Source organism: Salvelinus namaycush, chromosome 3 (assembly GCF_016432855.1).
Source record: "Salvelinus namaycush isolate Seneca chromosome 3, SaNama_1.0, whole genome shotgun sequence".
Taxonomy (NCBI): Eukaryota; Metazoa; Chordata; class Actinopteri; order Salmoniformes; family Salmonidae; genus Salvelinus; species Salvelinus namaycush.
The window spans coordinates 86037061-86107990 of NC_052309.1; the positions used below are offsets into that span (position 1 = coordinate 86037061).

The window sequence follows — 70930 nt, forward strand, 5'->3', positions numbered from 1 at the left end:
CACACATAATGCCAATGAAGAGCTACTGTCTCGCTCTCTCCACAGACCACACATAATGCCAATGAAGAGCTACTGTCTCGCTCTCTCCACAGACCACACATAATGCCAATGCTGTCAAGTGGTCAAGTGGTCAAGCCTCCACCCTTATTCATTGGTTCTGTAATAAACAGAGATACTATTGAACTTTGTTCCCACAACAGTTAAAAATACATCATAGTTGCTCTGTGATGCTGAGCTAACCAACCCTGCTGGAGCACTGAACAGCATCTATGACTGACGTCATATTGACAGATGTTTGCTTGACCAGCAGCAATCAGTAATGTAATGACTAAATAGGATAAATCCCCTTAGACCACGGCAATCTGACTGGCACACTCAATATGGCCGCCGGGCCACCCATCATGGGTCGTTGACTTAAATGTAAATGTCTGTTCCAGTATTTCTATGGTTCTAATCCTTTAGAGTATCCAGGCATCCAGTACTGTGCTAATTATGCGCTCCTAGAACCTAAAGGTCTCATATAGGGTTAGAGAGTAGTTTGGTCAAAGAGGAACTCATACTTTTTAACCCAATTCCTCTTTCAGCCTCCATAAGGAGTATTTACAACGGAATATGATTGAAGGAATGACCCCATCTAGTGGAGGAATAATAGACATGGAAAAAGCATAATCCTCATCCCTGTATGTTCAAACGCCTTTTATTCAAGTGCATGCAAACATTCTATGTTAATAGTTTTTTGCATAATTTTAATCTAAGAACAGTGATACATTTGGATATGCTTTCAGCATATGTAACCAAATCAATCAAATATTGTATTTCCAAAACTACAGTACTGTCTTTTCAAACTCTTATTAACAATTGATTGGCAGCAGGGCATAATTATTAGATTTGTGGATGTGTGTTAGGAGCATTGTTGCATCTGTGCCAGGCAGTGCTATCAGATGTATTCTGGTCTCACCACGAAGCGAAATTCATACTGGCCTTCAGAACAGGGGTAGGACAGGGCCAGACTGATGTTAGAAGGGATCTGGGCCATGTCGTTCTTGAAGTCCTGGACGTGAAAGACATACCTGCCCTCGCATGTTAGGAGCAGTCGGTTGCTGAAGCGAACACTGTTGGTCTGGTTTTGTCTGAGGCTGCTTTGGAGAGAGAGCCTGGCAGTGGGGAAGGAAATACAGTTGGAACATTCTCGTTGGTTCTTAAAGACTCTTGCTGACCAACTGATGGGGTTGGTTTCCTTGGTCTGGTAAATCACACTATTGTGGTTTGGTGTTGTGAATGAGTTGACATAGTCTGGGGCTGGAGTGGAACTTGAGCTTGAGGAGTACACCACATGATTGGCTGATGCCTGGTCATAGGAAAGTCTACTCCAAAAATATATCATTGTCCTACTAACAATGTAATTGACAAATTAACATTACTTAAGTGTGATGAATAGAGAAATGGAAATATCAGATTTCATTGTGTCGTTGGCCAACTGAACTTATCCTGGTCCCAGATCTGTTTGTGTTGTATGGCCATGGCATGTGGCATGACAAGGAACACAAGAGTTGACTAGACAGTACAAACCAGGCTACAGGGAACTCACTGAATAGATTCCATGTTGCAGAGTCCAGGGACATGGAGAAGCAACAGCAGCCACAGAGGAGTGATTCAAGGCATCAGCATTTTCACCAGCCAGCTTGGGAAACTGACAAACAGATATGCAATAGAGGGGTCTTACAGTCTAGCCGACGTGTTTTTACCTAATGATATTAACCATATTAACTTTTGCCTCTGGGGGTGCTCTTGAGCCAAAAGGGGTCTTCTATATAGGCCCATCTCCCCACATCCAAGAGTAAAACCATTGGCCTAAAGTTTTAATGTCTATATGTTATACCATCTTCCCCAACAATAACAACCACCATGAATAGGTTTAGCTGATGCAATAAATGAATTACAACTAAAATGTGTTGTATTTGTAAAAAAGTAGCAACATTGTATTCTACACAAAAATGACCATGCTGGATCACTGTATCTAGTGAACATGCTTTTCCCACTCCAGACATTGTGTTGATAAGAAACCACAGCACACTTTGTTGATGTTGAACAAAATCCATTTTCTGTACATAAAGTACATTTGTGTACAACAGACAATCAAGTACATCCAATATAATAGCAAACATATTATATTCAGCACTAAGGACAATAGTTCAGCTAGGATTTTCAGAGACATTTGACATTCAGATTCTTAAATATCTTACCTCTTGGTGTGTTGCTGCGCGCGTCGTGGTTCTTTTAAAACCCTTGTAAAGTGACACTGCTTATGTATTTTTTACATTTTTATTGAACCTTTATTTAACTCGGCTATAGCCACAGGGGTGAAAGTATTTACAAACCTAATCAAAACTGCACGTCTGCAACTGGATTCTCTAAATGTAATGTGACCTCACAGGGGGCTGGTTGCACAGCTTGTTGTCATTGTTTTAGTTTGATCCCCAATAGATAAGACTGACTAAACCAAGAGAGATCAAGGATTAGCCTAACCTCAACCTCAACCTCAAGCCTAACCTCATCAACCTTTGACAAGAAAAAACAATGGCTAACCCTAAATCCTAACATAAACGTAAAATTATTTAATACATTTGTATTATGTTCAATCTTCAGAATAAACAGCATTGAACAAATGACAAATGCTTTGTACGCGCACATCCATATGACATGATAATAACACACATGTGCTAATCAATAACAAGGTATATTCATGGTACCCAACCTAAAAGTTGATGTGATAGTTACGTAATGCAGACAAATAGTCATCTTCTTTGAGGTTAATGTCTCTTGATTTTGTATGTTTTCCAACCCCACCCAATAAAAGACTCAGGGTGTATCAAGATAGATTTTACGCAACAAACACCAGTAAAACAAACCAGGAAGATGTGAGATTCTGCTTTTGTTCTATATTCCTTTAAAAAACATATTTTCATAAAGGTCAATGGAGTCACGTAGGGCAGGTTTTTATTTTTTGCATTTTCATTGTTGGACATAAGACTAAAAACACCAGCAAATCAGCTCCAAGTGATTTTAATTTGGGAAATCTGTTCCCAAGTATTCCCACACATAATAGAGAGACACGTGATCGTATACAAACGTAAGCAAGGTTTGAAATAATGACGTTTTAGTCAAATATATCTGTTTGGGCTTGTGGTCAATTTCCAGTCTACAAATGATTTGTAATTATGTTGCGGCCCGCCGACCATCCGCTCAAAAACAAAAAAAAACATTCCACCGCTGAAACTAGTTGATGATCCCTGACGTAGGGTATAGTGTCCTGAAGTATATGATTTCATGTAGTAAAAAGACGAAACTGTGTTATACAGGAAAAAACAACAAATCCATTATTTCCTGGATGTACAGTATCTGCATTTTATGAGTGAAATCACAGTTTAAGATGAATTGATTATTTGTACATTCATTCTTACAAAGTCTCCATTACTTTAGAAGACAGCCGTTGGCCTAGGTAGAGGATGGCCATCAAGAGGACATCCTCAACTTGAGGACTTTGTTCAGGTAGCCTACGCTACTCTCAGCTCCCATTAACTGAACAGAATGTCTTGGCCCTGAAACCTTGAGTTGAGTTCATTAGGGCATTCAACAAAATTATTATTTTAAATGTTTTGCAACATAAAAGGAAAAAATGACAGGTTTCAGTCTGTTTCAGTCTGTTTTCTTCCGTTTGATGCCTAATGAACACGTCCCTGCTCAACCTCAGGTCACACCAAAATGGCTTCTGATCCGTGATTGATCGATTGGTCTGCGTGTTGTCTTCACAGTCAATTAACAAGCAGCAAGTTCACTTTTGAGTGCGTGGAATGTCAACAACTATGTTCCACATAGCTACTATATGTCCTTGTTTTCCTAAATGAACTCCAGACCCTCATACTTCACGTCTCCTATCTTGGTTTCAGGTAACAGGATCTGGCCGTCCAGTGTGAATGCCATTATGTACGAGGCGATTTTCCCAGCGTCCTCCTCCGACTTGAGAGCCACGATGATCTGATCGTCCGTGTTGGGGACAAACTTGAAGGAGGAGAAGCCGTGAGTGGGGTTATGCGGGCCCACCCGGTTCACAGTGACGTCCTGGAAGTCCGGCGAGCAGCTGAGGACGAGGTTGGCAGCGCGGCGCTCGTCGGCCGTCTCGTCGTAGCGCTCTTTGCTAGCGCGGCGTGGGAGGAAGAACCAGCGCTGCAGGCTGTTGCTCCACGCGGCCGACTCGTGAATCAGGTAACCTGGGGATAGAATGTCATGAGAATCTGAATATCATAAAGAATGCTAATAGTTTACAGGGATAACTCTAACTGTATATGGTAGGCCAACACAGTCAGCATAGCCTTTGCAGTTAGCGTTAGCATGGTTAGCATTTGTAACCCTGCAGCTCTCACCTGGAGGTTCGATCCCAGCTGCGGACCTCAGGAGGTTGTACTTGGGGACCCAGTTCTGGTGCTGCACGTCCCCCCGATGGCCCACCACCTTCACCCACTCAGGGTTGTTGTTGACCACCTCCCCCGTGGTGGTTGTCCACTCTTTCCCCAGGCCACCCACGTACAAGTGCTCGTCCTTTACCGCTAGCCACTCAGCCTTGAACCCTGACAGAGGGAAAGAGGGTCATTGGGACACACATCAAGATTTTATGATTCACTAAACTACTGTACAGACCTTTTGAATGCACTATAGAGTTAAACAGTATTTAAGAGAAATATACTCTCTCACTTGGCTTATTAAGGACACATACACTGAGTGAACAAAACATTAGGAACACCTGCTTGTTCCATGAGATAGCTTTCACCTGGTCAGTCTATGATCCCTTACTGATGTCACTTGTTAAATCTACTTCAATCAGTGTAGCTGAAGGGGAGGAGACAGGGTAAAGAAGGATGTTTAAGCCTTGAGACATGGACTGTGTATGTGTGCCATGAATGGGCAAGACAAAATATTTAAGTGCCTTTGAACAGGGTATGGTTGTAGTTGCCACAGGTTTGAGTCAAGAACTGCAACGCTGCTGGGTTTTTCCACCATGCTCAACAGTTTCCAGTGTGGATCAATAATGGTCCACCACCCAAAGGACATCCAGCCAACTTGACAACTGTGGGAAGCATTGGAGTCAACATGGGCCAACATCCCTGTGGAACGCTTTCAACAACTTGTAGAGTCTATGCCCCGATGAATTAAGGCTGTTCTGAGGGCAAAAGAAGGTGCAATTCAATATTAGGAAGGTGTTCTTAATGTTTTGTTCACTCAAGTGTTTACAAATGAGAATGAGATCCAACAAATTCCATTGCCATGGTTGTGGTCTACCCCAGATGAGGTTCTTCAACAGACCCCTTAGAGTAAATAAACAGATGAAGTTCCAAATCTGCCTGCCTGGTCTACAGTGAGACACTCACACAATCCCAAATCGATCCCTAACCCCTACTCCATATTCACTTATGGAGATCTGAGAGGATTAAATAGGTGTCAGCAATATGGTGAAAATTCAATCTACCCTATTAGAAGGCAAGATGAAGCAATTACCATATAACTTATACCTATTCAATCCTTTCAGATCTACAGGAGTGCCTAGGAAGAATGGGGGGGGGGGTCGATTCTGCACTTGAATTTGGCTCATCAGCCTCACTGACCTTTGGAGACGGAGCCGTCCCCGTCGGGTAGGATGACCCAGGGCACAGCCTTGCTGCCGTCGATGTGGTAGACCACGCCCGTTCGGTCGTCCACGCTGTACAGCTTCCCGTTGAACACCACCAGCTCTGACAGCTCCATGCCCCGGCCCTTCTCCGCCAGGTGGCTCTCCAGCAGGACCCTCTCCGCATCCCATTCCACGGCCACCTTGGTGCCACTCTCCGACACCAGCAGGTGGCCCCGGCGCATGTAGCTGAACCACGTCAGCTTCTTGTCGCTGCGCGAGTCCGTGTCCAGGTCGGCGATGACCCCGATGCGGTAGCGCGTGCCCTGCGGCGTCCGCTCGGGGGTGCTGAGCGGGTAAGTGTCATTGTAGCGGTCGGCCGCCACGTCCACCTCCATCCCCGTGTGGCCAGACTGCCTGTTACGGGAGCTGGGGACCTCGGAGAAGGAGCCCGGGTTCAGGTGCATGTAGAGGAGGACCAGGGCCAGGGCCAGGGCCAGGGCTACGATGGCCCTCAAATTGAGGCGGAATCGGGGGTCTGGGGTGTTGGTCATGGAGGCCAACATGGGAAGTCCTCCGACTGAGATGTGCAGGGGGTTCATAGACGGATCATTCTGCTCCAGTTGGGTGTAGCCTGGAGAAACAGGCATGGGGGAGGGACCTGAAAAGGTTAGGGAGAGGAGAACGGAGGGGTCAGAGATCTGATTTCTGAGGGACAGGCTGCCCTCCTCAGCTACAGTACACAGGTAGAATCTCAATTGTATTTCCTTGATTCCTCTCCTCGCCTCCTTCTCACCCACTCACTCAACACACTCACATCAGTAGTTAGATAACCATGTATTGTTGTTATTACTTTGGCCTCAATCCTATAGAATATTTCACAAGTCTCATGACTCTCAATCATCATGTGTATCTCAGTGCAATTTTGAGAGAAATACAGCAGCTCTGGAATCTGACGGCACTATAACAACCCCACAACCGCTGAAGAACTCCTTGAAGATGTCACATGGATTAGGTGTTTTGATTTAACATGTGTTAAATCTTTCACGAGAGACTAATATCAATGTCATCAGTGAAACACCAAATCAGTACATAAACATTCAGATAAATAATGTGTGAGATTTCACACCAGACAACAGTATACAATACACACCAGCTTCATTCAGATCCAGCTTGCCTGTAAAGAACTGAAAATAATGATATAATCTCTGCTCACAAGGATGTTCTTCTTTAAGGCTCACCTCTGTCCATATAGCAGACCACTGAAAGAACACTAGCTTGCAGATCCTGAAGAGAATGTCTATGTACAGGCAATGAGCATCCCACAGCTCAGTTCTGCTGTGAAGGAGGAAGAAGTGGTAGCTGCAGGTGAGACCAATAGAAGCTGGCCACAGGTGTGCAGTGTGTCGACGTGGAGCCTGGGAGTGGCACATTCAGTGACATAAAATGGGACAATATTTTGTGTCGAACAGGTAAAGCAGGAAAGATAGCACGTAGGCAGCCGGAAACCACCCCCACAACCTTTGTCACTCAAAACTACACTCTCAGTCAGATGAAGGTTTTCAAAAACTAGCCTACTTTTAGGATTTGGCTAAGCTAACAAGTGGTGAACAGGTAGAGTAGTCTTTATTAAGACAAGCATTTCGCTACACCCGCAATAACATCTGCTAAACACGTGTATGTGACCAATACAATTTGATTTGGATTGATTTGATTTGGATCTCAGTAGCAAATCTCATGTGTGCTGCTTACCAGATGGCTATCTCTCTCACGAGTGATGTTGATTGGCTAACAGCTGACAGAATAAGGCAATGCAATCCTGCCTACGTTTTAGTACATCTAAATAAGAAACTGTTTGCCACAGCATTATCGTGGCTTTTTTTGATAGTATCTGTCGCCATACATCTGAAAAAATGTATTCTACACTCAATGTGGCCTAAATGTTGGCTGATGATTCAAACGGAATTCTTCCGCTTCTCTATGTTTGATACATACTTCAGTCTGAGACCGCCATCGTTGAAGTAATTTGTGGTGAGGTCAAAATGATTGGATCATCTCTAACCAATCAGAGTAGCAAAGCCAATGCCGAATTTTCAAATATTCTGACTCTGGCTCAACTCATTGGTTTCTGGGACCAACCAGAACTGTTAGAATTTTTTTCCATTCTAGAAACCATCATGGAGGTACTCAGATCCAGATTCATTGTGGAGAAGAAACAAATGTTTTGTGGGCGTAGAATTTGCCCGGAGCAAGGAGTTTGAGTAACCAGGCAAACCTAAATGTTAACTAAAAAATTGCAAATGTGAATCGGGGTGAAAGGCAGCATCGGCATCGAATGAAATAATTATTTTAAACGCGCTCTCAGAAATACACCAACATGTGCACCCTCAAGAAAATCTTTGTGACCTCGCTTTGAGTTGGTTCCAGGAGCGACACATCCTGTGACCAGGATATAATGTCTCTAAAGCAGGAGCAGCAGCTCCTCTTCTGCTGAAAGACTCTTTTATACCAGGACTGTGGCCAGGGCCCCCAGCCAAACAGAAGTCCATTGACACCCTGAGGCCCTCTGCTCTGTGCCAGACTTCCCTCTCTGGCATGCTAGTCTAACACACAGGCACACAGCAGCTGGTTGAAAGTAAATCACCAGAAAACAGATTGTTGTTTGTGCACCCACACTAGGAAATGCCTGAGGTGTGAGCATGTAGGTCCTCAAACACACGGCATCAATTACAGGGTAAACTATCTGTGATGGATGGAATCCCAACTAGACACTACAGACATCACACACTATAGTACACATCTCCAACATGTCTCTCCTCTAGCCAGGTCCCAGATCTGTTCGGGCTCTATAGCAAATCCTATGGTTGTTGTCATGCCATACATAGGAGTAGGTGAGGTATAGGCAAGCACGCACAAACTGATCTGGGACCAAGTTACCTCTTCTCCATATAGTACCTCACAACAAACTCCTCAAATCACAGAGTCCATGCAGGATCTGCTGTCACTGATAGTTTAGTAGTATGGAGTTACCCTTTCTTCTCCTCCTCCTTCCTGAATGCTGGCCGACTGTCATCTCAATTCCACAACCGCACCAATGGACCAGCTACACTCTTCCGTTGCCCTAGAGTTAATTGAATGCTGAGCAGTGAACTCCTTACTTATCAGCTGAAAGGGATTGGCTGTACAACCATGACTAAGGGTAACAACAACGGTAGTGAACTTTAACTAGACTTGGGGGATTAGTATTGATTAACCACCGCAAGTCCAAAGGGGAAAACCTAGCAAGGTAATTGACACAACTACTCTTCACCACTCTTGTCTTGCTTGACATTTGTGCATGTGTGGACTGCAAGCCTAGGTAAAGTCAACATATTGTTCCTCTAGTCTGGCCTCGTTCCATACTGTATGATCTGTAGCCTGGCCTCGTTCCATACTGTATGTTCTGTGGCATGTAGCCTGGCCTCATTCCATACTGTATGTTCTGTAGCCTGGCCTCGTTCCATACTGTATGTTCTGTAGCCTGGCCTCGTTCCATACTGTATGTTCTGTAGCCTGGCCTCGTTCCATACTGTATGTTCTGTAGCCTGGCATCGTTCCATACTGTATGTTCTGTAGCCTGGCCTCGTTCCATACTGTATGTTCTGTAGCCTGGCCTCGCTCCATACTGTATGTTCTGTGGCATGTAGTCTGGCCTCGTTCCATACTGTATGATCTGTAGCCTAGCCTCGTGCCATACTATACGTTCTGTGGCATGTAGTCTGGCCTCGTTCCATACTGTATGTTCTGTAGCCTGGCCTCGTTCCATACTGTATGTTCTGTGGCATGTAGTCTGGCCTCGTTCCATACTGTATGTTCTGTAGCCTGGCCTCGTTCAATACTGTATGTTCTGTGGCATGTAGTCTGGCCTCGCTCCATACTGTATGTTCTGTAGCCTGGCCTCGATCAATACTGTATGTTCTATAGTCTGGCCTCGTTCCATACTGTATGTTCAAGGCCAGGCTACAGAACAGACAGTATGGGACGAGGCCAGACTAGAAGCACACTCTGTTGACTTTACCTATGCTTGCAGAGCACACATGCACAAAGGTCAAGGTTCAAAAGTCACTGATTTAGTATCAGCCATTACTATAAAGACAATCTCCTATCACTATGACAACTTTAGACCCGAAAACACACCAAGGTGTGTCTGCGATGCAATTACAGCATGTCATGATGGCGGTGTATTCAAGTAGCCTGGCCCTAGATCTGTTCGTGCTACCAAGACAATGACAATAGCAGTTAGCAAGACAGTAAAAACAGATCTGGGAGCAGGCTATATTATTCAAATAGGTTACCTGCGGAGTGTTGACTGGAAAAACCACGGTGGAAGTCTGAAATGCATGGACTATAACATGTTTTGTTTTCATCATTATAATAGGTCTACTTGTTATCCACCCACTCTGATCATACATTTGAGTGGTCTTTGTGTCATTTTAAAGACGTTGTGATATGTTTCCCTGCACTACAATGCACTTTAAAGTAATTGCTCATTGTGTCTAGATGTCTATTAAATTTGACCTATAATTAATTACAATATGAGTAAAATAGTTTTTTCCTTTTTTTTTATTTTTAAGAAGTATGTTAAAAAGCATATTTTCTGTTTTTGAATGGTGTGGCCGTATGCTGGTCATTAAAAATATTCACACGAGTAGACTGCTTATTGGCCAGCTACATTATCCTCTATGAGGATATAGCCAGCATATCTGAAACAATCTGTTTGAGGTGGGTATATGATGAGTCAACAACATTATTTGGGTATGAGGTAACAGAATATGAACTTTTAAAAGTGATTTTCAGTGGACAGTTACTTGAAATAAATATGAATTTGAGAATTTCACACATGTCAGGATAAAGCAAAAGGAGAAAGTTAGTTACATTCAGATATCGATTCTAATTGTAAACCACTGTCTCTTAGCAAATTTTCAAAGAAAGATTACATCTGCAGAAACGGTCTTCAACAGCCATATAATGGACTTTGGCGCTACAAAGGTTATATGTCATTAAAGGACACGTGTGTCAAGACAATAAATGGTTCACTGTGACAGCTGTTGGGCAGGGGTTGCAGAATGAGCATAGACTAACTGTTTTCTGCCTTTCAACTGAGCATACCATGTGATGGTACCTGCTGGTAGCAAATTCAGGGGTAGCCCTGACCGGGACTCGAACTCGGGTCCAGCTACTCAATAATTTAGCTGTTAGGCCAAGAGATCCGAACCTCTTGACAATGTTGCTAGGTGATTAACCTCGAGTAGCAACATTGTGGGAGGCACCCCATCTGTCTAGAGACTACTAGGTGACAGGTTAAGGTCACTTAATAGGTATCTAGGCCTAGTTGTTTCAAGTTATTTTTGATTGCCATAGTTTATGCATTTAAATTGTTTTGAATATGTTCTGCTGTAGATAAATGGTGTTGAATGACAATATTCACATACAAGAATTCACTATTCAAAGTAGGTCTATCTTCCTACTGATGTATGACCTTGTCTTTTACATTCCTGCAGTTATAAATGACAAGACTAGATACTGGTTCTACCTACAGTACTGTGTGATCATGTGGTTGGTTTATAATGGGTTTTAGAGCAGTGTTAGACTGGCAGACTTCCACTGGCATTGCGCCTGTATGTCACCCCTTTGCTGTTATAACAGCCTCCATTCTTCTGGGAAGGCTTTCCACTAGATGTTGGAACATTGCTGCGGGGACTTGCTTCCATTCACCCACAAGAGCATTAGTGAGGTCGGGCACTTAGGCCTGGCTCGCAGTCAGAGTACCAATTCATCCCAAAGGTGTTCAATTAGGGTTGGGTTAGTGTTCTCCTGACTCAGATTTGTCCTTCTGACTGCCAGATGGCGAAGCGTCTAATGGCGGTGAGCTTAACACCACTCCAGCTGACACTTGGCATTGCACATGGTGATCTTAGGCTTGTGTGCGGCTGCTCGGCCATGGAATCCCATTCCATGAAGCTCCCGACTAACAGTTATTGTGCTGACATTGCTTCCATAGGCAGTTTGGAACTTGGTGTGGAGTTTTGCAACCAGGACAGACTATTTTTACACGGTACGTGCTTTCGGCTGAGCCGTGCTCCTAGATGTTTCCACTTCACAGTAACAGCACTTACAGTTGACAGGGGCCGCTCTAACAGGGCAGAAATTTGACAACTGACTTGTTGGAAAGGTTGCATCCTATGACGGTGCACGTTGAAAGTCCCTGAGCTCTTCAGTAAGACCAATCAACTGCCAATGTTATACACCTGTCAGCAGCGGGTGTGGCTGAAATAGCCGAATCCACTAATTTGAAGGTGTCCACATACTTTTATGTATATATAGTGCATTTTAAAACATGCCAACTCGAGCCCCCATCACCACACTAGTGACAGATTAGTGAGTAGGCCTAATTCGAACATGAAAAGGGGATGTACATGTGACAACATATGAGTGCTCCCGTTTAACTAGGATATGCTCTGGAATTGTCGGATAATATTAAATAAAGGCGACACGAAGCTTCATGGATGCGCAGCGGTTACAAATAATGTTAGAACGATACTCACTACAAGTGATATGGCGCCAAATAACAGTCCGATAATGGTTTGATTGGCGACAACACAGCTTCGTTTAAATCTAGGCTACAGTGTTTAGTCTCCATCGTTTGCATCATTAGGGAAACCATGGGCTACTTCCTTGTTCAGTGACAGTATAAAATAAGTCCCGCCCAGGCAACGAAACGTACCTAGCCTACGAATTGAAAAGCATTCTGGATTACTATGCGCTGCTAGCGTAAATGTTGGATGAAAGTGTTTCAGTTGTCTGCAACGTTGAAACGTAACTAATATGCGACAGTGTGACTTTCATTGCAATGCAGGTGCAACAGAACATCTAAAATAATTGTCCTTGTTCGAGAGGATCAAAAACCGTAATGTATCAGGGTAAAGTGTGACTGACTGATCAGTAGTTATTTATGATGCAAGGGTTCTTGTAGATCAGTCAGTCGGTAATTTAGTCGCCTGCAATGTCGAACAAGCTCATGTCCATGATAGCAGTGACGGTGCTAGACTTCAAATACCACACACTGTTAGTAGTGAAAGGTTCCTGGCATTGGCATAGATTGAAAAATTGACAAGAGTCATGTGATGTTTATGTTGCACAATGTCTGAGTTTTCAGTAAGCTCCGCGTCCAATGTGAAACATAATAACTAGAGGTGACACACAGGGCCCTCCCAGAGAGAGAGCACAAATAGCCTTACTAGTTCTAGTTGTAAAATGTATTTATCTACTTTTAACCAGCTCCTTTATTCTCCCTCCTTAGCGGCGGCTCAAATATTTGCCTTTGGAATACACCCTTCTATAAAAAAAAAAAAGGACAGTCTCCAAACAGGAAAAGCCTTTATTTGACAAAGGTTCGGCGGTGGTGTAGTAGACTTTTATAAGGCACTTTGTGCAACAGACTGTAAAGTCTCTCAGTGCAATCTTGAAACCCAAGACAGAGAGCATAATAAGTGGTGAGATCAGTTCATCAGAGAGAACGTAAATAAATGAGCTTGTACCAAAGATAAACCAAGAACAAAGGCAGGACCATATGTTGTTTTTGGTGAAGGTTCTTAGTCTGGTACTGTATGGAAGGCATTGTCATGCCCAGGAGGATTAAAAGGCATAGGTCATTTACAAAACAATTTTCAATTTAATATCACAACGCTGCCTGAGGAAGACTAGTAGTTGAAACTCGTTGCAGTTGTGCGTCCTAATGTGGTATGCTGACTGCTCCCATATGTATTGTGTAAATATCTTCTGTTAATAGTTCACTAATGTTTATTGCATCGTACTGGCCGCCTACTCATTTTCTTTCAATGGAATACCATTACAATTCAATATACTGTATATATTACCTACTAGATGGTATTTTGTTAAACTCATCTATGAGAATTCTGATATGAGTTTTGTCTGAAAAGGTGTGTGTCGGGGACAAGAACACTCCAGAACTGAATAAAACCTTTCCAAGGCACGTTCGGAATAGATGAAGGTAGGAGACAAACAAGTTGAGGAGAAGGCCTTCCTGATACTAAACAACACACACCCTCGTTTACCAAATATATGACAGACTCGTCTGAAACTACAATAAAAAATTGAACGAAAGGGTTAACATGACCTGGGAGCATGTACTAGACATGACATTCACATGACAAAAAGATAACGTGTTATCCAATTTAGCCCCAAAAAATGTACGGCTGGTTTCCCAGACCAAGATTAATAATCCTATTCCAGGACGAAAATCTACTTGCAATGGAGACTTTCCATTAAGCGTGAGTTTCAGTCCAGGAGTAGGTTTAAACTGGGCATGGGAAATAGGCTCTTAGTGAGTTCAGTGGTGGTTTTTGAAAGCACTGATATACAGTAGTCGTTAAGGGTAGCATTTTTCAGACAGTGCACCCATTATTGGGACAAATAAAAGTATGGGTTTGCAGAGAAAAACAAAAACAGTCTTCGTTTGTCAATAATTTAGCAATACATTTGATTTCTAGATATATGGCAATAAGTTCTGATATCCTGGGCTTGCTATTACATTGAAATACATTGAAATTATCAAAAGGTATTTGTATATGCACTATACCATATAACTGGATTAGGCAGCATAGAAAAATACAGTTTGTGTCCATAGCATAGCATAGCCTCATTAGTTGCAATACAAAGCAATGTTCCCAGCGACATATGTTTTAGTGGTTTGATCTGAACTTCAGTGTCCACATAACTGCATTACATATGTTACAAGACAAACAGTACAGAGAACAACAGAAACATAACATATGGCAGTTACCTCAAGTGGTGATGGCACTCAATCTCATATTTTTCCATGGCATTCTAGGTTTTACCCTAGTAACAGTTTTCCATAGATTCTACCTGAAGCTCAGCTCAGGCCCTCTAGTTGTATGTATAAAAATGCAGCAAAATATCCATTCAAAATCTAAACTACAATATGAATACCAACTTAAATCATGTCAACACACCCTTCATTATGTAAGCGCAACACCAGCTAGGACTTAAACAGTTAGGTAAAAGGAGAGGACCAGTGGAGTGCTGAGATCAGTCCACATAGAGGCACCATAGCCTGGTCTCAGATCTTTTTGTGTTTGGCATGACAATGACTGTAGGAGTTGGCAAGACAGCACAAAGATCTGGGACCAGGCTACAGGCACCAATGGCAACTTAAAAACCAAAAAACATCCTCCCCCCCAAATCCGGTCAATGGTTCAGTCCCTCAGTAAGACGGGGGCTGATATGGTGCTGGTTGCTCTTGGTTTTGGGGGGTGAAAGGGGACTGCTGGTAGCCCTCTGGCCCACTGGTGGGGTATGGCGGATAGGCGGAGGTAGATGGGTAAGGGGTGCTGTAGTCATTGGCTGGGTCTGTGTAGCCCTGGTCAATGTCACTCACTCCTTGGCGGTATCTTGTATAAGCAAATGTAGTCAATAGAGCCTGTGAGGAAATATTGGTCAATACGTTTTTAAAAATCCCATAACACGTGTCACAAAGTGCTTATACAGAAACCCAGCCTAAAACAGCAAGCAATGCAGATGTAGAGCATTATGTGCATGTTACAATTACTGCCAGAGAGTGTTGTGTGTAAGATAAGTAGAAGATTCTAGAATGCCTGGTGCCCTGGCACACTTGATTTATAAGATCTCTAGCTGGACAAGAGACAGAGCCATGAATCCTGACTGGCAGCCTCATCAGTGATTAGCCTCTCCCCGTCCGTAGTTCTATGGGAATACGTGTCTGAAATGCTATGCTACAGTATTTAAGCTATGTACAGTTCCAATTATATAGCTGCATTATCACTGTTAATATGTACATGTATTCTCCTTTCCTTATAGAACCACAAAGATAACTTCTATGTTGTGTGTGTGTGTGTAGCTGTGTGGTGGTGACCAAGAGATGATAAAGCTCTGGATAAGGACTCATCTGCCTTGTTCTTGCCTGACAGCCTGTAGCGAGTCAGAACCCTAACAATCAGCATTAATTACTAGCGGGTGAGAATTCACTGTCGACCACTAAGACCAGCTGCAGCTAGCAGTTTCACATAGTAACATGTCAGTTGAGAGAAAGAGACAGAGACAAAAAGAGAGAGAGAGAGAGAGAGAGACTGACTCACCCAAGTGACAATGGAGAAGAAGGAGAAGGCCACTACGGCTCGGGCGGCATCGGCAGAGATGGCCGCTGTGTCGGTGGTGTGAGACCACTGATTGGCCAGGACACAGAAGCAGATGAACCAGAACAACGTCCACACTCCTGACAGACAGAGGGAAAGTCAAGTTTATGGTAACATTTCCTCCAAATTCCCTCTTCATAATGCATTATAAGTGCACTCATAATGACATATGAGCAACTACACTATGAGTGTAGTTATAGATGTTTATAAGCAGTGCACCATTAGTACCTATGTCGTTAAGTATAGTGAATTGTGCATGGCATTAGGCATTATAAACCTGCTTGTAATGCATTGTAAGGAAACTAGGCTATTCATAGGAAGTGTTGCCAAGATTATCGTTGAAAAATCTGACCATAAGTGTCAGTTCTGGGTGCCAAACTACAGCCTTACAGATTTATAATCGGAAGTATCACAAAAAAATGTTTTCCCTTACCAGAGAAGACCAAGTCGCCAGTGACAATGTTCTTCCTCTCTTTGGCGTTGCTGATCTGAGGGAAGTAGGCGTCCAGTACGATGAAGATGACGCAGGCGAGAAAGGCCAAAATTCCGATACCCACTCCGAAGCCGCATGCGCTGTCATTCCCGTTGAACATGCATTTGGTGTCTTTTTCCTGTGGAGGGTTGACATAGCCTTCTCCAGTGATGGTGGCAAACACCACTATGGAAAAGAGCTGAAGAGACAACAACTTGTCTGTTAGAACACCCTGGGGTCCGTCACATAGGCCTGTTATCATATAAGACTTATAATATAAGACTGTTATCATAAGACTTATCATATTATCACATAGGCCTGTTATCATACAAGACACGTTGTACTAGGTGTAGCACAGTGTTAGACAACCTGGGGAAAAAACATGAAATGTAATATGTCTGGCGGGAAGCGTAACGGTAGAGGATAACTTCAAGGGGAGTGTGTTCAAGTTTTATTGTCACATGCACAAGTACAGTGAAATGCTTCACTTTCAAGCCATTGTGTGTGTTTGGTATGATTTCAGGGGTTGACCCGTAGTGGATGTGGACAGCCTTATGAAGCCGACCTGTAGTGGATGTGGACAGCCTTATGAAGCCGACCTGTAGTGGATGTGGACAGCCGACCTGTAGTGGATGTGGACAGCCCACACCCACCCACTACTCTATCAACCACAAAATGTGCATTCTATTGGAATTCCGATTGGAACCCTTTGGACAGCTATAGCAGTGCGTGGGTAAAATGCGTGGGCTCACTCAGTTTAGCTCAACGCTGATTGGCTATTATTTTATTTTTATCAAGGGAAGCCAAATGCTTGCTGGCTTCCCTTGCATTCAATGCTACAGGCGGCAACAATGCCATGCTCCTTTTGACCAGACAGCATCAGATAGATAGGCTACACATACAGGAGACAGAGCACTGTTTCACTCGATCGGATGCTTTCTCCGGTGAGACACATCAGCCACTTGCAAATTGAAGGAAAATTGTTAAACACAGAGAGATGAAAAATAAATGTATCTTTTATCTGGGTCAATTTTTTGGGTTGCCTGGGGCAAGTGAACTGAGCAGTTGCAAGTTGCGTTGAGCTTGCTCCGCGGTCACACCATTGGGGTTTTAAGTGAAAACAACGAAACTGGGGCCCCATGACCTGTATCCCATGATGATTTCCGATTGGTATCCAATGGGACTTTTCCATAAGAGCTTCAGCTTTTGGTTAGCTAGCTCAGTGCATCCAAGATCCATCTCTTCTTGACATTGAAGTGTAATGCAACATCAATGAACATGTTTTTCCCATTAAACTAAACATATTGTCTATCTTATAATAATATAGATAGTTGCATGCAAACAAATTGTCATCACAGCTATCCTTGCAGAACTTTTACAGGGGTACGGAAGTTGATGAGATGACCGTGGTGTGGTGGATCTGTCAGACTGACAGTTAATCAGATAGTAGCTAAACAAACCTCTTCCACGTCATGCCAGCGAGCTAACGTTACAGCAGCAAGCTACTAACATCTGTATCTCAAAAGCTGGCCGTTGGCAGGCTTACAACTACCATCATCAACAGTTGGCAAAACGCTTAGTTTGGTTGACACAGCTAAACTGGTCACGGGGAAAAGTTCCCTACTAGAACACAGCTGGATAGCCTATTAGCTAGCATTAGCCAAGTGTCATTCGCAACTTTTCCACAACTGCAACAACATCACAAACTAGAAAACAGGTCAACAACTCTTTCATGTTGTCTTCTTGCCTTGATGCGCAAAGCTTTTCCATAAAAAGACAATACAACTGTGATGTGTACTGTAGTTAAACAGACACCTAGCTAGCTAACGTTAGCTACTTCAAAAGTTTCCTAAAATAACACGCTGTCTGTCAACCTAGAGTAAATCACTCACCCAGCTCAAAATGCGGACTATGGTTTGAGGTTGTTTAATAAAGCTCATAAAATCGAAGGCACCTCCGGCCAGCGAGGCCCCATAGGCACCAGATTCCATTTTATATATATATTTATTTTTTTGCCGATTAATATGTCCAAACTTCAGCTAGAAAATGACTATGCGCATGTCTCATTTGCGAAGTTGCAGGTCTTTGGTTTTGTTTCACTCTCATTTCCCGAAAAGTTAAAGAACCGCCCCCGACCGTGACCACGTCATCTCTAGGATTTTCTCTAGGATTTCATAGGACTAATAATTGCTTCAAATAAATGGGCATACTGCCACTCTCACAGTGACCTATTAGTGTTCAGTATTGTCACATTATCACACATTTTCAAAGGGTTTGTACAAAATAAATAAGCATCTATCCTCTCTCTATGTGTCTGTGTCCCTTTACACACACCCCATTGTGTACACAATGGCTTGTATCTTTATTAACTTGTTATCAACTATTCATTTTCACACGCTTTGAGAATAATAGATAGGCTTATGTAGCCTACTGGCTGACAGTGTGGTGTGGAAGAGAGCAAGATAAAAAGTAATTCTGGCTATAGTGTATAATATATAATTCATCTTTATTGTCAAGGCTATAGCTCATCATTAAGGCAGTATTTGCAATGATACCCCTAGGAACAACCACCTTCCATAGGCTAGCCTCCACTGGGCTCCCTATCAGCAAGGATGCTGCCTTTTGATTGGGACACAGGCTGTGTAATGTGCTTTGGACATGAAAACATTGCATATTGACCACCAAATAGAAAACATTTATTGGTGTTGTTGTGTTGGTGTATCACTGTTATTCACTTCAATATTTTAGATTCTCTAACTAATATCGTCTCAAACGACTGCTATCATATCCCACTAAACTCCATTCATAATGTAGGTTTACCACTAGAGGACAGCAGAAGCACACATAAGGGATTCCTGCTGCGAAAGACAGACTGTTTATTTTGAATTATATATTCACTTCATTTTATTCTTTAGTGATGTGCCAATGCATTTCAGTTGTGCACCACTGTAATGCAGGATTGCAATTAGAATGTTACATTGACTTACAAAATGTATTCAAACTGTTTAGAATTAACTAGACATTCATTTGGAAATATTTTATTAACGTTTTCGAAACTTTTCGCATAATGAATACACCTCTAATGAGGAGAATGTATTTCATTGGTTGAGTCTGCGCCAGAGAAAGCCGCTCGAGCTGAAAGTTGCTGAGCTGAGAGTTCCATGCGCCGTAGGTGTGAACAAACAGGCAGAATCTCTTCCGTTTGATTGGTGGTTTGGGGCTGTGCACGGTAGTCTTCAAAAATTAAGTCTTCAAAAATGGTGAGGGGTAGAACATACATCGATAATGCAAGTCTTATGCATCAAACTATTCAATTTGAAGTTACTTTTTGCAGTTACAATACATATGCAGTTTTGCTAAGAATAATGATTCATAAGTTTAGTGTACTGACTGGTGTTGTTGGTTCTATTGTGTTTCCATCTGGAAACCTGTGGAAATGGAACACACACATCGCATCAATTCTCAGCTGTTAATCAGCGGAGGCTGTTGGGAACAGCTATAGCAGTTCGGGCTCTGTGTAATGGCTGGAATGGTATTATTGGAACGGAGTCAAACATGAGGTTTCCGTATGTTTCATACCGTTTCAATGATTCCATTCCAGCCATTACAATGAGCCGTCATCCTATAGCTCCTCCCACCAGCCTCCACCGCTGTCAAGCACTTGAAGCTCTGGATTAATTAATTTAATACATTTTGTTGAATAGCTTTATATAAAATCCTAAAGGTATTCCAGAAACGAGTTATTAAAAATATAAATACTGTATTGTTGTTTTTCTTTAGTAAAATTATCTCACTAGATCCAAGAAGGAGCTTTAAAGGAGCAGTAAGCGATTGCTACATACATTTTTGAAGAATAGAACTTAAATGCCTCATGGGCTTAGCTCAACTGTAGTACCCCGTCAGAACCCGAAAGCTTGTTTTACTCTGTCTGTAAATGAAGTTAATGTAAACAATGCATGCTTACAACAATAATTTTGATATCATGGATGGTCAGTCCTTGATTGTTTTTATTTTCTTTAACCTCCACAAGTTCCTCTCAATTCCTGTTGAAGAAGTTCCTGATAACATGTGAACATGGCACATTGTCTGTGATAAGGGTCTTTGGGAGGAGGGAGGAAGGAGTACACTAGTGGTCTGTGGGAGGGACCGCTTCCTGTATTGTCTTCTTATGATTGTGAAACAACCCTTCCGTCAGTCTTTTCTTCAGTATATTTTTCGCTTTGGTAGATAATGAGTTGAGAGTGTAAGTTGGTCAGACGAAGTCCTAACTCCTAACCCTAAATCCACCCACTAAGAGCTCCTAACAGTTCTCTCTCCTGGGAACTGGAAGACATGACTGGAACGATGCACTAACTACAGTATATAACACAACAGTACCTCTGTTCCACCAATCCTCTCTTCTTGGTGGGCTCCCCTATGCTTCTGTCTGTGATTGGAAAAAGGTAAGTCCATGATACAGACAGACAGGTGTGGCCGCGCAGAGTGAAGACCAGGAGGATGGCATACAGTGTGGACTTCAATCTGAGCCCTATAATGGAGCTTGAATTAGAGTAAGTTGCTCTTTACTCTCATCTCTGTTAATGACGGGATGTTAAAGTAGAGCTGTGTTTTGTAGCCCATGTCTGTCCACAGTTGCATATTCTGAAGGAGATACTGCATTATTGTGTGTGCTTTGTTGTCCCTCGTTGTTAGTTGTAGATTCACAAATGCTCTCTCTGTCTGGTTGTACATAGTTGGTGCATAGAACATCATCAGTTTGGAATAGGTCAAGGTTGAATTTCAGTTTACCCGGAACAACAATATTGCGTCATTTGGTCAGATGCTGGACCAGGGTACCATTCATGTTTATGCAGTCTGTTCACGAGAGATTAGTCAAGGTCTAAACATCCCATTCAAAAGTTCCTTTATCGCTGTCCCACTACTGTATGGTTATAAGGGAAGGGAACACTGCCGCTCTCTAACCAGGGTTGATTTGAGGAGGAAACTGAAGCTAAGAGCTTTTGGAGGACAGTGGAAGTTGATAAAAGTGCTTCTTTATTGGAGTGACATTTAGGAATGTTAGATTCTCCCAGACTGTCTAGTGTTTGTTTAGTGAATGTTAGAGTCTCCCAGACTGTCTAGTGTTTGTTTAGTGAATGTTAGATTCTCCCAGACTGTCTAGTGTTTGTTTAGTGAATGTTAGATTCTCCCAGACTGTCTAGTGTTTGTTTAGTGAATGTTAGATTCTCCCAGACTGTCTAGTGTTTGTTTAGTGAATGTTAGATTCTCCCAGACTGTCTAGTGTTTGTTTAGTGAATGTTAGATTCTCCCAGACTGTCTAGTGTTTGTTTAGTGAATGTTAGATTCTCCCAGACTGTCTAGTGTTTGTTTAGTGAATGTTAGATTCTCCCAGACTGTCTAGTGTTTGTTTAGTGAATGTTAGATTCTCCCAGACTGTCTAGTGTTTGTTTAGTGAATGTTAGATTCTCCCAGACTGTCTAGTGTTTGTTTAGTGAATGTTAGATTCTCCCAGACTGTCTAGTGTTTGTTTAGTGAATGTTAGATTCTCCCAGACTGTCTAGTGTTTGTTTAGTGAATGTTAGATTCTCCCAGACTGTCTAGTGTTTGTTTAGTGAATGTTAGATTCTCCCAGACTGTCTAGTGTTTGTTTAGTGAATGTTAGATTCTCCCAGACTGTCTAGCGTTTGTTTAGTGAATGTTAGTTTTCAAAGACAATCTTATTTAAAATATATAGCTCTATCTTTTTTTTACAGAAAAATTATTTTCGATTTATTTTATTTTTATTTCACCAAGTAGGCAAGTTGAGAACAAGTTCTCTTTTACAACTGCGACCTGGCCAAGATAAAGCAAAGCAGTGCGACAAAAACAACAACTCAGAGTTACACATAAACAAACATACAGTCAATAACACAATAGAAAAGAAAAATAGAAACATCTATGTGCAAATGTAGGGAGGTAGGCAATAAATAGGCCATAGATGCAAAATAATTACAATTTAGCATTAATACTGGAGTGATAGATGTGCAGATGATGTGCAAGTAGAGATACTTGGGTGCAAAAGAGCAAGAGGATAAGTAATAATATGGGGATGAGGTAGTTGGGTGTGCTACTTACAGACTGGCTGTGTACAGGTACAGTGATTGGTAAGCTGATCTGACAGCTGATGCTTGAAGTTACTGAGGGAGATATAAGACTCCAGTTTCAGATATTTTTGCAATTCGTTCCAGTCATTGGCAGCAGCGAACTGTAAGGAAAGGCGACCAAAGTAAGTGTTGGCTTTGGGGATGACCAGTGAGATATACCTGCTGGAGTGAGTGCTACGGGTGGGTGTTGCTATGGTGACCAGTAAGCTGAGATAAGGCGGGACTTTACCTAGCAGAGACTTGTAGATGACCTGGAGCCAGTGGGTTTGGCGACAGATATGTAGTGAGGGCCAGGTCGCAGTTGTGGGTAGTGTATGGGGCTTTGGTGACAAAACGGTTGGCACTGTGATAGACTACATCCAATTTACTAAGTAGAGTGTTGGGGGCTATTTTGTAAATGACATCGCCAAAGTTAAGGATCGGTAGGATAGTCCGTTTTACGAGGGTATGTTTGGCAGCATGAGTGAAGGAGGCTTTGTTACGAAATAGGAAGCAGATTCTAGATTTAATTTTGGATTGGAGATGCTTAATGTGAGTGGAAGGACAGTTTACAGTCTAACCAGACTCCTAGGTATTTGTAGTTGTCCACATATTCTAGGTCAGAACCATCCAGAGTAGTGATGCTAGTCGGGCGGGAGGGTGCGGGCAGCGATCAGTTGAAGAGCATGCGTAGTTTTACTAGCATTTAAAAGCAGTTGGAGGCCACGGAAGGAGTGTTGTATGGCGTTGAAGCTCGTTTTGAGGTTTGTTAGCACAGTGTCCAAAGAAGGGGCAGATGTATACAGAATGGTGTCAGTGGCGGCCCAGAATATATTCTGTATTCTGCAGTGAGCCTGCATGTTACGGGTACTCTAGTTTTAATGGTCTTTGCAGATGTTTTAGTTATTGAACCCTGCAGTGCTATTTGTCCTCTGGTCTGTTTCTCTCTCTTGGATATGTTCCAGTGACCCCAGTTGCCTTGGGAACATCGGAGCCTTTTGTTCGATTAATCGTCCTGAGAATAGGGAAACATAACACCGACAAACACGGGCTATTTTTTTCCTCAATTGTTGCATAATTCATATTGAATGTGTTTTATATGTAGATAAAACCAAGAATGAGGGAAAGGTGGATACCTAGTCAGTTGTCCAACTGAAATGTGTCTTCCGCATTTAACCCAACCCCTCTGAATCAGAGAGGTGCTGGGGAACAGTGGGTTAACTGTCTTGCTCAGGGGCAGAACAACAAATCTTTACCTTGTCAGCTCGGGGATTCGATCCAGCAACCTTCCGGTTACTGGCCCAACGCTCTAACTACTAGAATAACACTGCTGTGTGTGCGCATTTGTTTACGCATTTACAAGTATCTGTCCATTCATCCGTCCAGCCGTCCTTTTATACATGCACGTGTACCATAGCCCTCTGTCTGGTATAACCCACTTCTATTCCATTGCTCAACGTACACCAGGAGTCTTAGGGGTGATGATACGGCCCAGGACTCTATGTGCCAGCTCATTAGGGTGACGGGAACAGGTCTGGAGAGTGGCAGTCCTGAAATCCTGGAAATGGAGGTCCTTACAACGGAAGGCAGAGGTACTTCTATATGTGGCTGTATCCCATGTGGCACCCTATTCCCTATGGGCCCTGGTCAAAAGTAGTGCACTGTGTGGGCAATAGGTTGCCTTTTAGGACGTAGCCAGTTTGTTACAAGTGAATGTTTTCCAGTGAACTGATATGCTCATTGAGGTGAGGACTGAAATCTTCTAACTCCCTCTGATTACCACTACGTCCATAACAGTGTTAGCCTGGTCCCATAGTGTGCTGTAGCCAACTTGTCTTTATCGTTGCCATGCCTACATGTATGACAAAGCACATAATACACAGAGGAGTTGGATAAAGCACAAGCAGACTACCACCAGGGTCGTGTTCATTAGGCACCAAATGTAACAAAACTGAATGAAACAAGGAGAGGCTACTCGGACTTGTTCAATAAGAAATGTTTGCAGTTGAATTATTTTTTTTATTTTTATTTTTTTTCTCCATTGCATGCCCCAATGAACACGACCAAGGCCAGTGCAGTGTGTCTTACTGAATATATTTTATCATCTGATTAATCATATTCAATCATATGTTCCCCATAGATAGGTTGGCCAGCCATATGAGTGATGTCAGAGAGCAGGCAGATGAGAGGAGTGAGGAATCCATGCAGACCAACCTTCTGGTGAGGAACCGCTGGTCTGCCGCCACCCTGAGGGTCCTGTCCTCCATGCCCAGTCGCAGCGTCGGTGAGACCATCCTTTCGGTCACAAGCTGGTTTGTTCAGGGGAAACCTTCGGGGTTGTGTTTATTAGACACAGAAGGGAAGAAAACGGCTTGAAACCGTGAGGTACTACCTGAATTTCTCCAAATAAATGCTTGTTTTAGTTTGACGTTGCAAACGGTTTTGCGACGTTGTGCTCTAATGAAGAAGACCCAGGCCAAAGAGACTATAGGTGATATTTTGAGAGCGCACAAAAATGTTGCAGTTCCTCTTGTATCTGCCCTGTTACCCATGTGGCTCAGTTGGTAGAGCATAGCACTTGCAACGCCAGGGTTGTGTGTTGGATTCCTACCGGGGACCAGTATGAAAACGTATTCACTCACTACTGTAAGTCGCTCTGGACAAGTGTTAACGCACCACATACATTTTAAATACGTACAATGGTTCTGAAATCTACATCTATTGGGGGTATAATCCAATTATCTTGTTTTAATACCAGCAATGTTTTTGGATGGTCAAAATGGTACATGTACTAAGTACATTAATAAGTCATTAGAGGAGTTTCCTGTCTCTTGTCTTACTGTGTCAGAAGTTTCAGAAAACTACTGGAGGAGAATATGGCCTACGCAAAAGCCACTGACTTCACAAGTGGTTGACGTTTGAATAAACTGCTGGGGTGTATTCATTAGTGCACACCGTAGCGAACCATGTATGCTGTGCAACAGGATACTTATTGGACAAGTTCAGGTTAGTCCCTCCCTGTTTCGGCCGTTTGTTTCCGTTTGGTTCCTAGTGAATACACCCAGGTAGTAAATGTAATCTTCCTCCTTTTAAACGTCAGGAAATGGTCTCTCCTTACTCAGGGCAGCAGAGTCGTCTTGAAATAATCTCCCAGTGCAACATCCGTTCTACTCAGCTGCGCAGGTACCACCGCCAGACCCAAGACGTTTCCCTCTCCTCCAGACCTAGTATCCGTGGCTATGGGATCGAGGCAGACTCTGAGGATGTCTGTGAGGAAGGTGAGTGCCGTCCCCAAATCCACTTCACCATCCACCCCTGAAGGCAATAGTTTTTCACCAGCTTTGAGGGGCCTTCTACCATCCTCACTACAGACACGGGACAATGTGTATGGCATTTGAAACCAGACAGTTTTAGATCTTTTTACCAATGCTGTATGAGGTGAGCTCCTCTTGTTCAACCTTTGAATAGAGTGAACATTCCCTGATTGTCCCTCCGCTGGGAGTCAGTGTCTGTTTTGTGTGCTCTGCTGAGATGGCCTGTACCAACAAGAACGACTCCGCTGTTAAAAGTTAAAGATATCAAGGTTTGGTTAGAAAATGCTATACTGAACAAAAATATAAATGCAACATGCAGCAATTTCAAAGATTTTTCTGAGTAACAGTTCATATAAAGAAATCAGTCAATTGAAATACATTTAATTTGGCCCTAATCTATGGATTTCACATGACTGGGAATCACAGTAGGTTTGTGGCACCTTAATTGGGGAGGACGGGCTTGTGGTTTTGGCGGAGCGGAATAAGTGGAATGGTATCAAACACATGTTTTTTTTTGTTAGTCACAGATTTGTTGGTCACCTATACCTTTAAAAAAAGGTAGGTGTGTGGATCAGAAAACCAGTCAGTATCTGGTGTGACCACCATTTGCCTCATGCAGCACGACACATCTCCTTCACATAGAGTTGATCAGGCTGTTGATTGTGGCCTGTGGAATGTTGTCCCACTCTTCAATGGCTGTGCGAAGTTGCTGGATGTTGGCGGGAGCTGGAACACACTGTCGTACATGTCAATCCAGAGCATCCCAAACATGCTCAATGGGTGACATGTCTGTTGAGCATGCAGGCCATAGAAGAACTGGGACATGTACAGCTTCCAGGAATTGTGTACAGATCCTTGCGATATGGGGCTGTGCATTATCATGCTGAAACGTGAGGTGATGGCGTTGGATGAATGGCACGACAATGGGCCTCAGAATCCCGCCACAATATCTCTGTGCATTCAAATTGCCATCGATAAAATGCAATTGTGTTTGTTGTCCATAGCTTATGTCTGCCCATACCATAGCCCCACCGCCACCATAGGGCACTCCGTTCACAACGTTGAAATCAACAAAACGCTTTCCCTCACATCTGCCATCTGCCTGGTACTGTTGAAACCGGGATTCATCTGTGAAGAGCACTCTTCTCCAGCATGCCAGTGGCCATCGAAGGTAAGCATTAGTCCACTGAAGTCGGTTATGATGCCAAACTGCAGTCCGGTCAAGACCCTGGTGAGGACAACGAGCACACAGATGAGCTTCCCTGAGACTGTTTCTGACAGTTTGTGCAGAAATTGTTCGGTTGTGCAAACCCACAGTTTCATCAGCTGTCGGTGTGGCAGGTCTCAGATGAGACCAGTTTCACCCGCAGATGAAGAAGCCGGATGTGGAGGTCCTGGGCTTTTGTGGTTACATGTGATCTGTGGTTGAGGCCGGTTGAATGTACTGACAAATTCTCTAAAACAATGTTAGAGGTGGCTTATGGTAGAGAAATTAACATTAAATTATCTGGCAACAGCTCTGTTAGACATTCCTGCCGTCAGCATGCCAGTTGCATGCTCCCTTAATAGCCAGGCAAATACAAGCCTGTCTCTAATATTCGCCGCTTGTGTTCAGTGATTGAAGCAAATAAATGCCTGGGCTATTTAAATGAAGTTTTACGGTATCCTTTTAACTTTATGTGTGGATTACAGAGACCAAGAGACAGGAGCTGGTCAACAATCTTCAGAGTCTGTCGGCCGGTGACCGTGTGCGTATGCTGCGTGCCACGCCCCTCAGTCTGGCTGAGAAGTCTAAACTGAGGTGTGTGCCATATTCTCTTCATTGTTTGGAATTGATTATCTTAATTGTTCCAGGACACCATTTGCTTTACATGATGCCAATGTCAAATTTGACAATAAACTAATTACACGAAAGCTACTTAAACACTTCTCTCTCATCATTGCTGAATCTTCAAAGACCCCTTTTACAGTCAACATCTCTCTTTAGGAAACGTGTATTCAGTGACAAAGTTGGACAGTCCCTCTTGAGCAGCCAGGTTCCCTGCTGTAGCCTCCTTAAGCGAGTGAGTATAACCAAGCTATCACTAGCATAAAACATGTTGTTGGCAATTTCATGGCTATCATTCAGATATAAAATGTGAGGAAAGTGCTCCAAGCCTGACGTTAATCTCTGCACAGAGATGTTAGGCATGAAAGTAACTCTGCGTCCTGTGTCCACAGGCTTTGTATCACGTCTTGTTCGGATGTCTCTTCATCGTCAGTTCCCTGCAGTTGTGGCAGGTGGCTTTGAAGAGGCTGGGCGGCCGCTTCGGCACTGGTGTGCTCTCCTACTTTCTCTTCATCAGGACTCTTCTGCTCTTCAACATCTTCCTCTTCCTCATCAACGGCCTGTTCCTGGTGCTCCCCCAGGCCATCCACCCGCCCCTTCACACCCCCAGCTCCCACAGAGTCACAGGCCTGGAGCTGTTCACCGGCACGGTAAAATGAGGGATATGATTGGTTGGTTGATTATGTTCATCCACAAGGTTGACTTTAATGTGATTCACTCTAAAGTTTAAACTCCACTGATCGTCCGAGCAAAATATCACTGATGGCGTTAGGTTACAATTTTTGGCATGCCCCAAAATCTCTGCTGTGTGCGGTGAAAGCACAAAGTGGCTGTTGAGCCTCTACAGAGTACACCTAGTGGAGTGTAAATCCAGCCTACGCCAATAAAACAACTGCTGCTGACATACCTAGCAAAGTCACAACGCAATGCCCACCCATACAAATGTAAAGCACCTGCAAGAGCACTTCTATATCAAAACACTACATCAGTGTTGTCAGTCTGTTTCTGAAACCACACCACCTCTCTTCCCTCTCAGGGTTATCTCTCTAACTCTGTAATGTTTTATGGCTACTACACCAACTCCACCATCAACACCAGTTGTAGACCTGATGAAGCCACCGCCGGGACTGCCTGCAGCACCACCAGTGACCCTCACATGATGGCCTACAACATTCCCTTAGCCTACTTCCTCACCATCGGCATAACATTCTTTATCACCGGCATCGTCCTCGTTTACAGGTTGAACAACCGCCTCAAACCTTTTGAAGTGCTGATATAGGATCAGATTATCGTTTTTAGGCTGTGTTCACACAGGCAGTCCAATTCTGATATTTTGCCCAATTATTGGCGAAAGATCTGATCTGATTGGTCAAAAGACCAATTACCGGCAAAATGTCAGAATTGGGCTGCCTGTGTAAACGCAGCCATTGATCATAACGGGAATACGACCCTGATCTATTCATTTGTAATCTCTTTGTTAGCCTGGTCCCAAATCTGTTTGTGCTCTATAGCCAACTGCTATGGTCCGTGTTGGTATGAAAATGCACATAAGAGTTGGCAGGACAGATCTGTGACGTTTTTCTCTTTGTTGGTCTTTCATGGGAATACTAAAATGTTTTCATTGTACTTGTCTTAGCATGTCCAAGTCCTTTGGGAGGAGTTTCCGTGTGTTCAAGTCTCAGGGAAACTTGGCCATAAAGGTCTTCTGCTCCTGGGATTTCAAAGTCAGCAAGAAGATGTCTGTCAGGCTGCAGTCGGAGAACATCACCACCCAGCTCAAGGTACGGTGCAGGATCATGTTCATTAGGGCTCACAATGAAAAAAAAAATATACAATTCCAGCCCAAAAACTAAAATAAGCATTTCTTATTGGACAAATCCAGGTAGTCCCTCCCTGTTTCAGTCTGTTTATTCCATTTTGTGCCTAATGAACACGACCCAGGGGTTTCCAACTCCAGTGCTGGAGAACTATCGTCAACAGGTGTGCACGTTTTTGACGAGCCCATCACTAATACACCTTATTCAGCCAAATGTGGTCCATGATTCACTGAACATTTGTTTTAGGTGTGATGAGCCATGATCTTTTGTTTTAGGTGTGATGAGCCATGATCTTTTGTTTTAGGTGTGATGAGCCATGATCATTTGTTTTCAGTGTGATGAGCCATGATCATTTGCTGATCATTTGAATCAGGCATGTTTGAATCAGACATGTTAGTGATGGGCAGAAGCAAAATCCTGCGTAGACTGTAACAAACAAAATATAACAGATAGGATAGAGGCCTGATCAAGCTCATATTTTATGCTCACAGTCAGAGGCTGAAGGCCACTCCCAGTCCGTCAATTTGCCTCTGGTAGATCTGCATATCTACAGTGTCCTCTAGATAACTGTTCTAGCTGGTATTGAAATACACACAGGATGTAGGTCTAGGTGTTTGGGGTGTAGCATGTCTATAGAAAGCTACATTCTTACCCAGTGTCAACAGAAAATTAACAAGAATATGCAACCATTTTAACATATGCAAATAAGACTAAGTTAGCTACAAGGAACTGCATTATGACGCAAATTAAAATACTGACTGGGAAAGTTATTTTTCAGTGTTGGAGTTTCACTGACTCTACATTCATAAACACCGTTTGGCTACTGATGAAAATGAGCTGTATTGTTGGTTATTGTGTACTGTCCTTGTTAAATAAATAAACTGTCTCTTCGTTCTTTCCAGGAGCTGTTGTCGGAGGTGAAAGGCGGAGAGGAGGAGAAGGGCAGGCTGTCTGGGATGGCGGTGCACCTGCTAGCATGGAGCATTTCTCTGGGGAGCACCTTCTTCTGTGCACTCGGCATCCACTGCTTTGCCAAGCACATGCACCTGGTTAGTGTGTGTGTGTGTGTGGTAGGGAGGAGGGGGGGGGGACTCGTATCACACCATAGAACGCTATGCAAATCCAACCGCAGCTAAAATGTTGCACCCTGTTCACACTGCCGAGCCAAGCATGAGCTGCACTGGCCTGGCCTGGTTAGGCATCCTCTATAGCTGCTGGAACTGTGCTGGAGAGGACAATGTGGAAAGAAAATGGGCTATACGGACCAGCACAGTACGGTTCAGGTTTGCACAATAGGGGTATTACTGCCAGAGTTTCTTGTGGCTGCTCTCTCAAAGGTAGATGAGCCTTTACCAAGGAAAGAGAGAGAGCTTACTCTGTCACTGACCCACTGCTGCTGTCACACCAGTCCATTAGCTACCTTCCAATTGTCATACTAGCATACCACATAGAATACACTGCCCAACACTGTACATAACTTCCTTTTAAGTAGAACATTAGTGGGTGGATATTGGCAATACATAACTTCCTTCTAAGTAGTAAGTTAGTGGGTGGATATTGGAAGAGGGCTATCACCACTTTACTTTCAAGTATTGCCACAGTTTTTGGGGGATAGGGTTTTTTCAGAGTTTATCTCTGAGAATCAGACAGGAACGTTTTTTGTTTGTTGAAGAATTATACTTTGGTGAGTCAACAGAGGAAATCACATTGTGAAATCAGAAAGCAGCTTTAGACATGTTGTTGCCTGCAAAACAAGACAGGGAGATGTCTCGGGGCCTACTCGAAGGGAATGCAACATTCTCAATGTTGGAGTAGGTCAGAAGCCTGGTCCCAGATCTGTGGTGTATAGCCCACTCCTATGGACTTTGTCATGCCAATAACACAAACAGATCTGGGACCAGACTATAGTCAGCGATGTAGAGCCTTGCTTGTTCTTACCTTAATGTCTGTCTGCACTGCAGTGTTTCTAAAGCCAGGTCCCAGATCTGTTTGTTCTGCAGTGTTTCTATAGCCAGGTCCCAGATCTGTTCTGCAGTGTTTCTATAGCCAGGTCCCAGATCTGTTTGTTCTGCAGTGTTTCTATAGCCAGGTCCCAGATCTGTTTGTTCTGCAGTGTTTCTATAGCCAGGTCCCAGATCTGTTTGTTCTGCAGTGTTTCTATAGCCAGGTCCCAGATCTGTTTGTTCTGCAGTGTTTCTATAGCCAGGTCCCAGATCTGTTTGTTCTGCAGTGTTTCTATAGCCAGGTCCCAGATCTGTTTGTTCTGCAGTGTTTCTATAGCCAGGTCCCAGATCTGTTTGTTCTGCAGTGTTTCTATAGCCAGGTCCCAGATCTGTTTGTTCTGCAGTGTTTCTATAGCCAGGTCCCAGATCTGTTTGTTCTGCAGTGTTTCTATAGCCAGGTCCCAGATCTGTTTGTTCTGCAGTGTTTCTATAGCCAGGTCCCAGATCTGTTTGTTCTGTATAGTCAACTCCTATGGTTGTACGTTTGACAATGACCATAGGAGTTGAGAAGATCTGCGACCACTGCCCACCCAACTAATATTCATAGCAACAATGTTCTGAACATTGTGCCCAAAGGATAACGCCTCCAGCGCCCCTGGTCTCTGCTGTAGGCCTATGCAACACTCCTACTATTTTGTTACACTCTCTCTTCTTGACAAGACAGTCCTTTGTTTCATGTTTTTCCTTCAATATGACCAGAGGAGACTTGAGAATGCAGAGGGGGAGGTCAGTTTGGTGCATGAGGCTCGTCTGCTGGCTCTGCCTGGGGTTGTGTCCTGTGGGAACCTGCTCCTCCCTGGTCTCTTCAACCTCGTGTCTTGGATGGAGAACTTCAACTCGCCCATTGTACGTCTCTATGTTTCCATCTTCAGGTAAATACCACTAGAACTGCGTTCAGAGATGTTCAGTGTTTGACACATATTAGTAGATTCTGGTAAGTTCCAGAGTTCTAATATTTTTCCCAGAAATCCTGGTTGAAGGATTCTGGATTTCCTGCTTATTCCCTCCTGATTCTGGGAATCTTCCAACTGGGATTTCTGGAGAAACAGCTAATTTGGGTGAAAATGAAAAATGTACACAATTGGCCCAGCGTCGTCCGGGTTTGGCCGGTGTAGGCCGTCATTGAAAATAAGAATTTGTTCTTAACTGACTTACCTAGTTAAATAAAGATGACATTTTAAAACAATTTTGGGGTTGAAGCATACTGCTAGCTCTACACAACCGGTAGTGTAGAATGTGGACAAATCTTGATATTAGACTACAGACATCTGACGAGTGTAATGTCCCTTCTTAATTCAAAGCATGACTGACAAGCAACAAACGTTCAGAAAACGATCTAAGGAGGTTCAAATGTATGCATATTTCTCCAGTGACATTCCCATGTAATCAAGTAGCACAGGGAACATTTTGTTGGCTCTTACGTGGACAGAAAGCCAATCCAACAAGTGCCTGTATCGGTACATGGTGCACAGTGTAAACCAATGGGAGGTATTCTGAATGTCTTGTGAAGTTTCGTCTTGAGTTAAGTGCGGGGTTATTTCGGATGTCAAGTTAACTGGTCTGTACATGAGCCCATAACACAACCACAAGATGTTTCACACAGACACAACCATTGAGTCTTGTTTACTTTTCACCATATTTAAAAAATAAAATAAAATAAGATACCATTTGGAAAGAAGTAGAGGGTGCTCAACCAACGTGAGTCGAGGTGCAACCTAAAAATGTGTAAACATCATTGGACAGGAAAAGGCCCAACGCTGGCTCACCATTCAAAAGTCTTAGTTTTATTAGGCAAGTTTAAAAGATTGACATTTCGGCCTTCAGAATAATCACAAAGGGAATGGACAAGTTTTCATATAGGGCATGGGGAAGACAGTTAGGGAGAACCTGCTCCAGCTGATGGTGCTAATGAGAGACAGTGGTGGACCGTACAGGGTGGTACTCAGGGTGTGGGTTACTATGGTCAATGTCTCCACCTAGTGATGAAACACAGAAGTGGAAGACGTACAAATCTATTGGAAAACTGGGAAAGTTGTTTTTCTCCAACCGCAGTAGGTGAAATTGATAAAATACATGTTGAATATCTTGGATATTGGAAGATAAACAGGGCTAAGCAAAACTAGGGACAGCAACAAAGAAACCATCAACAGCTTAGGCAAAGAGGTCTAACTGGTTTGGACAACAGTTAGTGAGCTAGCAAGCTCCCTCCATGTGTAAACAAGAAGTACAAATGGGAGGGTGTTGTCAATGGACCAACAAAGGCATGGGGCCCTTCACAAAAGTATACTATACTACAGATACCATAACTTCAGAGTAAACATTTTTAGATGCTCCTATCAAAGTGGTTAAGAGGCCCAATAGGGGAGGGAGGGGGGGGGGGGGGGGTGTATGTGTAATAAAGCTCTCCATCCATCGACCAAAGTAGTACAGCAGGGTCATGTTCATTAGGCATCAAACGGAAGGAAATTAACTGAAACAGAGGGACTACCTGGTCTTGTCCAATAAGAAATGCTCATATTTGCTGTACTTTGCTGTACGTTTTTAAAAAGCGTGCCCTAACAAACTCAACCAATGATCCTTCCTCTCTAACAATGTCTGGAGCCGTGTATCAAGCGTCTCAAAGTAGAAGTGCTGATCTAGGATCAGCTCCTGCCTGTAAATATAATCTTATTTTTTGTGATCTGAAAGGCTAAACCAGTGGATGGATATTGTCATTTATTGACGTAGTAACAAACCCCCTCACAGTGCGACCCCAAACTGTTCACACCTCTCTTGTTGGCAGAGAGAAAATGTTGCTGTCTTTAAAGCTAATTTCCTGCAATTCTACATGTCTAATGTGTGTTCATATGATACCTGAGTGACTCAACAAAGTCAATGGGGGGCCTGGGCACGTAATCCAGCCACGATAACTGCAAGATTTAGATAGGTCAATTAGGCTAACCAGTTATCTAGCTGACATGTAGCTGGTCAGCTAACTTACATGTAGCTAACTTACCTACAGTGCATTCAGAAACTATTCAGACCCCTTGACTTTTTACACATTTGTTACGTTACAGCCTTATTCTAAAATTGATTCAGTTGTCCCCCCCCCCCCCCCCCGCAAATCTACACACAATACCCCATATTGACAAAGCAAAAACAGGTTTCTAGAATTTGTTTGAAATGTATAAAAAATATAAACTGAAATATCAGACCCTTTACTCAGTACTTTCTTGAAGCAGCTTTGGCAGTAATTACAGCTTTGATTCTTCTTGGGTATGACGCTACAAGCTTGGCACACCTGTATCTGGGGAGTTTCTCCCTTTCTTCTCTGCAGATCCTCTCAAGCTCTGTCAGGTTGGATGGGGAGCGTTGCTTCGCAGTTATTTTCAGGTCCTCTCCAGAGATGTTCGATCAGGTTCAAGTCCGAATCCACTCCTGCGTTGTCTTTGCTGTGTGCTGAGGGTTGTTGTCCTGTTGGAAAGTGAACTTTCACCCCAGTCTGAGGTCCTGGGCGGTCTGGAGGAGGTTTTCATCAAGGATCTCTCTGTATTTTGTACCGTTCATCTTTCCCTTGATCCTGACTAGTTCCTGCCGCTGAAAAACATTCCCACAGCATGATGCTGCCACCACCATACTTCACCGTAGGGATGGTGCCTGGTTTCCTCCAGACTTGACGCTTGGCATTCAGGCCAAAGAGTTCACTCTTGGTTTCATCAGACCAGAGAATGATGTTTCTCATGGTCTGAGAGCCTTTTGGCAGACTCCAATCAGACTGTCATGTGCCTTTTTACTGAGGAATGGCTTCCGTCTGGCCTCTCTACCATAAAAGCCTGATTGGTGGAGTGCTGGAGCAATGGTTGTCCTTCTGGAAGGTTTTCCCATCTCCACAGAAGAACTCCAAACTTTCTTTTAAGAATGATAGAGGCCACTGTGTTCTAGGGGACCTTCAATGCTGCAGACATTTTTTGGTACCCTTTCCCAGATCTGTTCCTCGTCACAATCCTGTCTCGGAGCTCTACGGATAATTCCTTTGACCTCATGGCTTGGTTTTTGCTCTGACATGCACTGCCAACTGTGGGACCTTATATAGACTCTTTAACACAGGTGGACTCCAATCAAGTTTTAGAAACATCTCAAGGATGATCAATGGAAACAGGAAGCACTTGAGCTCAATTTCGAATTGAAATTACTTACGTAAGAACCTGTTTTCACTTTGTCATTATGGGGTATTGTGTGTAAGTTGATGAGTTTTATTTATTTAATCCATTTTTAGAATAAGGCTGTAACAAAATGTGTAAAGTCAAGGGGTCTGTATACTTTCTGAATGCACTGTATCTATCTTACATGGGCTAGTAGTTTAACAACGGAACATTTGTCAGCTGTAAATAGCTGTAGGTCTGTTAGTGAATGACAGAAGAAGAAAACTGCCCATCCACTTACACATTTCCAAATTGTGCATTCTATTATAACTCAACAGCAGCAAGTTGAAAGCCTGACTAAGTTCCCCCCCAAAAAAGTCAGGACCCGCTGTGTGTATTGACCCCGTTCTGGGTCCGGATCCGGACCACTGTCCTCCATTTGAGTATGGCTGGGCTAAACTGACCTTAAACAGCACTCTTACCCTGAGACACTTGATACTGTACATCCTGTTTTTATACAGGAACTTACTGCTGAAGGTGAGCATTCTTGGAGTACTGTGTTACCATTGGCTGGGGAAAATTGCAGCTGAACCACAGCAACATGGTCTGCAGGTAAGACACCTGATACTTGTCACCATGCTGTCTGTCATAAAACAACATGTCACCTTCAAATGAAGGTCCCATTTCATGGAAACATTAGTAGCTAAGAACTTATGGCAAAGTAGTAGTAGTAGGGGACAGTTCTACATTTACTAGGGGGGCTGGTCCAACTCAACTCATCTTTTGTCATACAAAAGATGTACCTCCCTCCTCAGCTTAACTATTTCCGCATGACCCTCCCCTTTTCACTGTAAAATAAATTGCACACCCTCCCCCCTCATAGAATTAACTCAAAATAATGTTTACGACCACAAATAACAGTAACTGTATTAACCCTGCGTTTATAAACATGGATATCAACTTTGCCGCTTCAGCATGCTTTTGTGGCACGATTGATGCCATGCAGGTTGAGGGTTGGCCGACCACCACGGAGGAGCTCCCTGTCTGTTTCATTACACTACCATCAGAGCCGGATGCAGACAATGATCAGCTAGGGGGAAATCAGATTTAATATTTGAATGCCATATGTATAGCTATGTCATATATATGCGACACATTTTCCACCAACAGGTTTCTGTGTCAATGCACCACACAACCAATAAACAAATTACGATTTCATGCATTTCAATATCTTGATATCTTGATTCGCGTTTTCAACACCACAACAAATAGACTGACAATCTTGACCAACTGGAAATACATCCCTCCCTACCTTGTAGGCCTACCCACTATTGAACGCTTGTGTTGACAATCTCCGAATGTCATTAAACTGTCATTTTGGTGTTTTGTAACAGATGTCTCTTTCCATTTGTCAAATGGCCGTTGCACAGTTTGGATTGATAGATTTTTTATTTATATTTGTCACAAGTCCTCAACTGGCAGCTTCAATAGTACCCACAAAACACTAGTCTCACGTCAACAGTGAAGAGACGACTCCGGGATGCTGGCCTTCTAGGCTGAGTTCCTCTGTCCAGTGTCTGTGCTCTTTTGCCCATCTTAATCTTTTCTTTTTATTGGCCAGTCTGAGATATGGCTTTTTCTTTGTAACACTGTCTAGAAGGCCAGCATCCCGGAGTCGCCTCTTCACTGTTGACGTTGAGACTGGTGTTTTGCGGGTACTATTTAATGAAGCTGCCAGTTGTGGACTTGTGAGGTGTCTGTTTGTCAAACTAGACACTCTAATGTACTTGTCCTCTTGCTCAGTTGTGCACCGGGGCCTCCCACTCTTTCTATTCTGGTTAGTGCCAGTTTGCACTGTTCTGTGAAGGGAGTAGTACACAGCGTTGTACGAAATCTCCAGTTTCTTGGCAATTTCTCACATGGAATAGCCTTCATTTCTCAGAACAAGAATAGACTGACGAGTTTCAGTAAAAGTTCTTTGTTTCTGGCCATTTTGAGCCTGTAATCGAACCCACAAATGCTGATGCTCCAGATACTCAACTAGTCTAAAGAAGGCCAGTTTTATTGCTTCTTTAATCAGCACAACAGTTTTCAGCTGTGCTAACATAATTGCAAAAGGGTTTTCTAATGATCAATTAGCCTTTTTAAAATTATAAACTTGGATTAGCTAACAGTATCAGCAGTGAGTAACCTGGAAAGAGGTGGCCATTTCAAACGGCCTCGTACTCAATTCTTGCTTGTACAATATGCATATTATTATTACTATTGGATAGAAAACACTCTCTAGTTTCTAAAACAGTTTGAATTATTTCTCTAAGTGAAACAGAACTCTTTTTACAGCCCATTTTCTATCCGGAAGTGAGATTTCCAAAAAGTGATGTCTCTCTTCAAGAGACTGTCTATAAAAGGGCATGGCACTTAGGACTGTAGAAACACGTCACACGCCTTCCCCTGGGTGTCATGCGGAAGTGAGAGCAGAAATGACTTGAATATCTCGTTCAGGGGTTGAATACAACCTCTTGGACTGAAAGGTCCGACGTAATTTTTTTGGTCGAAGGCGCGAATTTGGTCCTGGACTAGCCTCCTGGAAAACCGTCGTTATAGGTGAATATGACCTCCGGCTTCGATTTTATTTGATACATGTCACAATATCATCCTAAAGCATGTTTTTTCAATATAGTTTAATTATATTATTGAAATTTATTCGGGACTATAGATGTGATGCGTTGGACGAATGTGTTCAAGATGGAGAGGTTAGCGCCGCACCGCCAGATGGAGAGGTTAGCGCCGCACCGCCAGATGGAGAGGTTAGCGCCGCACCGCCAGTGTGCTTGCTAATTCAAGAGGGAAATAGTTCGTTCTGGATCCAAACAAAGAAAGTTCTGAACAAAGGACCCCTTGGAGAACATTCTGATGGATGATCAACAAAGATAAGGACCCAATTTGGGATGCTATTTCATATATCTGTCGAACTGTGCTATCGCTACCGACTACTTGGAATCAATGCTCTTGTGTGTTAGCTATTTGCAGTAAGCTAATATAACGATATATTGTGTTTTCGCTGTAAAACACTTAAAAAATCGGAAATATTGGCTGTATTCACAAGATCTTTGTCTTTCATTTTGCTATACAACATATATTTTTCTGAAATGTTTTATGATGAGTAATTAGGTAGTTGAGATTGGTGTCTGTAAATATTATGGCTGCTTTCGGTGCAATTTCTGATTGTAGCTGAAATGTAAACTATGATTTATACCTGAAAAATGCACATTTTTCTAAAAAAACATATGCTATACCATAAATATGTTATCAGACTGTCATCTTATGAAGTTTTTTCTTGTTTAGTGGCTATTTATTTCTTTATTTGGTCGAATTAGTGATAACTACTGATGTAGTAAAAAACTGATGGAGTAAGAATAGTGGTGTATTTTGCTGACGTGGTTAGCTAATAGATTTACATATTTTGTCTTCCCTGTAAAACATTTTAAAAATCGGACATGTTGGCTTGATTCACAAGATCTGTACCTTTCATATGCTGTATTGGACTTGTTAATGTGTGAAAGTTAAATATAAAAAAAAAATAGATTTTGAATTTCGTGCCCTGCACTTTGAGCTGGATGTTGTCATACTTGTCCCGATATCGGGCTTGCAGCCCTAACAGGCTAAAGAAGGCCAGTTTTATTGCTTCTTTAATCAGCACAACAGTTTTCAGCTGTGCTAACATAATTGCAAAAGGGTTTTCTAATGATCAATTAGCCTTTTTAAAATTATAAACTTGGATTAGCTAACACAACGTGCCATTGGAACACAGGAGTGATTGTTGCTGATAATGGGCCTCTGTAGATATTCCATACAAAATCTGCCGTTTCCAGCTACAATAGTCATTTACAACATTAATAATATCTACACAGAAACAAAAACATTTGTTTTCTTTCAAGGACATTTCCAAATGGCCAACTTTGAACGGTAGTGTGTGTGTGTGTGTGTGTGTCACACAGTACAACGATTTTTAAGTGACCGGTATTGCACAATAAAGTCGGTGACTTATTTTCCATTGTGGTCCCTATTTTTAACAAATACGTATACAATTACATAGATACAGACACAGTACAGAGATACAGGCACATTAGAGACAAAAACAACAAAATGCTTGACATCCGTATGAGGGGGGAGTTTAAGTGCAATTCTTACAAGCTTGTTTTGGCTGGTCTGTAGCTTATTCTTTAGATGTTTGGGACTGCTGGTGAACCATGATGTGCAGCATAATCAAAGTGACACTGGACTAGCGCACTTGCCAGACTCTTTATGGTGGCTAGCTAGGTTTCCATCCAATTGGCATCAGATTTTCATGTTAATATTCTAAAATCTGCATCAAAACTATATGCTCATTTTCCCATCAGAGTTGTTTCCATCAAATTTACTTTTGCATTTAAATTCCCATGTACCGAATAATAAATAAAGTGAAATGGGTTTCCATGGCATTTTCAACTCTAGGCCTACTGATGGCTGTGTCACAAAGTCTGCGTAGCTGTAGTGAATGTACCAACTCTAGTACTGGCACATGCACTGTAGCCAGCAGCTCGTAGATACAGTGGGTGTATAGCTTACTACATGATGAGATCATTTATATTTGTCAAACATCAGCCAATCATCGATCATCATGTCACCAGAATAAGACCCTCGATATTTATTGAAAAGGAGCATCAAGCTCATCACTGTGCACTTTCACTCCCGGTGAAGTTTATCACAACTTATTTCATCTGTAGCCTAATAAACAGCATGCGTTCCCATGACGTCGTGACGTTTTTTTTTATCCAACATGTACTTTACTTGCATTAAAAGGTTGGATGGAAACCTGGTTAATGTCAAGCCATTTTGACGATGCTGGAATGATATTTTGGACAAACGTGCGCAGACCTACAGGAGAGCTTTGAAGTAGCCTAATCAGACTAAAGCATTGAATGGGTGTGTTAATTCCACATATAAAAGGTAATGCATGTTAAAAGTAAAATTATAAATATTTAGGCTACATTAAAGCATTGGTTCTTGATGTCGATTGATGAGGGGGGGAAAAAACGATTTAATCCATTTTAGAATAAGGCTGTAACGTAACAAAATGTGGAAAAGGGGAAGGGGTCTGAAGACTTTCTGAATGCACTGTAGGTGCGTGAGGAATAGTAGCTTGGATTGCAGAGGAGTCAGAGCACAGGAAGCTTTCCTGAATAACTGAGCCTGCCAGGAGAATACTGTATGTGGCCATATTTTATAACAGGACGACTTGGGAGAATTGATGATCTGCAACAGATAACACATCTCAGGATCAGAAGTCAAAATACAGCCAGACTAGTCTACTACTGTGCATTTCTAGACCTTATAGACTGTCCAGAGTAGACCCACAACTGATCCAAATGGAATGAAACATTCAAATCACAGGTCTTTTGCGTCATTAATCAAGTTACTGTACATATTCACTGCAGCCTAGTGTAGAATGTTGTGCTCACTTCAAAACAATAATGCAATTATTAATTGTAGTGTTGTAGTCTAGGTGGGATCATTCTATTGTCCCCTAATAACAAGATCAAGAGGTGAGCTTTTTGACCTGTGAGTTTCATGGCTTCACTGTTCTTTCATGCTCAATGATGCACCAGGCCTCTCTGCTGCCTATCAGCTATTCCTTTTTGTTCTTCTGGATTCATATTGAAAATGTATGCAGCTTCCAATGCTTTTATGTGTGGTATGATTGCCTATTGCAGATATGGACATATGATCCAACTACAACTATTGTCACTGAATGGTGTACAGAGCGCAGAAAAGCCTAGTGCATAAGGAAAGTACCAAAACTCCTTGATATAGGGGAGGCGTATCTGCTTGCATGAGGACATTTGGCAAGGATGGAAGAAATTTTATTATAAAACCTGCAAAAGACCAAAATGTAAACCAGTGAAACAAAACTCCCTACCCTCCCCTGTGCCCAATACAGTGTATATATATATATATATATATATATATATATATATATTAAAAAACTCTACCCTCCCCTGTGCCCAATATTTAAAAAAAATACACAACCCTCCCCAAAGCACTTTTTTATTTTTGTTGAAAAACCCTTCGTTATTTTGGACCCCCTCCACACACACCTCCTAATGTAGGCCTTGCAAGTAAAGCAATTTTGCTGTCCCACAAAATGAGTTCCCATATTTGGGATAGTATAGACTCTTTCAGATGACAATGAGTCTGTTAATGAGTTCCCACCACAGTTGTCGTAATGTAACTTTTGGCATTGGTATCTTGATCTGTCTCTACAGTGCTGGGAGAGTTTTGTTGGTCAGGAGCTGTATCGGTTCCTGCTCGTGGATTTCATATTCACGGTTCTCTACACAGTCTTCGGAGAATTTATTTGGAAGTAAGAAGTGTTTTGTGGTAATAATTCCTGTAAGATGTACTGATACTCCCCTCTGTAACCCCATGTTGTGGAGATTTGTTTGTGTTAATCTACAGTACCAGTCAAAAGTTTGGACACGCCTACTACTTTGGACACGTTTTTCTTGATTTTTTTACTATTTTCTACATTGTAGAATAAGAGTGAAGCCATCAAAACTATGAAATAACACCATATGGAAACATGTAGTAACCCAATGTTTTTTTAACAAATCTAAATATATTCTTCAAAGTAGCCACCCTTTGCCTTGATGACAGCTTTGCACACTCTTGGCATTCTCTATGTAGTCACCTGGAATGCAGTTCAATTAAAAAGTTAATTTCTGTAATTTATTTTCTTCTTAATGCGTTTGAGCCAATCAGTTGTGTTGTGACAAGGTAGGGGGATGTATACAGAAGATAGCCCTATTTGGTAAAAGATCAAGTCCATATTATTGCAAAAACAGCTCAAATAAGCAAAGAGAAACAACAGTCCATTACTTTTTAAGACATTAAGGTCAGTCAACCCGGAACATTTCAAGAACTTTGAAAGTTTCTTCAAGTGCAGTCGCAAAAACCATCAAGCGCTATGATGAAACTGGCTCTCATGAGGACCGCCACAGGAAAGGAAGACCCAGAGATACCTCTGCTGCAGAGGATAAGTTCATTTGAGTTACCAGCCTCAGAAATTGCAGCCCAAATAAATGCTTCAGAGAGTTCAAGTAACAGACACATCTCAACATCAACTGTTCAGAGGAGACTGAGTGAATCAGGCCTTCATGGTCGAATTGCTGCAAAGAATCCACTACTAAAGGAAACCAATACGAAGAAGACTTACTTGGGCCAAGAAACACGAGCAATGGACGATAGAACGGTGGAAATCGGTCTTTTGGTCTGATGAGTCCAAATGTTGAGATTTTTGGTCCCAACCGCCGTGTCTTTGTGAGACGCAGAGTGGGTTAATGGATGATCTCCACATGTATGGTTCCCAACGTGAAGCATGGAGGAGGAGGTGTGGGGGTGCTTTGCTGGTGACACTTGTGGTGGTTAATTTCTGTATTACCAAATGAGGAGAGGCAAACTTCACACACAAGTTATACTTAAACTACATCTTTAATAATAAGAGCTTTGCAATAGCAATGACTTTCAATGATGTCACTTTCAATGGTTCATTAGAAATGGTGCAACACAATGGCTACTGAGATCTTTTATAGCAAAGATACACCCCTCTCAACCTACATGACGAACAACATATACATAGAATGGTCACAAGGTCAAGATTTGTATGAAAGGTATCTATAATACATAGCAGACAGCAACTGCTGTGTCAACAGTTTTCATTGTATAGACCAGTGTCTGGTCCTCCTACTCCAAACTGGAACCGTCTCTCCCTGGTACGGTATAGAACAGAAACATTAACTCATGTTATCTGGAATGCTCTTTAGGTTTTATCACCCAAAGACATCGTAAATCTCCTCCGTCAGTGTTATCTCATAGAGGCCCATCCTCAGTAGAACACACACACAATAGTTAACAGAACACTCTATTCTGTCGAATAAAACAACCATTATAATGCAATACAAGCATTATAACACAATCTTGCAATTTCCACGACACACTGTCAGTGATTTATTTAGAATTCAAGGCACACTTAAACAGCATTGCTACCGCAGCATTCTGCAGAGATATGCTATCCCATCTGGTTTACGCTTAGTGGGACAATGACCCAACACACCTCTAGGCTGTGTAAAGGCTATTTGGCCAAGGAGGAGAATGATGGAGTGCTGCATCAGATGACCTGGCCTCCACAATCAGCCGACCTCAACCCATTTGACATGGTTTGAGATGAGTTGGACCGCGGAGTGAAGGAATAGCAGCCAACAAGTGCTCAGCATATGTGGGAACTCCTTCAAGACTGTTGGAAAGGCATTCCAGGTGAAGCTGGTTGAGAGAATACCAAGAGTGTGCAAAGCTGTCAAGGCAAAGGGTGGCTACTTTGAAGAATCTCAAACACTTTTTTGATTACTGTATGATTCCATATGTGTTATTTTATAGTTATGGCTTCACTATTATTCTACAATGTGGAAAATTAGTAAAAATAAAGAAAAAAACTTGTATGAGTAGGTTTAGAATGAGTGTGTCTAAACTTTTGACTGGTACTGTATATTCTACTATTTTCATATTCGCTCTACTTGCTCTTTGGAGATTCTATCTGGAAATATTTGAGTGACTGACCAGCTGAGCATGTTTTGGAGATGTTTATGTTGATAATTCATGTGCGATGTAACTGGTATTCTATTTTCATTTTCACTGTGCTTGCTCTCTGGGTAATTTGTGAGGAAGTGGGTAGTGAAGTTGTGAGTGCCAGAACTGCTTGAGCGGTTGTTTGTTTCATATTCACTGTGAGATGTACTGACACGACTGTTTTAATGTTGACTGTGCTCTACAGTCTTTTGAAGAATGGTTCAAGAGTCCATTACCTTCATTAGTCAGACAGCTAATCAGTAACCAATACAGGTTTTTGTAGTATTTGTATATGATTGTATTTCTGTTCTTGTCATATTTGCAGTCATTCTGTATAGTATGTTCAAGTTGTAACTGCCAAAGTGTATTTGTGAAATGGAAATTGTAAATAAGTATACATTTTTTATAGAAGTTGTGCGTGGCAGACCTGCTGAACTTGTTGTTTAGAATTCCTGTCAAATGTACTGATACTCCACTCCGTTTCCCCCCCATAGGCTGTTTTCTCAAGGAGTGCTGAGGAGAAGGAGGAAGCCCGTGTTTGATATCGCCCGTAACGTACTCGAGCTCATCTATGGGCAAACCCTCACCTGGTAAAATGCCTGTTCGCATGCCATGAGTCGTCTCACCTCGTATCTCTGTGACATAATTGTTTTTGTCATGCTACGTTAGATGCTGCAGGTGCCGTCAGCCCTGGGTCGTCTCTCTTTCTTTTGATGATAATGTCATTGAGGTTTCTGTGGTATTTATGTCTCCTTCTCTGTCATCTTTTCCCACAGGCTAGGCGTGCTCTTCACTCCTTTACTCCCAGCTGTGCAGATCCTCAAGCTGTTGTTGCTGTTCCATATGAAAAAGGTAGGTAGGCCCCAGCTCAGAGCTCAACCAGTGGGACTATTTCAGTGACAGTGGTACACTCCTCAAAAGAGGTCAAACTGTCATGTCTAAACTCTGCACTTGTCATAACCAGAGGCCCAAAAAGTGTTGACAAACGATTAGGTAAGTAAAGGTCCCGTCCAGAAACTTAAGGTCCCCAACTTAATTCCCACCCGTTCATGCTCTGTTTGCCTGTCTTCTCTCACCTTGTTCACTTTGGCCCGAGCCACTTCCTTCAATTGAAAATTAATAGGATCCGCCATTTTGTTGCCAGCTATCGCACTCAGTGGAAACCTCAGCGGTGTTAGAATCATTAGTCTTTCTTCTTTTGTCGCTGTTCGCCCTCCTCAGAGCAGTCTACTGGTGAACTGCCAGGCATCCAGGAAGCCGTGGAGAGCCAGTCAGATGAGCACCCTCTTCATCTCTCTGCTGTGTTTCCCCTCCTTCCTCGGGGCCACCGTTTCTGTGACCTACACTATATGGACGTGAGTCTGTCCAACACACACACACACACACACACACACACACACACACACACACACACACACACACACACACACACACACACACGAGCGGTGTCTGACACACACACACACACACAAATATATCAACCTATACCAAATATATCAACCTATACACATGCACCTTTTCACTTTTGAGTGTATGTTGCTATGTTTCTCAAACATATTTTTTTATGCTGAAATGTGAGTAAGTTACCATAGTTCTATTAGGGATATAATTTCTGAACTGAACATTTTCAAAAATGTCTGGAAGTCACCTTTTAAAATGCAACATCCCTTCAAAAGTACGCATCTCGGGAATTGTGCTGGGAAGGACAACATGAACAGAAAATATATTTGAGCCAGAACAGTACGCTTCAGGTTGACACTGCAGTATGTTGTGGTCCACATGTTGCTTCCACTCTCCCCTTCTTCCCCCCCCCCCCATAGGATTAAGCCCTCCTCTGGCTGTGGTCCTTTCAGGAACCTCCCCTTCATGTTCCACTCAGGCAAACAGTGGGCCCAGGAGCTGAAGAGTACCAACCCCAAGCTGGCCTGGCTCAACTGGGTACACAGCTGCTTGGTGGAGAACCCCCTCTTCCTGTTCCTGATGGCAGGTGTCTTTCTGTGAGTCAGCATCCAACAAGGACATTCTTTGGACTGCTCTGGATATTTCTTGTTATGTGCCGTTTGGCTGACACTATTATGCAAAGCCACTAACAGTACAGTGTATGTTTTAAGTATGTTACGTTCACCTACCTGGCAGTTCATCTTTCCTCTCTTTTTTTTCAGAATGGTCATTTACGTTCAGACCCAAATTTTAGACGGCCAAAGGAAAATAATCAGTCTGCTACAGGAGCAAATAGAAAATGTGTGTGTGTATATGTATAGACAAAAAAACTTCTGTTTCATTAAATATTCTTACAAAGAGTACTGTGATCTGTGTGTTGATGGTTACTCATCTGTTCTTTCTCATCACCAGGAGGGGAAGGACAAGAAGTTCTTAATTACTAGACTGCAGGCCATCCATGAGAAGAGGCAGTATCCACTGTCCCCTTCCTCCAGGCCTCAGCCACAGGGCAGTGAGGTGAGTGACCCTGACAGCGCCGTGTTCATTAGCGTACGCAACGGAAAATGTTCAGCAACAGAAAATGTAAATGTTCAGCAACAGAAAATGAAGTCCAGGTAGGCCCTCCCTGTTTGTGTGCTTTCTTCTGTTTGGTACCTAATGAACATGACCCTGTTGTATGACCTCCAAGAGCTGCTGCTATGATTAGTCTGTACCAAAACCATGGTGTTGTCTTCTGACAGATCTGTCTTGTCCGGCAAACACAGATTCAGGTTGATATGTTAGTCTAAACAGATTCAGGTTGATATGTTAGTCTGAACAGATTCAGGTTGATATGTTAGTCTGAACAGATTCAGGTTGATATGTTAGTCTGAACAGATTCAGGTTGATATGTTAGTCTGAACAGATTCAGGTTGATATGTTAGTCTGAACAGATTCCGGTTGATATGTTAGTCTGAACAGATTCCGGTTGATATGTTAGTCTGAACAGATTCCGGTTGATATGTTAGTCTGAACAGATTCCGGTTATTTGTGGAGTTTTCTGTTAAATATTACATCGGTTTCCCTTATGTCATTTCAGGTTTAATATGTTTTAATGGAAGATTCAATTATTCCGGAGTATTCATTGGATGCTGCATGTTGAATTTTGAACTCCCATCACATCAAGGATATTTGGCTGCTATCAACGAGTCAAAGTGAACTCAAAGTGGAGTGATGTGTGTGGTGAAGGACATTGAGCCATTTCTTGTAGAATGTAACTAAGACTGATATGTGTTCAAGACTATCGGAATGTAAAGTAACTGAGACTGATATGTATTCAAGACCATCGTAGGTGTGTTTTGTAATAGTATGCTATTTCCAATGTGGGCCATAAATGGCTAATTGCCTTTTTTGAAAAATATATTAAAATATATTAAAATATATTCATTGTATCTGGGCTGCCTGTCACCGCTTTCAAGCTTCAACAAAAATATAAATGCAACATGCAACAAATTCAACAATTTTACTGAGTTACAGTTCATATAAGGAAATCACTCAACTGAAATAAATTCATTTTGCCTAATCTGAATTTCACATGACTGGGCAGGGGAACAGTCATGGGTAGGCCTGGCCACCGGATTATTACATTGACACCCCCCCTCCATTTGTTTTGTAGACTGCTGCTACTCTCTGTTTATTATCTATGCATAGTCACTTCACCCCTACCTACATGTACAAATTACCTCTAACCAGTACCCCCGCACACTGACTCAGTACCGGTACCCCCTGTATATAGCCTCATTACTGTTATGTTGTTGTGTTACTTTTTATTATTTTTCCTTTAGTTTATTTTGTAAATATTTTCTTAACTCTTCTTGAACTGCACTGTTGGTTAAGGGCTTGTAAGTAAGCATTTCACAGGGACTTTGGCGGTCTGCTCTAACCTCTCTGGGATCGTTCAGAACGCTAGCGTCCCACCTCGCCAACAGCCAGTGAAATTGCAGGGTGCCAAATTCAAACAACAGAAATCTCATAATTAAAATTCCTCAAACATACAAGTATTATACACCATTTAAAAAAAATACACTTCTTGTTAATCCAGCCACAGTGTCCGATTTCAAAAAGGCTTTACGGCGAAAGCACACCATGCGATTATGTTAGGTCAGCGCCTGGTCACAGAAAACCATACAGCCATTTTCCAACCAAGGAGAGGTGTCACAAAAGTCAGAAAGAGCGTTAAAATGAATCACTCCCAGGTCTCCATGTTAGACAATAAATGTTTGTTTTGTTCGATAAAGTTCATCTTTATGTCCAAATACCTCCTTTTTGTTCGCGCGTTTAGTCCAGTAATCCAAATGCACAAAGCACGGGCACAAAGTCCAGACGAAAAGTCAAAAAAGTTCCATTAAAGTTCATAGAAACATGTCAAACGATGTATATATAATCAATCTTTAGAATGTTTTTATCATAAATCTTCAATAATATTCCGACCGGACAATTCCGTTGTCATTAGAAAGGAAAGAGAATGAGCGGCGCGCTCACGGCCACGTGCGAGACTAAACTAAAGGCTTTCAGCCTGACCACTTGTTGAAACAGCTCTTATTCTCTCCCCTTTCACAATACAAGCCTGAAACAACTTCTAAAGACTGTTGACATCTACTGGAAGCCTTAGGAAGGGAAATCTGACCCCATAGACACAGGATATTGGATAGGCAATCACTTAAAAAAACTACAAACCTCAGATTTCCCACTTCCTGGTTGGATTTTTCTCAGGTTTTTGCCTGCCATATGAGTTATTTTATACTCACAGACATTATTTTAACAGTGTTTGAAACTTTAGAGTGTTTTCTATCTACATCTACTAATTATATGCATATCATAGCTTCTGGGTCCGAGTAACAGGCAATTTACTCTGGGCACGCTTTTCATCCAAACTTCGCAATGCTGCCCCCTATCACTATGAAGTTAAACATGTAGGTATTACAGACTTAGTCAGGGAGAGGTTGAAAATGTTAGTGAAGCCACGTGCCAGTTGGTCCGCACATGCTTTGAGTACAAGTCCTGGTAAACCATCTGGCTCTGCCGCTTTGTGAATGTTGACCTGTTTTAAGTCTTGCTCACATTGGCTACCAAGAGCGTTATCACACAGTCATCCAGAACAGCTGGTGCTCTCGTGCATGCTTCAGTGTTGCTTGCCTCGAAGCGAGCATAAAAGGCATTTAGCTCGTCTGGTAGGCTCGCGTCACTGGGCAGCTCGCGTCTGGGTTTCCCTTTGTAGTCCATAATAGTTTTCAAGCCCTGTCAGAGCCGGTGTAGTAGGATTCAATCTTAATCCTGTATTGACGCTTTGCTTGTTTGATGGTTCGTCTGAGGGCATAGCGGGATTTCTTATAGGCATCTGGATTAGTGTCCCGCTCCTTGAAAGCGGCAGCTCTAGCCTTTAGCTTGATGCGGATGTTGCCTGTAATCCATGGCTTCTGGTTGGGATATGTACGTATGGTCTCTGTGGGGACGACGTCGGCGATGCACTTATTGATGAAGCCAATGACTGAGGTGGTATACTCAATGCCATTGGATGAATCCTGGAAAATATTCCAGTCTGTTTGCAAAACAGTCCTGTAGCATAGCATTCGCTCCATCTGATCACTTCCGTATTGAGCGAGTCACTGGTACTTCCTGCTTTCGTTTTTGCATGTAAGCAGGAATCAGGAGGATAGAATTATGGTCGAATTAGCCAAATGCAGAGCTTTGTATGCATCTCTGTGTGTGGAGTAAAGGTGTTCCAGAGTTAAAAATATATATATATATTTTTTTCTTCCTCTGGTTGCACATGTGACATACTGGTAAAAATTTGTTAAAACTGATTTAAGTTTGCCTGCATTAAAGTCCCCTGCCACTAGGAGCGCCACTTCTGGGTGAGCATTTTCTTGTTTGCTTATGGCCTTATAAAGTTGGTTGAGTGCGCTCTTAGTGCCAGCATCGGTCTGTGGTGGTAAATAGACGGCTACGAAAAATATAGATGAGAACTCCATTGGTAGATAGTCTGGTCTACAGCTTATCATGAGGTACTCTACCTCAGGCGAGCAATACCTTGAGACTTCTTTAATATTAGACATCGCACACCAGCTGTTATTGACAAAAAGACACACCCCCACCCCTCATCTTACCAGACGTAGCTTCTCTGTTCTGCCGGTGCATTGAAAATCCCTCCAGCTCTATATTGTCCGTGTCGTCGTTCAGCCACAACTATGTGAAACATAGGATATTACAGTTCTTAATGTCCCGTTGGTAGGATAATCATAATTGTAGGTCATCCATTTTATTTTCCAATGATTGCAAGTAGAATTGATGGCAATGGGAGTTGACTTGCTCGCCTACGGAATCTCAAAAGGCAGCTTGATCTGCGTCCTCTTTTCCTCCGTCCTTCACGCAAATGACGTGGATCTGGGCCTGTTCCCGGGAGAGCAGTATATCTTTCTCGTCGGACTCGTTAAAGGAAAAAGCTTCTTCCAGTCCGTGGTGAGTAATCCCAGTTCTGGTGTCACCTAACATTACTGTCACCTAATGTTACTGTTGGGGTATGTTCCTTGTTCCTTTTCAATCATTGGCTTATTGGTGAAATCAGAAAATATCTTCTTTAAGTAAATCAATCAAACCTGTATTAATGCAACTGCAGACAGAAGTTGACAATGGAAACACAGCACGCATGTTTCAGAGTAAGTTCTGCAAAATATAAAAGGTAAAAGTTGCTTTAATATGCTTGCAGTCAACCCCTAGTGATGTAACTGCCTACGTCAACACCTTCTACTCATGAGACCAAGCCCATGCATATGCAGTTATACAAACTTGCAGGAGAAAACAATAGTCCTGTCTTTTCTAAGGGCTCAGCAGTAATGTTCCATTCCTGTGTGGCTTACAGTGGTGTGTCTGACTTGTCTCTTATCTATTTACTCTGCAGGGGTCTGTGTCTATGAATCTCTTTTAGCCTTGAGGTGCTTTCTCACAGACACCCTGTTTTGACTGCAATAACTCACATCTCTCAGACCGTTTCTTATAAGACTAGAAAATAACTGTGGAACATTATTAAACCTTATAATGCATATATTGCTAATCTGTGGTCCAGGACCCTATAAATGTAGTGGTGGAGGGTATTATAGCCCTTCCCCTTCTATTAATACAACATAAGCATAATCAATTATTAGAATACATCAATCATTTGGTGCAGCCCCTATCATGACCCCAAGATGACCCTCATCATTACCTAGATGTTTACTTAACATTCATTCCTAGGAGGCAACATATCACAATGGGGAGGAGGGGGAACAATGCCCTTTTACTAAGACATTTCTGTGGAATTCAATCCAGTAATATGTGAGCTATGCTGCAAGGTGAGTAACATGGAACTTGTAGAAAGCCAAGAGTAGGATTGCAACATCTTCTTGTGAAGCAGGAAGAGAAACGTTGTACCCACCCCAAATCCACCTGTTGAATTCTATTTTAGAATGGGTTTTCCTAGGCAATGCTCTTAGGGCTACCAAACAAACCGGTGGAAGTACATCTCTACGACCTCTGTTGGTATGTAAGACAATATATATCATTATACTTCTCGTGAAAGATCACATTTTGGGCTTTTTATTGCAGAAAATAAAGTCTACTAATGAAACATTAGTTTTATCTTACTCTAACAGGTTATTTTCATGTTAAGTTAATTATGACAATGATCATTTTTTAAAATATATTTTATAAAGCATACACTGATCGATTTTGGTTTTTGTCTAAAGCAAATATCCAAAGACTACAGCTTTTCACAGGGTTAAATTAAATATTGATTTATTCTGTTTCCCTCTAGTTATGAAGAAAATGGAGCCTCAAAGGAGAGTGTACATATCCCTCCCTAAAAAATGCATGGCTGCTTTGGCCGAAAAGTGTAAACTGGTAAACAAACACTTATTTTTCTGACCATCCTAAAACACACTTACAGGTGTGTAGGGTCTTAATTTGACCAGTTTGTCACAGCAGGAAAATAATCCTGCAGCAACAGGAAATGTGGATTATAATTAATGGAAATTTTTTAGTTATGCCAAATCAAGTCTTTGATTTGCTGCAACAACAGGGTTATCAAATTAAGGTCTGACATCTGTAGTTCTTAGTAGCCTATGAATGGATGTCGTGTATTTTCATAGTATTCCTATTACAGACACACGATATAGTTACTTTACTATGATTACATTTTAAAATAAAAATATGACTGGCTTTATTTTTTATCTGTTGGACAGGATCACGGCCTTTTTATTAAGGATCTGATCACTAACATAAATGAAGGATACCTACAAGCTTACTTCCGACAGTGGGGCAGCATTACAGCATGCACGGTAGGCTGATAAGTGTAAATAAGATAAATCAATTATTGTAATATTAGCCTCACGTGGATAAGGCCTAAACCATACCTTTTTAAAGGGGCAAACTGTAGTTTTAAACATAGCACCCACCCCTCCACCTTTTTTACGCTCCAGTCAGTGGAGTAAAACAAGCTTATATTTTGCATTCTAATGGGACAGACAGTAAGACAGTTGAACTAATCTCACCAGGTATTTATAAGTTATATTCTTCAAGAATCAATGGCTGTATATCAGTCATTTAAAAGTCCATAAATGGATGTAGCTATCACAGATTGACCCCTTTAAATCAAAGTATTTTTTTGGATTATTGGTGTTTTTATTGGTTATGGTGATGGTCCATCCTCTGAAAACAGATCAAGAAGACTCCACAGGACTCTGACTCAAAGAGTGCCAGTGCTTTCGGATTTGTGATGTTTTCCTCTGAGGAGGAGGCAGATACGGCAGACTGGGCGGGTCCTCACTATATAGGAGGAATGGAAGTGGAGGTCAAGAGAGTAGTCAGTCTGAAGGTAAATCAAAACAGAACATTTGGCAAAGACTTGTTGAATGAATCAGCAATGTTTCTATGTCATATCAACCAAAAAAGTAAATATGATGATGTTGAATCAATGTGGAAAACTGATTGGATTTACAGAAATCATCAACGTTAGGAATTTTGTATTTTTTCACTTTAATCCTCTGACTTTTTTGTCGTTGTGATTACACATTAAAAACATGTTTTAATGAGTGTTGTGTTGACATGGTTGTGTGTAGGTTGCTTTTATCCAGCACATGCAGCCAGTCTTATCAATATGTCACTGTCTGGGTCACAGGTCTTTCAGCACCAGTCAAGTCTTAAATCTCAACAGGGCGAGTCTGAGTCAAATCTCAAGTATCTCTCTTCATAAACAGATGTGTGTTATGATCCATGCAGGTTAACATTGCGTAGACTCTTCTAGGTCAAAGGTCAATTTGTTAAAAAATATATATACTTTGATTCAACCCTTGACTATTAAAACACTGAGTCAAGTCTAAAGTCATATGCAAGAGTCCAACAGAAGTCACTGTTTTTGCAACTCTTTTACCATGCTAAAATCTAATCTTTCATATAGATGGATGACCCAGAAGGTTGAGGTCATCCCAGCCAGGTCTATCCGCAGACGGTCCATGGGTCTGTTCATCAATTGAGCATCTTCGAGAATGTATCAGAGGCCGGATGATACTGTATCTACATTATTTAAAGGAAATCCAAACTGGATGGGATACATGGATTATTTGTTGAAAAATAAATGTAGATTAGTTTTTTTTTCTTCTATGATTTGGTTTGATTGTAACAATTTGTTTTCAGATGTCTTATGTACCTTGATTTACTGATTTGTAATGAAATGCCAATTGTTTTCAATGTTGTGAACATTATAAGGCCTATGTTGCATCATATTCTGTTTTGTAATTCGAGTAGGTTTAACTTTTAGTAGGATAACCGAAGATATTACTAGAAAGGGACATTTCCTAAAGAAAATGTGTGTTTGCTAGAAGTATTTATGATAGTGACAGCAGTAGTAGTAATGATTGATTGATTGATTGATTGCATTTATAGGGCCCTGTAAATCTGCGATATGGACGCTGACGGAATCCAGACATTAAAACAGAATTTATCAATGTTCAAAAATGTATATAACTTAGTAAGGATCAACAAAATGTAGCCTATTGAAAATTAATACATTTGCCCAAAACACAATGCATCAGTGATTCATATTTTCTGCAAACTTCTAGAGGGCAATGAGAATTGCATTCGCCATCACACTGCTCTATCCCATCTGGACAAGAGGAATACCCATGTAAGAATGCTGTTCATTGACTATAGCTCAGCATTCAACACCATAGTACCCTCCAAGCTCATCGTTAAGCTTGAGGCCCTGGGTCGACGGGACCGCAGTGGAGAAGGTGTAAAGTTTTTTAAAAGTTCCTCTGCGTACAGAGGCGCAACAGTGCCTCTTCAACCTCAGGAGGCTGAAGAAATTTGGCTTGTCACCTAAAACCCTCACAAACCTTTACAGATGCACAATTGAGAGCATCCTGTCTGGCTGTATCACCGCCTGGTACGGCAACTGCAACGCCCATAACCGCAGGGCTCTCCAGTGGGTGGTGCGGTCTGCACAACGCATCACCGGGGGAAAACTACCTGCCCTCCAGGACACCACCTACAGCACCCAATGTCACAGGTTTGCCAAAAAGATCATCAAGGACAACAACCACCCGAGCTACTGCCTGTTCCCCCCGCTACCATCCAGAAGGCGAGGTCAGTACAGGTGCATCACAGCTGGGACCGGGAGACTGAAGCTATTTCTCAAGGCCATCAGATTGTTAAACAGCCATCACTAGCACAGAGAGGCTGCTGCCTACCTACAGACTTGATATCATTGGCCACTTTTAATAAATGGATCACTAGTCACTTTAATAATGGCACTTTAATGTTTACATATGTTTACATACAAGCTTTAGCTTTAGTCATTACTCATCTCATATGTATATACTGTATTAAATACCATCTACTGCATCTTGCCTATGCCGCTCTGTCATTGCTCATCCATATATTTATATATTCTTATTCCATTCCTTTATTTAGATTTGTGTGCATAAGGTAGTTGTTGTGGAATTGTTAGATTACTTGTTATTGCAGATATTGCTGCACTGTCGGAACTAGAAGCACAAGCATTTCACAATAACATCTGCTAACCATGTGTATGTGACTAATAACATTTGATTTGATTTGAATTCCTTGTCTGTATGTGTGGTGGGCAAGCCTGCCACTTTGTGTAGCTGTTAGCGAAGATTCTAATGAAAAGTCTTCTGGTAGATGGAAAGGCTTTCCCATAAACCTTTTCAATTAGATGTTAACTACAAAGTAGCCTATGCTTACCTTACCAATCAATACAGTGGGTATTTGTTTTGCGAACTCTGCCATCACGTGCGCACTCCAAAAACACTTCTAAACTGCCTCTTGCTACTGTAGGTGCACACTGGAATTAAAGGGTAAATACACCCCAAAATCAAAAATCTGCTAAATTAATCCAGACCTCAAAAGTGGTCTCTTGATGTTGTTTTGCTTTAGACTTAGAACATCAAATCAAATTGTATTAGTCACATGTGCCGAATTCAACAGGTGTAGACCTTTGAGTGAAATTCTTACTTATGAGCCACTAACCAACAATGCAGTTACAAAAAAAATACAGATAAGAATAAGTAACAAGTAATTAAAGAGCAGCAGTAAAATAACAAAAGCGAGACTATATACAGGGGGGCACTGATACAGAGTCAATGTGCGGGGGCACCGGTTAGTTGAGGTAGTATGTACATGTAGGTAGAGTTATTAAAGTGACTATGCATAGGTGACAACAGAGAGTAGCAGTGGTGTAGAGAAGGGGGGGGGGGAAATGCAAATAGTCTGGGTAGCCATTTGAATAGATGTTAAGGAGTCTTATGGCTTGGGCGTGGAAGCTGTTTAGAAGCCTCTTGGACCTAGACTTGGCGCTCCGGTACAGCTTGCCGTGCGGTAGCAGAGAGAACAGTCTATGACTAGAGTGGCTGGAGTCTTTGACAATTTTTAGGGCCTTCCTCTGACACCATCTGGTATAGAGGTCCCGGATGGCAGGAAGCTTGGCCCCAGTGATGTACTGGGCCATTCGCACTACCCTTGTGGATGGAGGCTGAGCAGTTGCCATACCAGGCAGTAATGTAACCAGTCAGGATGCTCTCGACGGTGCAGCTGTGGAACCTTTTGAGGATCTCAGGACCCATGCCAAATCTTTTCAGTCTCCTGAGGGGGAATAGGTTTTGTCGTGCCCTGTTCACAACTCTCTTGGTGTGCTTGGACCATGTCCAATTTAGTCTTCTATTAAAACGTTGGTTTTTTTTCTTGATAAAATGAAGGGAAAAAAGCGGGGAAAAGAAACCTTAAACGAAATGGAGGAAACGGAATTTGGAAAAAGACTAATCGGAATCAGGCACAAAAAAATACATATTTTATAGGGCCCAACATTTATATAGTGCCTTTCCAGATGATGACAATAATTTGTGCCAGAACGCTCACCACAGCTGGAGAGGTGAGGAGTGATACATGCCAATTAGAAATGAGGGGAAGGTTATGTGTGCCATGATGGAAATGTACATGTTAGCAGATGCTCTTAACCCTATTTGCCTCTGTTCTGGATAAGTGCCTTGCTCAAGGGCACATCAACAGATATCACCTAGTCAGCTCAGGGATTCAAACCAGCATCCTTTCAGTTAATGGCCCAACGTTCTTAACCGCTAGGCTACCTGCCGCCCGGATTTAGCCAGGACACCAGAGTTAACACTCCTACTCTTACGATAAGTGCCATGGGATATTTAGTGACAGAGAGTAAGGTCACACGTTAACGTCTCATCCGAAAGACAGCATCCTACGCAGGGAAATGTCCCCATCACTTCCCCTGGGGCATTGGGATTTTGATCTTAAGACTAGAAGGAAGAGTGCCCCCTACTGGCCCTCCAACACCACTTTCAGCAGCATCCAGGGACTGACCAGGAATGACCCTGCTTGGCTTCATAGGCAAGCCAGCAGCGGGATGCACAGTGGTATGCTCATGGTACTAATAGGGTTTTCATAGGCTATGGGTTCTGGACAAACTGGTTAGGTAGTGAAATATGAAGCTCTGCTCTACTGCTTTGGTTAAAAGGGCATATTAGCTCTCAGATGTTGCTAGTTGTTTGTTTTAATGAAATGCTGCGTGTTCCAAAACCACTAAGGATCAATGTATTTTGCACCATGTGGACCTTATCCATACTGTGACCATGATCATTAAAAATGTGGGTTGGTGATTCTGGGTAAGGGCTGATACAGCTTAACATGTAATTCTTCACACCTGTGTGTACTTGTGCAGAGACAGATGTTTTGGAGCGATGTACGCTCTCTGGTTCATGCAGAGATGTCTTTATTCTCTTCCCATTTGTGGTGAAAGCGAAGAAGAATCACGTTGAATCACGTTGGGTTTCTGGGTTTCTGTACAGCACTTTGAGATATCAGCTGATGTACGAAGGGCTATATAAATAAATTTGATTTGATTTGATTTGAAAGCATCAGAAAATGCCACTGTTAGCTCATTTGAAAGAACACCAAATGCATAAGTCAAACTGCCACACTAGGCCACCCCAGGTTTATACAAGAGCATGGGGCGCTCTGCCTAACACACATACGGGTTGTTAAAGTTTGGGTTGAGTGGCAAAATAAATAAGTCTATAACAGTTTACAAGTTGTATTTCTCCTCCACCATTAGTATAAAACCTGAATCATTCAAGCTTCTCTCTTTTTAGCCTGGTTAAAGTGAAGGAGAACACAGCTAATATACAATAAACAAAACAAATGAAAAACAGGTTCATGTGCAGGTTCGAGGGAATCACTAATTACACATTTGTTTAACATATCAATATGACATCAAACAGAACACAACCGCTCAGACGAGCTCCCGCTCTCTGTTTTTACATTGTGTCCTAAAAACAGATTTACACCAAGTAAGCAGCTTAATTTACCCTGTCCAGCAGCTTAATTTACCCTGGGTAAGGTGTATATTGTTCCACAATAACTTTTTTCAACAAGCTATGTTTTCAAAACTGTAATATTTACATGAATTCTGATTATTTCCAGGGATACACATCATCCTGAAATATATGCAAATATATTTGTTAGAAAGAATACTATGTTTCCCTTGATGGGGTGATGCTGAATGTAAAAAAACGTTGCTCCACTTACCCCACTCTCCTCTACAATAGGAAATAGACATTTACTAATAAAAGCGAGAGCACAGGTCTAACTGTAGTCAGATTAGCCGGGAATTGATTGACCTCTGTCCATGGTGCTGAAACTCCACTATAGCAGTCATTTGCTTGTCTGGTTGTTTAGCACAGCATGCATGGGATATTCACCAGTCAACACAATTAGTGGGTTATTAGCTAATGAATGCCATTTTCAATAGGCTATAATAACCACATAATATCTTACCAGTCGGCCAACAGTGCTTCATGGGCCTACGTTAAAACTAGGCTACATACAAAAAAATTGTTTGGACTTTGAGAGAACTTTGAGTTGATGAATTTGCAACAAATACAACCAGAAACAATTAGATTCCTGTGTATATTTCTCAATTTACAGTGGTATAATTATGTCCGATTATGTCAATTGTTTTGGTGTGGTGGTCTGGTGTACTTTTAAATAGCATTTCCCGTATGAACGGAAATCTTAGGATGCCTGGGAAAGACTTGCAATTTTCTGTGTATGGAAAATATGAATCCTCAGTCTGGTGGTCTGAACTGTTGCCTGAGGAAGTGAGCGGTTAGATAGATGGTGTATGATAATTGGTGGCTGTGATTGCTGTGATCTCTTTGACCAGTGTAATTCTCTACCTCTAATACAGCATGTTTATCTGACTGGTTTTCCTTGGGAAAGCCGTCTTGTGGATAATCTTAGGACTTTACAGGAGTAGAGCTGTTTTACCCCCTACTGGCTGTAAAATGAAACTCAACCATCCCTCACCTCTTTTCTCTCGCTCACTCTCCCTCTCTCATCTTCTCTTTCTCTCTCCTCTAACCCTGTGACTTTTCTGTGTCTCTGAAGGTGGACATGAAGATCTTTCACTACAAGGTTCACCTGTCAGAAGAGGTGTCGAGGGCAAACACATAAAATTCAAACCCTGTCACACCTACCTGGTAAAACCGCTGCTGTGACACACACACACACACACACACACACACACACACACACACACACACACACACACACTGAAATACACTCACCTCTGTATCCCACTGGGCACACCACATATTTTCAATGTGGATAATTGGGTAATATTGGGTTGAGACGTTAATCAATGAGATTACCCACTCAAAAAGACAGCTAAAAGTTGGTTGAATTTCCAATGTTGTATCACTATGCTTACAACCATCTAAAAGCACAACAGAATTCCAATGGAAAAACAATGTCTGATTTTTGGTTTAGTCACCCAAATATCTATCACTGCGCTTTCAACCATTTAAAACCACAGCAAAGTTCAAATGGGAAAACAATGATATCTTTTGTTTATACAACAGATTCATGTGTTATCACTGTGCTTCATTTAATAGCAGAACCAAATGACCTGGATTGCAGTTGAAATTACATTAAAAGTGCAAGTGATCAATGCCATTTGATCAATTTTCTGATTATTTTTACATTTGTGCCGATCTCCACAAACCTTCAACGACCTACTGTATGTATGCTATCTTCAACCTGCACGCTTTATATGATTACATAAGAAGAAATGTATAGTTACATTAACTATGGGTGTGTTACTCATTTAAGGTTTATTGTTACATTAGTTTGGAAGATAGCCTTAACTTTAGGCTCTTTACTGTATTACAAAAGTATTATTGAATTGTGTTTGGTTGACAAGGCAACCACATATCAACATATAAAGGAGATGTGTCTACTGCTTGGATAGTTCCATCTGAGCCACTAGCTTAATAGCATTCTTTAACTTTTATTGTTGGTTGAGTTGGAGACGTTAATCCAACATGTCATTTGTTAACTTGTCGAAAAGTTAATAGGCTATTTATTTAAAAAATATATAAAAAAAATATTTCAAAAGTGATATTGAGTTTGGTTGAAGGAGATTTATCTTCTGCTTGGATAGTTCCATCTGTTAAAACTGTAAATGCACTTTAAACTAGCAAGCACACACATTTTCTTAAGACATTTAGTATTTTCTACTTTTCTATTTGGTACTATTTTTCCTTTGGAATAGAAGTGGTCACTCCTTGATGCTTTGCGCGATGCGTTTTACGTAAAGAATCAAGGACTCGATGCAGCCAATCACTGCTGAGAGAGCGTTGATCGACAGAACTGAAAATGGCGGAAAGCAGCGCGGAAATCACATTCAAAAAGGTAAGAGAAAGTAGCCAAAATACTATTAATTGTTCTATGTTGTGAGTCACATCATTTCGACTAAAGCAAGATCACAACCCTCATTTTCAAGTTCGACTGAGCCGACTGTATGGAGCAAATTCAGCCGGGTAGCTAGGTAAATGATCAGCCTACTGGATACTTTTGACAACAATGGCAGTTGTTTTTGGAAGCAATTCACTACAGTAACTAACGTACTGTTGTCGAGCATCGTGTTATTCAGAATCATGGGTTTTCTCTTTCTTTTTAGGAGACGGTAAGCAAACTCCTGTCAAGCTTCTTCAAGGAGGAGAAAACTAAAGGCGAGTTGCTTGCTAGTGGAGTTGTTTAATGTAGCTATCCTGGAAAATATTTGGACCTGATCATGTTTAGTCAAATGAAGCAACAGTTGTAGGCTGTTAGCTAAGTCATCGCCATTTGACCTTTGTTTCTTTGTTTTTCTCAAGTCGGTGCCGATGCTGTCATCCTTATGGCAGAGATGCTACATGTGTTTGTTCAAGGTAAGTTCAAACGATTGATTGTGGCTGTAATGTACATGGAAATCAATCACTGATCTAGGATCAGATTTGTCCCCCTATCCATATAATCGTATTCATTATGATCTAAAATACTGAATGCAAAACTGTGCCTAGATCAGCAGTCTTTACTCCGAGTTGCTTTAGTAATACAGACCCTGACTCTTTGTTGCTCAGAAGCTGCACAAAGAACGATAAAACAGGCTGAGGCAGAGGACTGTGACAGAGTGGACATAGAACACTTTGAGAAGATCCTGCCTCAACTGGTGTGTAAATATACCCCTGTATTCTATTAAATATCCTCTCCTATTATTGTCATGGAATGACAGTATAAGAATCAACAGTCATAACATGTTTCATTTCTTCCCCAGCTGTTGGATTTCTAGTATGACTTCAGGCCAGAAGATGGAGCCAGAGAGCTATCCAGTCCTCAATTCATAATTTGAGAGATTAACCAACTCTTGGGGGACAATGGAAGTAAAGAAAAAGGCTTCTGTTTTGTTTGTAAAAGTAAATAAGCACTTTTATTTACTTCCATTGTCCTCCAAGAGTGGTTGAATCTCCTCTACTTCTTAATTCATGCACCTTGGTTGGAGAGAGGTAGGGGCAGTGCTCCCTTCCCCCAGTCCTCCATGCAGCCCATTAAGGATATTATATTGTAATTATTTGAGTTACATTGCACACGGTCTCTAATGAACTCTGTACATTTTGCCTGAGTTTGTTGTTTGAAATTATTTGATACCATTGCTAACTCATAAAAGTTGTTGCATGCTGTAAATGTTTTTTGACATCAGTCTGTGACACCTATTTTCTTGGGGAGACATGTATTGAAAACCTAAAAGTGCTTTATTCTAATCAGTTGTGTGATAGGACTTGACATCTAGTACTCCAGCAGCACTGGGGGAGGATCTGGTGTTTGACAATAAAACATATACAGTGACGTTATTGGGACAGCACTTTGGATTTGAAATGATACAATGACTATGTTAAGGTGCAGACGGGTCGCTTTCATTTGAGAGTTTTTAAATTCATATCATGTGAAACGCTTTGAAATGAATGTTTTTTTTTGTACATAGTTCCCCCTTTGTTGGGGACCAAAAGTATTGGGACAAATTCAGTTGTGTATTAAAGTAGTCAAAAGTTTAGTATTTTGTCCTATATTCCTAGCACGCAATGATTACATCAAGCTTGTGACTCAACAAACTTGTAGGATGCATTTGCTGTTCGTATTGGTTGTTTCAGATTCATTTTCTGCCCAATAGAAGTGAATGGTAAATAATGTATTGTGTCAACTTGGATTCACTTTTATTGTAGATAAGAGTAGAATATGTTTCTAAACACTTCTACATTAATATGGATGCGACCATGATTATGGATGGTCCTGAATGAATCGTGAGTAATGATGAGGTTAAAGTGCAGACTGTCAGATTTAATTTGAGGGTTTTTTCCACGTTAATGTGGAGGATACCATGATTACGGATGGTCCTGAATGAATCGTGAGTAATGATGAGGTCAAAGTGCCGACTGTCAGATTTAATTTGAGGGTATTTTCCACATTAATGTGGAGGATACATTTACATTTAAGTCATTTAGCAGACGCTCTTATCCAGAGCGACTTACAAATTGGAAAGTTCATACATATTCATCCTGGTCCCCCCGTGGGGAATGAACCCACAACCCTGGCGTTGCAAGCGCCATGCTCTACCAACTGAGCCACACGGGACCATACCATGATTACGGATAGTCCTGAATTAATTGTGAATAATGATTGGTGAGAAAGTTAGATGCACAAATATCATAACCCCTAAGAAATGCTAACAATAATAATACGACACCGTTACAATAATGGCAGGTTAGCATTTTTTGGTGGTTATGATATTTGTGCAGCTTTCTCACTCATCAATATTCATGATTTATTCAGGACTATCTAATCATGGTATCGTCCACATTAATGTGGAAAATACCCTCAAATTAAAGCTGACAATCTGTACTATAACCTCATAGTCATTGTATCATTTCAAATTGAGTGCTGGAGTACAAAGCCAAAACAACAAAAAAATGTGTCCTAGTAATTAGAGGGCACTGAATATGTTTATATGTATTTAATACAATAGAAACAGAAACCAGGGGCCATGTTCAGGACTAAGAAACATTACAGAACATTTAGATAGACATTGTGTGGAACAAATATGATTGTCTTATGCATTATTAAGGTCATTGTTTGTACATTGCCTATTAATTGACTTCAGATGATCTTAGCTCTAAAGATGATCTTTATGTTTTTGGGAACCTTCACCCCAGAAAGTTTTGCATAAATGAATACACCCCAGTAGTGCAGTCCTCACTCTTTTATACAGCACCGCCACACTACAGCCCACCTGTGTCTGGCTCTGCAACAACAGGTGCTTGCAGCATGCTCTCTCTCTGGCTGGCTTCGCCCCCCCCCCCCCCCATCAAAGGCTCCTGGAGCAGTTGGAAGCAATTAGAGTAATAAGGGGAGCAGCCAGGCCCTTGGATGATGACAAGTGGCAGGAAAAAAGAAGTACCCCCTCCGGACACTTTGAAGTTCCCTTCTGCTGTCCTGCGATGTTTAGTTAGGAGGGGAGGGGAGGAATGGGACTTCGAGGTACAGGCCAGGGGAAAGTTGAATGGAGTGTGTGTGCATGAGTGTGTGTTTTTGTCTCTGTGTGTGTGTGTCAGCCAAACCATTGCAGAGACCACACGCATAGATCTTCCATTTGAAAAGAAGCGAAACAGAAGGAATTGGAACATGGCCCACAGGGGAAGAGCAGGGTGTAATTGTGATGGTAAATAAATTAGGCATGTGGGGGGGGGGACTGGGTTATTTTACCCTGAGAGAGCCTGATGACTGTGGGTTATTCTAACCTGAGCCTGATGACTGGGTTATTCTAACCTGAGAGAGCCTGATGACTGTGGGTTATTCTAACCTGAGAGAGCCTGATGACTGTGGGTTATTCTAACCTGAGAGAGCCTGATGACTGTGGGTTATTCTAACCTGAGAGAGCCTGATGACTGTGGGTTATTCTAACCTGAGAGAGCCTGATGACTGTGGGTTATTCTAACCTGAGAGAGCCTGATGACTGTGGGTTATTCTAACCTGAGAGAGCTTTCTAGCTGGCATGGTCTTGGGCCCTGGTCGAAAGTAGTGCACCATGTAGGGAATAGGGTGCCATTTGGGACAGGCCCTAGCCAGCATGGTTTCACTGTGAGTCAGCATAGCTGTACAGCACCTCACACTTTATTTGTGGAGCTGATGAATGACTCACTGGGCTTACAACTGCTGCTAACATATACAGCTGGAAGTAACGTGGGGGGGATTTGAGTCATAGCGAGCCCTGCTGGGTGCTCAAGGATACAACACCTGGCATTTGACCTGTAGTGTCTTAGCTCTTATTACTTAGTTATATAATAAGAAAGACTCTGAATACCAGGAGTTGAACTGGAGCTTCACATTTACTAAAACAAGTTAGTACCAGAATAACATAGAACAACACTGTGCATGACCAAGGGTGCTCCATTCTTAAAGGGGGCATCAGTAATTAACAGAACATAACATGACCCAGCCCTTTTTAGGTAGAAAATTAGATCTAGACAATCCCATGTCCAGCACTGCACATTTATGGAACCATTTTTACTCAGCAACCTAAAAGTGATGTGTTTATTGAGCGTATGTCTGCAGTGCACCACACAGCAGAGACTAAACTAAACTATGAAAAGGGTCAACCACACACATTTTGGTAGGTATAGGTGACAATTCTCCTAAAGTGCAGGTGTCCAACTCATTCCATGGAAGGCGGTGTCTGTTGGTTTTCACTCCTTCCTTGTACCTGATTCATTAGTCAAAGGAAAAAATCGGTCGGTTAGCTGCTCAGATAGCTGATGTTTAAAGTTAGTGAGGGAAATATAAGTCTCCAGCTTCAGCGATTTTTGCAATTCGTTCCATTCATTGGCAGCAGAGAACTCGAAGGAAAGGCGGCCAAAGAGGTGTTGGCTTTGGGGATGACCAGTGAGATATACCTGCTGGAGCGCGTGCTACGGGTGGGTGTTGTTATCATGATCAGTGAGCTGAGATAAGGCGGAGCTTTACCTAGCAAAGACTTATAGATGACCTGGAGCCAGTGGGTCTGGCAACGAATATGTAGCGAGGGCCAGCCGACGAGAGCATACAGGTCGCAGTGGTGGGTGGTATATGGGGTTTTGGTGACAAAACGGAGGGCACTGTGATAGACTGCATCCAGTTTGCTGAGTAGAGTGTTGGAGGCTATTTTGTAAATTACATCGCCGAAGTCGAGGATCGGTAGGATAGTCAGTTTTAGAGGGTATGTTTGGCGGCGTGAGTGAAGGAGGCTTTGTTGCGAAATAGGAAGCCGATTCTAGATTTAATTTTGGATTGGAGATGTTTAATATGAGTCTGGAAGGAGAGTATACAGTCTAGCCAGACACCTAGGTATTTGTAGTTGTCCACATATTCTAAGTCAGAACCATCCAGAGTAGTGATGCGGGTGCAGTCAGCGGTCGGTTGAAGAGCATGCATTGAGTTTCACTAGTGTTTAAGAGCAGTTGGAGGCCACGGAAGGAGTGTTGTATGGCATTGAAGCTCATTTGGATGTTTGTTAAAACCTCTTTGGGATAGGTAGGGCGCTAGCGCACCATCTCGACAACATCCGGTGAAATTGCAGAGCGCAACATTTTTTAAATACAAAAATCGTAATATTAAACATTCATGAAACTACCAGTGTCTTACATTGTTTAAAAGCTTAACTTCTTGTTAATATAGCCGCTTTGTCAGATTTCAAAAAGGCTTTCCGGTGACAGCACACCATGCGATTATCTGAGGACAGCGCCCCGCGTACAAAAGCATTAAAAACATTTTCCAAACAAGCAGAGGCGTCACAAAAGTCAGAAATAGCGATAAAATAAATCACTTACCTTTGAAGATCTTCTGTTTGCAATCCCAATGGACCCAGCTACATAACAAATGGTCGTTTTGTTCGAAAAAGTAAGTTGGTGCGCTTGATTCAGTAATCCACTTGTTCCCCTCATTCAAAATGCATATAAAGGAATACCAAAAGTTACCAATAAACTTTGTCCAAACAAGTCAAACAACGTTTCTAATCAATCCTCAGGTACCCTATTATGTAAATAAACAATACAATTTAAGACGGAGAATAGTATGTTCATTACTGGAGATAAATAACGAAGTGCGCGCCCTCATCCACTCCCGCCACAAGACTACAGTCAAAATGAGAGCCACCTAGAAAAACGACAAATTCTAGCTAATTTTTTCCAAAAATCAAGCCTGAAACTCTTTCTAAAGACTGTTGACATCTAGTGGAAGCCCTAGGAACTGCAATCTGGGAGGTATTCCTTTGATTTTCCCATAAACAAGCATTTGAATGGGCAGACAGCTAAAAATAAAAAGATTCCGGATGGATTCTCCTCGGGGTTTTGCCTGCCATATCAGTTCTGTTATACTCACATACATTATTTTAACAGTTTTAGAAACTTCAGAGTGGTTTCTATACAATACTACCATTATATGCATATCCTAGCTTCTGGGCCTGAGTAACAGGCAGTTTACTTTGGGCACCTCAGTCATTCGAACTTCCGAATACTGCCCCCTATCCCGAAGAAGTTTTTAACACAGTGTCCGAAGAAGGGCCAGATGTATACAGAATGGTGTCGTCTGCGTAGAGGTGGATCAGGGAATCACCCACAGCAAGAGCGACATCGTTGATATATACAGATGAAAAGAGTCGGCCCGAGAATTGAACCCTGTGCTACCCCTATAGAGACTGCCAGAGGTCTGGACAACAGGCCCTCCGATTTGACACACTGAACTCTGTCTGAGAAGTAGCTGGTGAACCAGGCGAGGCAGTCATTTTAGAAACCAAGGCTGTTGAGTCTGCCGATAAGAATGCGGTGATTGACAGAGTCGAAAGCCTTGGCCAGGTTGATGAAGACGGCTGCACAGTACTGTCTTTTATCGATGGCAGTTATGATATCGTTTAGTACCTTGAGCGTGGCTGAGGTGCACCCGTGACCAGCTCGGAATCCGGATTGCACAGCGGAGAAGGTACGGTGGGATTTGAAATGTCCCGTGTGGCTCAGTTGGTAGAGCATGGCGCTTGCAACGCCAGGGTTGTGGGTTCATTCCCCACGGGGGGACCAGGATGAATATGTATGAACTTTCCAATTTGTAAGTCGCTCTGGATAAGAGCGTCAGCTAAATGACTTAAATGTAAAATGTAAATGTAAATGGTCAGTGATCTGTTTATTAACTTGGCTTTCGAAGACTTTAGAAAGGCAGGGCAGGATGGATATAGTTCTGTAACAGTTTGGGTCTAGAGTGTCACCCCCTTTGAAGAGGGGGCTGACCGCGGCAGCTTTCCAATCTTTAGGGATCTCGGACGATACGAAAGAGAGGTTAAACAGACTGGTAATAGTGGTTGTAACAATGGCGGCAGATCATTTTAGAAAGAGAGGGTCCAGATTGTCTAGCCCAGCTGATTTGTACGGGTCCAGGTTTTGTAGCTCTTTCAGAACATCTGCTATCTGGATTTGGGTGAAAAGCTGGGAAGGCTTGGGCAAGTAGCTGCGGGGGGTGCGGAGCTGTTGGCCTTGGTTGGGATGGCCAGGAGGAAAGCATGGCCAGCCGTAGAGAAATGCTTATTGATATTCTCGATTATCGTGGATTTATCGGTGGTGACAGTGTTTCCTAGCCTCAGTGCAGTGGGCAGCTGGGAGGAGGTGCTCTTATTCTCCATGGACTTTATAGTGTCCCAAAACTTTTTGGAGTTAGAGCTACAGGTTGCAAATATCTGTTTGAAAAAGCTCGCCTTTGCTTTCCTGACTGACTGCGTGTATTGGTTCCTAACTTCCCTGAAAAGTTGCATATCGCGGGGACTATTCGATGCTAGTGCAGTTCGCCGCAGGATGTTTATGTGCTGGTCGAGGGAAGTCAGGTCTGGAGTGAACCAAGGGCTATATCTGTTCTTAGTTCTACATTTTTTGAAAGGGGCATGCTTGTTTAAGATAGTAAGGAAATTACTTTTAAAGAACAACCAGGCATCCTCGACTGACGGGATGAGGTCAATATCCTTCCAGGATACCCGTGCCAGGTCGATTAGAAAGGCCTGCTCGCAGAAGTGTTTTAGGGAGCGTTTGACAGTGATGAGGGGTGGTCGTTTGACCGCGGACCCATAGCAGATGCAGGCAATGAGGCAGTGATCGCTGAGATCCTGATTGAAAACAGCGAAGGTATTTGGAAGGCAAGTTGGTCAGGATAATATCTATGAGGGTGCCCATGTTTACGGATTTAGGGTTGTACCTGGTGGGTGCCTTGATAATTTGTGTGAGATTGAGGGCATCTAGCTTAGATTGTAGGACTGCCGGGGTGTTAAGCATATCCCAGTTTAGGTCACCTAACAGAACGAACTCGGAAGATAGATGGGGGGCTATCAATTCACATATGGTGTCCAGGGCACAGCTGGGAGCTGAGGGGGGTCTAGGGTTAGGGTTAGGGTTAGGGTCACCGCAACAGTGAGAGACTTATTTCAGGAGAGATACATTTTTTAAATTAGAAGCTCGAACTGTTTGGGCATAGACCTGGAAAGTATGACAGAACTTTGCAGGCTATCTCTGCAGTAGATTGCAACTCCTCCCCCTTTGGCAGTTCTATCTTGACGGAAAATGTTGTAGTTGGGGATGGAAATCTCAGAATTTTTGGTGGCCTTCCTAAGCCAGGATTCAGACACGGCAAGGACATCAGGGTTGGCGGATTGTGCTAAAGCAGTGAGTAAAACAATCTTAGGGAAGAGGCTTCTGATGTTAACATGCATGAAACCAAGGCTTTTTTGGTTACAGAACAAATGAGAGTGCATGGGGACACGCAGTGCCTGGGTTAACCTCCACATCACCCGAGGAACAGAGGATGAGTAGGATGAGGGTACGGCTGTAGATTATCAAAACTGGTCATCTAGTGCATTGGGGACAGAGAATAAAGAGTAGATTTCTGGGCGTGGTAGGATAGATTCAGGGCATAATGTACAGACGGGTATGGTAGGGTGTGGGTACAGTGGAGGTAAGCCCAGGCATTGAGTGACGATAAGAGAGATTGCATCTTTGGACGCACTAGTTATGCTGGGTGAGGTCACAGCATGTGTGGGAGGTGGGACAAAGGAGGTATCTGGGGCATGTTGAGTGGGACTAGGGATCCGCAGTAAACTAAAACAATGATAACTATCTTAAACAACAGTATACAAGGCATATTGACATTTGAGAGAGACATGAAGCGAGGCATAAGGCAATCACAGGTGTTGATTGGGAGAGCTAGCTAAGACAACGGGTAAGACAACAACAGCTAATCAGCTAAGACAACAACAAGAGGTAAAATGGCGATCAATGGGCAGAGAGGGTCAGTTAACTACACACCGGGCCTGAGTTCGAGGCTGGGGCCGACAGATAAACAAAAAATAAACAAAATGGAGTACCGTGATTAATGAACAGTCCAGCAGGCATCAGCTATGTAGCCAAGTGATCATAGGGTCCAGTGAACAGCAATAGATGAAACAGGGAAGCCGTTGGGTAGTCGTTGCTACGCTAGCAAGCAGGTAACACGGCGTTCAAAGTTAGCAGGGCTAGTAGAAGCGTCTGCTCCGACGTCCGGCCTGCACAACGGATGGAGTTACGTCGGCAGACGCTTGGAGTAACTCTATAGCGACTCGGAATAAGGCTGTAACGTAACAAAAGGTGGGAAAAGTCAAGGGATCTGAATACTTTCCCAATGCACTGCATATGTAAAACTATTGATTTAGTTTCCTAATGTGTAAGTAACTGAACCATTTCAAAGTATTGCATTACAATTGCCACAAAGATACTGTAACTAATCATAAAGATGTCAATTCACAATGTGTGTATTATATGAGAAGACATGATTTGTAAGTCGCTCTGGATAAGAGCGTCTGCTAAATGACTTAAATGTAAATGTAAATGATTCCACAGAGACAGTTAACCTTACAGTTCCCTTTGATATAATGATTGTGCCTACTGTCCGGAGATATTTGAGATGCATAAACATTAACTGTAGTCAACCTCCAATACTGAGTACTATTGCAAATCTTCACTGAAGTGCTCTTGGAAGATCTCTGTAATGGTAGTGAAGTAGTGGCCCCACCACTTTTCTCCTTCTGCATCTTAGTGGAACTAATGGCATCTGAAGGCAGCGTTACTAAACATATGAAAGCAGTTAGGACGAGACTGGGGAGGATCGTCGAAGAGAGTAATGAGTTTAAGGTTTTCTAGATCGTACTTTAAAGGCTAGGGAGTGTCGACAGCCCATGTCTGTATCCCAAATGGCACCCTTTTCTCCACAGTGCACTACTGGGCCCTGGTCAAAAGTAGTGCACTACGTAGGGATTAAGGTGGTGCCATTTGAGACACAGGCCATTCCAGACGCATTGGAGAAGCTCCGGAGCAAGGAGGCTTTTACCAGGAGACACACACTGATCCGTCTCCAATCCCGATGACTGGTCTTGGACACACGTGGGATGAGGCCCTGCTCGTGGCTATTAGTGTGACGGTGGCCGTCATGATCTGTACTGACATTATGGAAGCAGCAGTAGCCATGCCTGGCCTCTCCTCGAGCTCTGTTCTCTACAGAAACAAGTAGCGAAAGAGAAAGAGACAGAGAGAGAGATATATATTAAGTGAGAGAACGTCAGACTGCTATGTTTGAGGGCCTCTTCTCCGGCCCAAGAAAGGCCTTTAAAGACAGCCATTTCAATAAGCTTTTTCCAGAATAACGTACTCAAAATCCAATATCTATGATAATAATAAAATAAATATTATAGCAAATGTGGGGGTAGCCCGACCAAGATACAAACCCAGGTTCAGCAACT

The 70930-nt window shown here is 42.3% G+C and overlaps 5 protein-coding genes across 7 annotated transcripts; 3 read left to right on the forward strand and 2 right to left on the reverse strand.

Moving 5' to 3' along the window:
- Positions 1-3120: 3120 nt before the first annotated feature.
- LOC120041641 (soluble calcium-activated nucleotidase 1-like) lies at positions 3121-12373 on the reverse strand. Of its 3 annotated transcripts, XM_038986516.1 has the most exons (5): positions 12244-12373; positions 6901-6994; positions 5658-6320; positions 4422-4625; positions 3121-4268 (listed from the first exon to the last, which is right to left on the reverse strand). In XM_038986516.1, exons 2-5 carry the CDS (start codon positions 6908-6910, stop codon positions 3898-3900), a joined length of 1248 nt encoding a protein of 415 aa, XP_038842444.1. In that variant the 5' UTR covers positions 6911-6994; positions 12244-12373; the 3' UTR covers positions 3121-3897. The 3 variants fall into 3 exon arrangements, with proteins under 3 accessions (XP_038842444.1, XP_038842451.1, XP_038842437.1); XM_038986523.1 differs by lacking the exon at positions 6901-6994; XM_038986509.1 differs by lacking the exons at positions 6901-6994; positions 12244-12373 and adding an exon at positions 8690-8868.
- Positions 12374-13058: 685 nt separating this feature from the next.
- LOC120041663 (synaptogyrin-2-like) lies at positions 13059-18456 on the reverse strand. Its single transcript, XM_038986531.1, has 4 exons — positions 18256-18456; positions 16325-16562; positions 15835-15971; positions 13059-15158 (listed from the first exon to the last, which is right to left on the reverse strand). The coding sequence occupies exons 1-4, from the start codon at positions 18352-18354 to the stop codon at positions 14943-14945; spliced, it is 690 nt and encodes a 229-aa protein (XP_038842459.1). The 5' UTR covers positions 18355-18456; the 3' UTR covers positions 13059-14942.
- Positions 18457-23986: 5530 nt separating this feature from the next.
- Positions 23987-47591, forward strand: LOC120044092 (transmembrane channel-like protein 6). Its single transcript, XM_038988681.1, has 19 exons — positions 23987-24077; positions 24626-24769; positions 25608-25763; positions 27492-27600; positions 27787-27862; positions 28020-28277; positions 28664-28866; positions 29264-29408; positions 30347-30493; positions 32147-32319; positions 36090-36180; positions 41874-41971; positions 44724-44819; positions 45006-45081; positions 45451-45584; positions 46050-46226; positions 46392-46470; positions 46582-46686; positions 47249-47591. Exons 1-19 carry the CDS (start codon positions 23987-23989, stop codon positions 47252-47254), a joined length of 2364 nt encoding a protein of 787 aa, XP_038844609.1. The 3' UTR covers positions 47255-47591.
- Positions 47592-51999: 4408 nt separating this feature from the next.
- On the forward strand, positions 52000-53659 carry LOC120044735 (heterogeneous nuclear ribonucleoprotein A0-like). Its single transcript, XM_038989415.1, has 4 exons — positions 52000-52083; positions 52425-52520; positions 52901-53056; positions 53639-53659. The coding sequence occupies exons 1-4, from the start codon at positions 52000-52002 to the stop codon at positions 53657-53659; spliced, it is 357 nt and encodes a 118-aa protein (XP_038845343.1).
- A 6727-nt stretch (positions 53660-60386) lies between these two features.
- LOC120044686 (centromere protein X-like) lies at positions 60387-61955 on the forward strand. Its single transcript, XM_038989361.1, has 5 exons — positions 60387-60477; positions 60746-60797; positions 60942-60995; positions 61188-61276; positions 61382-61955. Exons 1-5 carry the CDS (start codon positions 60442-60444, stop codon positions 61394-61396), a joined length of 246 nt encoding a protein of 81 aa, XP_038845289.1. The 5' UTR covers positions 60387-60441; the 3' UTR covers positions 61397-61955.
- Positions 61956-70930: the final 8975 nt, after the last annotated feature.

Bases quoted from the DNA above. Each gene is read 5' to 3' on its own strand.
- LOC120041641 (XM_038986509.1), bottom strand. From the start codon at position 8,732: ATGACAGTCGGCCAGCATTCAGGAAGGAGGAGGAGAAGAAAGG. The intron at 4,626-5,657 runs GTCAGTGAGGCT...TCCCTCTGTCAG, and splicing joins GGACGGCTCCGTCTCCAAAG to GGTTCAAGGCTGAGTGGCTA. The intron at 4,269-4,421 runs GTGAGAGCTGCA...TTCTATCCCCAG, and splicing joins AGCTGGGATCGAACCTCCAG to GTTACCTGATTCACGAGTCG.
- LOC120041663 (XM_038986531.1), bottom strand. From the start codon at position 18,354: ATGGAATCTGGTGCCTATGGGGCCTCGCTGGCCGGAGGTGCCTTCGAT. The intron at 15,972-16,324 runs GTAAGGGAAAAC...TCTGTCTGTCAG, and splicing joins TGGCGACTTGGTCTTCTCTG to GAGTGTGGACGTTGTTCTGG. The intron at 15,159-15,834 runs GTGAGTCAGTCT...ATTTCCTCACAG, and splicing joins TCTTCTCCATTGTCACTTGG to GCTCTATTGACTACATTTGC.
- LOC120044092 (XM_038988681.1), top strand. From the start codon at position 23,987: ATGTGCCAGCTCATTAGGGTGACGGGAACAGGTCTGGAGAGTGGCAGT. The intron at 27,863-28,019 runs GTGAGTATAACC...CTGTGTCCACAG, and splicing joins GCTGTAGCCTCCTTAAGCGA to GCTTTGTATCACGTCTTGTT. The intron at 46,471-46,581 runs GTGTGTGTGTAT...TCTCATCACCAG, and splicing joins TACAGGAGCAAATAGAAAAT to GAGGGGAAGGACAAGAAGTT.
- LOC120044735 (XM_038989415.1), top strand. From the start codon at position 52,000: ATGAAGAAAATGGAGCCTCAAAGGAGAGTGTACATATCCCTCCCTAAA. The intron at 52,084-52,424 runs GTAAACAAACAC...TCTGTTGGACAG, and splicing joins TGGCCGAAAAGTGTAAACTG to GATCACGGCCTTTTTATTAA. The intron at 53,057-53,638 runs GTAAATCAAAAC...TCTTTCATATAG, and splicing joins AGAGAGTAGTCAGTCTGAAG to ATGGATGACCCAGAAGGTTG.
- LOC120044686 (XM_038989361.1), top strand. From the start codon at position 60,442: ATGGCGGAAAGCAGCGCGGAAATCACATTCAAAAAG. The intron at 60,478-60,745 runs GTAAGAGAAAGT...CTTTCTTTTTAG, and splicing joins CGGAAATCACATTCAAAAAG to GAGACGGTAAGCAAACTCCT. The intron at 60,798-60,941 runs GCGAGTTGCTTG...GTTTTTCTCAAG, and splicing joins CAAGGAGGAGAAAACTAAAG to TCGGTGCCGATGCTGTCATC.